This window comes from Tachysurus vachellii, chromosome 24 (assembly GCF_030014155.1).
Source record: "Tachysurus vachellii isolate PV-2020 chromosome 24, HZAU_Pvac_v1, whole genome shotgun sequence".
Classification (NCBI taxonomy): domain Eukaryota; kingdom Metazoa; phylum Chordata; class Actinopteri; order Siluriformes; family Bagridae; genus Tachysurus; species Tachysurus vachellii.
In genome coordinates this window covers 16,191,720-16,263,808 of record NC_083483.1, presented here as the reverse complement: position 1 = coordinate 16,263,808, position 72,089 = coordinate 16,191,720, and the positions used below count along the sequence as shown (strand labels likewise).

Sequence of the window (72,089 nt, the reverse complement as noted above, 5' to 3'; positions counted from 1 at the left end):
AGGAACCTTTTATGGAAGGAGGTACCATGGCTATTACAGATTTCAAAGCTATAATCTCAAGAAGTCACCCCTTTCCTGTGCCAGATATTTTTGAGGAACAGAAAGGACACATGCATGAGGTACTGAACCTTACTGATTTGTCAAAGAATATCAAAATTTTTTCCAGTCATTTTGGCAAGTTACAACTGATAGATGCATCTTCTATTTCAGCTGCTTGAGCTATTTGCATATTGGTCTGAAGTGAAAACACTGTCAGTCAAAAAAAGCCCTTGTCAGGAAAAGCCCGGTTTGTTTAACATTACAGACAACTTGAGTCTTGAGCTTCTTTACTGCCAAAGTCAACGGAAAGTCTCAGAAATTAAATTTACTAAAAGCTCACATTTACTATGAATAAACTTTCTCTCATTTAGTGTTATACAAAGCTGTTAAGCACAACTCTTATTTACACTTACATCAACATCCAAAAGTAAATGAGTATTCTCTATAACATACTATAATGAGCACTGAACATTATATAACTGGCTAGGCCTGACTAGCATTTACTTCATAATTAACTAATTAAATATATAGCATTCAAGTATTAGGATCAAAAATAAAACTTTCAGCAACCAAAATAAAACGTATGACCCTTACAATCACCTCAAACCTTGCATACTGCACATTAATTAATATACACAAATGAAAGGATTTTTTCCAAAACATGAATACGGCCTTAATCTTTATTAATCTACCTAAACTAACTACGCTAAAAAGTGGCAGCTAACAATTTAACAACATTTGCCAAGCTAGCTAGGCTAAACAAATAAATGGGCAGCACATTGGAGCTTTTATTGCCCAAACAAAAGGCAGTGGCAGTAAAATGGAAGGAGGTGGCCAAAATAAATTTGATTGGATGCAGTATCAAAGTGTAGGTAAGGGTTCTTATGAATATTGAAATACTCGATCTGTTCCTGATTAGTTTATTATGAAATACTGAAATGCTGACTGGTTCATTACAAAGTGATAGCCTAGAGATGGAACGTAACCTATTAAAGAAGACCTAGTAAAGTACCAAAGTGCCATTATCAGTCTTATCTAATCATTCTTGTTTAGATCTCTCTTATAAGCTACAATGCGATTGTAGACATAGAATTTGACACTTTGCCAGTCTCTATCTTTAAGAGCTAAAGGCTCAGCTGTAATGCAGTTTTGACAGGCCAACTTCCCTGATGAAAGTCTTCATATGTCTCTCTACTGCGGTGACCTCGTTTACTTCCCAAGCCTTCCTCTTTTTCAGAGTAGAAGTTTTACCTAAATGAAATAATTAACATTAGTTACACAGCAAGCACACAACCTTATATCTGACGTCAATTGTTGTCTAGCAACTGCTCTCTAAATACATGGACATGCGATACAATACTGTGTTGCATTCTGATTTATGGTCCATAACCAATTTATTTGCCTTGCATCCTTACAAAGTTAGGGCTCTGTTACCTTACTGATGGGTGGCCTTGTACTGGGAGTATTTTGTTTTTTTTTCCAGTGAACTAAATGTTGACATGATGAAATTGAGTCTTAAGAATGAAAAATCTTCAGAATCAGAATCAGAAAGGTCTTTATTGCCAAGTATGTTTTTTTTTTCTAGTACAGGAGCTCCACAGTGTAAACATATAGGCAATGATAAGAAATGAACACATAATGAACACATTCAGTTCTCATGTTGGGAATTTCTACCAAAAGACAGGATCAAAAAAAGTGCCAGCAAACTACATAATTCTGAATTTTGTGTTCATTGAAAAGATACTATTTGAATCCAATGCATTCATCAGGTGACAGTCAGGCTACTGGTGTTGAATTTGTGTAGTGAATCACATTTTCTTGCTGATTTCTTATCACTGTTCTGTATATCAATCCATGAAGTTTATCAGCTCAACCACTATAATTTTAACTGAAAATAACATGGTTATTGTTTGGTCAAATAACATGGTCATGGTCAATGTTATGGTCAAAACATAATATTTGCTGATTATAGCCACCAACCCAGCCTCAGCTCTGTAAAATCTAAGAAAAATACATCAGATATATTAAGATAAATCAGATTTATTACCACACTCACCTTTAGAAGACCTTTGAAGAGAATTCATCTCCACAGTGAGCACGATTTCAGTGTCCACTGGTGGCACCCTCACATCTGCTTGAGTGTCTGTGGAAAATTTTAGTGGCAACTCCATGTAAAATTTTAACCATATTTAATGACTTTTTTAAAGCATACTATCTTTTTATATTCTATTACAATTAAAAAAAAATCATTGTGTAACAATAATCATGCTCGTTATTATTTTAAAAATCCTTACCTTCATGTTCTTCGCATTTCTCACCTTCCTCACTCATTATTTCATCACTGTTTAACTCCATTTCCTCTGAAAAAAGTATAGTGATACGTTTGTCAGACTTTACTCCAACATTTTAGGCAGGTGTGGGGAAAATGCTTTCAAAAATAAAACTGTTAATTGTTTATTTTTATCAATTAACAAAATTCAAAGTAAATACACAGGAGAAATCCAAATCAAGTAACTTTAGAGCATTTCTTCACATCTGTCTAAACCTTTTGTACAGTACTATACTTAAAAAATAGAAACCCATGACTGTAGATGAGCAAAATAACAAAATAAAAAATGTATTTTATATACCATTTGGATCAATAGTGATCTCATCCAAATTCTTGCCCTTAAACTGCCCAACTCTTCCTTGTTCTAACGCCATAAGCACTTTGCTGACTTTTGCAAGCTGTAGGGTCTTTTCAGGAAGGCGATAGTATTCCCGGTGAATTCGGATATCATGTCCAAGAAAGTTTGCTAACTGATCCAAGTCCGTGTCCCTCAGATTTAGGACTGTAGAAAGAGTTGCTGCCTGTTTTCGTAATTTTGTGGATGTAAGTGCATATGGACTATCTGCACCACAATGCGACACTGCTGTTGGCCGAGCAAAAAGATAAACATTTTCCTTTAGCACTCCACAAGTCTCCCTGTTCTTTACGAGCAACTCCAATGCACCCAGCATTTTTGGTGTCAGTAGAACAGGAACTGGATGTCCTCTTTTTCCCCTGATGACAATTCTTGATAAATGTCTGCACAGTTTCAGACAATGCCCAGTCTACATCAGCATGTGGATCAGTGGTGTCCCTGGTTAAAAATGCAGATAAAGGCATACTTGATACCTCTCCCTCTCTGCGGTGGTTGAACAGGATGATTTGAGTTAAAATGGTTTTGGCAAGTTCGGACCAGTATTTTGTAGAAGACACTGATGATAACTGCTTGACGCATTCATCTTGTGTATTGTCAAGGAAGGTGTGAAGCTTTTGCACGTCCCTTGTAAATGGCAACACTGTAGGTGCATTCCACTTTAATTCTTCTATATTTCGTGCAGCTGTTGCAGAGATCAAATCACACCACCGTTCCTTATGCACATCTTAAAATCCAGTGACTTTCTGTGCCAAGTCAACATCTTTGTTAATCAAAGCTTTAGCTTTTGCAAGCTTACTAAGCTTCATTAGGCTTATTCCAAGTTTTTTTGCAAGTGAAGGTGTTCTGTATGTGTTGGTTTGATAATCATATCCACATGCATGTCTAACAGCTTTAACTGTCTTCATATAGTTCTGTGGATCTAGGAAATCCTCCATTCTCTTCAAAGATGCAACTTTGCTGCCACTGACCAGTAACCTTCCCAGCTCTCGCAACTTCTTTTGGACATATGCCTCATTCTTAGCAGATATTCCACCTTTGTTCAGCAAGTGTTCTCCCAACTGAATGATGCAGCAGTCATTTTTGACAGCAGCTGTGATTTCATCTAGGTTCATGTGGCTTATTGTCTTCCATAATGCTTTGCTTATGTTTGAAGATACAGGTTGTGCATATGAACAGAGAGCTTGGACACGATTTTTTCCAGGTCTTGAAATTTTATCTTTAGTGCTCAATTTACAGCTTTTCATATGCCTCCAGAGAACCTTCCAGGTAAACAGCCCTTGGCAATATGCACAATGCATAAATTCAGTGCCTTCTGTTTGATTTTGTGGTTGTCTGTACGGAACCAGTTCTCCTTCGCCTGACTTCATTACAGCTGCATTGTGTACATAGTTGCCTCTGTGTCGAAGATCATTAAAAAACATTTTTCTTTGCATAGAACCCTTTGGAAACTGTCATCCTTCAGCTACTTCTTTTTCATTGGAATGCACTTATTCCAAATGTCTTGCCATCTTGTTATAAGGTTTGAAGCAAAACAGACAATAGTGTTTCTTATTGTATACCCTACGACCATCATGTTTTCTTTTGACTGAATTTACAACTACTCTTGCTTTTTTCTGAACATTCGTTGGACTGTTGCAAGCTACATCACTGTCTCTAACTTGAGAATGATCAGTTACTTCCATGGTCTCATGACTGCTTTTGTCCATGACATTTGGGGTGGTGCTATCAGGGACAGAAGTGCTGGGAAGAACAGGGTCTGTGTCTGTATCATGCTACTCTCTGAACTGCTCTCATCACTGTCATCTTTGGAGTCTGGGACATATTCCTCTCCACTGTCTGGTGTAGAATCAAAGAGCTCATCTGAAGCATCAGGAATTAAGTCTTTCATCTAAAAATGAATAACAATTTAGTTAATTATGAAGAATTAGTGCTACACTTTCAATGAGAACAAAAAGTCAATTCAGTTGAACCTGCATAGTGTTCTACTGCAAACATCTGCCCCTCTATTAATTCCTAAATATTTGCACCTTTCTCAGGTACTTACTGTATAATTTTGAAAAGAAGTGTAGCTTTATAATGTCCTAGTCATTACTGACAAATCCTATGCTGTGGAAGATTCTGAAACAAGCTCTGTTATGAACTACAAAACATGACTTAACTATAATATATTTAACTATAATTAATAATATAAATTGATGCAAGTATAATCATTTACATTATATGATGTGTACCAATTCAACATGAAAAACTTAAAGACACTTTTGGTCCTCCTTAACCTTGGTATGCACATATCTTGTTCATCACTGTCTTCTGATGAACTTAGAAATGAGAAAATTTAGTGCAACCCAAAAAAGAACTATGTAATATAAAACATATAAAAGTCTGTTCATTGCAAGAAAAAAATGTTCCATTAACTATAGGAATAAAATTTATTAATTTGGGGTTAGATATAGAACATATTGAAAAACTAATAATTAAGATGTATTTATACACAAATACAAATATGAGTTGTTTTGTAGTTAATTCTTAAATATGACAGTAAACAGCTTTAACACATCATGGCCAAACCATACTTCCAGGGGACCTTTAACACAGTTCAGGTTCAAGTGATTTGTGGGGACACTATTCAGACTACAAATATCCCTTCCCCCATACCAAGACTATCACACACACACTAAACACACTACAACCTGCTTTGTGGGGACTCCGTATAGACATTACAAATTGACAAAATTAAAAATAAGGGGCATGGTTTGGACACTTCAAATGTCACTCAAGTAATAGCTTTCCACAATACATTTGTTGTCATGCACACTGAAGTGTTCCTTGAGACAGTAAGCAGGTGGTAAAGTACAACAAAGAAAGAGAATGCTCTAGCAAACAGTACTACTATGATTGAGATGATGTACCTGTTCAGTCACTGATGCACTAGTAGCGGTATTATGATCCAGAAGAGATGTAGATGTGATGGCTGTTGTTTTTCTTGGACATTGTTCTCAGCAGGGTTGTCCTCCATAACCTGTAAATGTATTGGATATTTGGAAAATTTAGTGCACCCAAAAGAAGACAAGGTTACACAAAACAAAAATGCTGTCCCTTCCCAGAAAAAATATATATATATTTGTTTTTCCATAGAAAAATATATTCTTGATTATAAAGTTAGATATAGAATATTGGGGAAGAGTTACAATTACAATGCATTCATACACAGTTCTCTAGTTAATTCTTAAATATGGCAGTAAACAGCTTTAACACATCATGGCCAAACCATACTTCCAGGGGACCTTTAACACAGCTCAAGATTAAGTGACTTGAGGGGACACTGTTCCAAGTAAACATATCCTTTCAACTATCTCATGACACTCACACATAACTAACTGAAACCTATTTTGTGGGGACTCTGTATAGAAACTATAAACCAACAAAATTAAAAATAAAGGACAATGTTTGAACACTTCAAAATGTTCATTACAAGAAATGTTAATTATTTCACAATAGGAATTACAGTAAGTAATTATGACATCCAGGTTATATATTGAATATTATGGCAAACTTTGAGAAATAGATACCTTGCTACGCCAAGGCCAGTCTGTTCCTCCATAATCATATGTAATTTCTTGTCCTTGTTTAATGTCTTTTAATGCAAACAGACAAAGATGTGGTCTCCTATCCACTTCGATCTTCTTCATTCTGCAATTTGGGTGCTTGTGGTCATCATTAACAAGCCTACCAAAAGATCCATCTTCTTTTGCAGCATCAATACTTAATACACATAGCAGAAGGGTAAAAGAAAAGACAAAATGTTCAGTGCCTGAATTAAGTGGACAGTTGCTGCAGAGGTAATGCACTATCATGTACAACAACAAACATGTAGAGGTAATGTCCAACTATCAACCATGGTACAAATGAATTAAATTATCAGCTTACCACCAAGTTTTTCCCTTCCACTGGAAGTCAAACATAAATACACCACATGCATCGTGGTACATTCTTCTCCTTCTTTGAGACTCTATGAAATCAATCATTTCTCCTCGGTACTCTGCCACAAAATCACCTTTGTCAAATGAAGTTAGAGTGAAGATACCATGCCCTGTTAAAGAAAATACAGTGAACTATTTACTCAGGCAATGTAACAATAGTGATTTTAATACTCATTGGACTGTTTTCATGATTTTGTGAAATCTCTGTGATTCAGATTTTTTAAACAAAAAAAGGATGTTTGTACATTTCTTACCTTTCTCTGAACTTATGTACTTCACCTCTAGCTTAGATGTCTTGTCACTCTTGGTAGTGACATAATAAATGGCATCTGTGAGAGGGCTGATCCTTCGTGGCATTTTAACTCTACAAGAAAATGTTAGTGTGATTTTTATAGGTTTTTCTTTTCCCAGTGATGTTTTTGATATTTTCATCATCAGAAACATGTTTGTACTGTAAGTGTAATAAAGCACGTTGTTCAGACAGATCAGATCACAGTTACAGCACCACACCAAGATTAATAATAAAACAAATTCATATCTACTATTGAGCTGTGCTTGGCCAGGCTAATAATATATAACACTTTTTTTTTAACAGACCCCATAATTATTTAAATATAGGCCTCTACCAAAGGGTTGCCCAATCAGCTTGTGTTAAAGTTTTTTTTAAATTGCTAATGAAATATAATGTCAACATGTGGGCTACCAAACGGTTGCACAGAACATTCAAGAGTTAAGCTACATATAAACACCACTAAACATTCCCATTTTCAACTATCAGAGTTGTTTTATTAAATTATCAGACATTCTAATGTGCTTGATAGAGAAGGCGTGCGCGAGCTCAGCTGGCTATTAAAGTCCGCTAGCATAACAATCCATTTAACCACTTTATCATTGCTATTAATTATAAATAACGTGTTGAAACACGCAAATAAAAAGTTACAAACTTATAAAGTACAAAACCAAACAACTTACCTTCGGTTATATGGTTTTGAAGAAGTTGGAGAATCTCTCATCAGCGCAATTGGAAACAGCAGTGTAATTAGTTAACCAGTGACTGCGGGGGCACATGGGTATTGTAGTTCTTATCCTACTTCCTGTGAGGTGTTTACGAACCATTAGCGCAGTCAAAAAAAAATACACTCCGCCATAACGAGACTGAGGGATTTCATTTCACCGTTTTAATTTGACACACAGTACAAAAATCGAAAGACTGAAATATGGATTAGTATTAATGACTCATAATGATTTGGAAAACATTGTTTTGATTTATAAATATATCTTAACAAGCTAGCTATCTATCAGTTTAATTAGGCTCTCTACATTTTCTGTTTATTTTAACTTATACTCAAATAGCCAAATTAATGACAAATTGAACAAAACTTTAAACGTATAGTCTTACCTCTTTGTTTTATAGCTAATACTATAATAATAATACTATTAGCTATATAGCTAATACTTTTAAGTGGCAGTAAAACTACTGTGCATGTGCAGATTACGCACGTACATCTACAAAGTAGGCGGTACCTTAATTTACATAAATTAGACTTGCAGAGTGTGTGAAGGTCAGCTGAGCTCCACCCCTAAAAAAGCCCGTTTCCAGACTGCAGGGGGCGACATAGAGCAAACCGTTCTCACACACACACACACACACACACCTTGACCAGACCATGACTTATGGGCCAGAACTAAAAAAATACGTGAGGCACCTATTTAAAGCCTCTCTAACACGTTTTAAAGCTTTACCCTTCCAGGGACGTGGATTGTTGTCCCCATAAAGATTTTGGTCCCCATGATGTTGGTGTGTAAACAGAGTGTTGTCCCCAGAAAGCGATAATTACAAACACACACACACACACACACACACACACACACACACACACACACACATTCATTCACATAGACCTGATTTAATAAGAGTGTAAACTCAGAGTGATAAATGGACTGTTTCCTTTCTTCCAGTTGATCCCACCATGAGTTCTGTCTCACACACCACACACTTCACTCCAACCCATGGGGACATGACACATTCAGTAACAGGTATAAACTTTTTTACCTGACTTCTTCTTCACATTTCTCTCACATCATTAAATCTGTCTCTTTTTTATTTCAGATAAGTTACTAACTTATACTCTCCACAAAACCTCCATCACTCCCTCATCTCAGGGTATGTAGAATATCTACCATGTTATTTTAAACATGCTGCTCTGCCCTGTGCTTTAACAACTGACAATGACAATTTATTTATATACTGTAGCACAATTAATTACAATTTCCCTACAAATATCCCATCAGTCATATGCTTTTGAAAATAAAAATATCTTCAGCCTGGACTTAAAAATATTAAGAGAAGAGACTTGTCTAATGGACATTGGCAAGTGTTCCAGAGCCTGGGGCAGCAATACAGATAGCACAATCTCCCCTGCACTTAAGCCTCGACTTTGGGGTAAACAATAGATCCTGGTTGGAAGACCGAAGGGATCTAGTGGGTTGATACTCAGTCAGTAACTCACTGAGATAAGAGGGGGCCAAACCATTCAGAAATTTATAAACGAGGAACAAAATTATAAAATCCATTATAAAACAAACAGGCAACCAATGTAGTGAGCGTAAAATAGGAGTAATATGTTCCCTCTTTTTTACCCCACACGAGTCAAGCCGCAGCATTTTGGACAAACTGCAAGAGAGATAAAGCTGTCTGGCTGATCCCAAAATAAAGCGAGTTACAGTAGTCCAGCCTAGATGAAATAAAAATGTGAATTACTTTTTCAAAATCTTTAAAAGAAATAAAAGACTTAGCTTTAGAAAACAGACGCAGCTGAAAAAAGCAAGCTTTGACGACTGAATTTATTTTTCGGTCAAACTTTAAACCATCATCAAAAATGAAACCAAGATTTTTTACCCATAATTTCAAATACAAAGACATCCCTCCCAAATCTGACAGGAAGTAACTGTAGACCCAGTACCATGTTTTCATTTCCCTTTAACCATCAACATCACAGCACCTTCTAATGATGAACATGTCACAGAATACACACATTAAAGACAGCATACACACATTAAAGACAGCATACACACATTACAGACAGAATACACACATTACAGTCAGAATACACACATTACAGACAGAATACACACATTACAGACAGAATACACACATTACAGACAGAATACACACATTACAGGCAGAATACACACATTACAGACAGAAAACTCAATTTAGGACAAAACATTCATGGCAGTTATATGGGCTAAACAAACAAACAAACAAACAAACAAATAAAAAAATAAATAAATAAATAAATAAATAGTGAAATCCTGAGTTAAAAAATAGTAAGTTGACAATATTAAATGTCCATGTACAGTTTAATATATACAGTCATGTGAACAGAATTAGGACACACCATCAAAGCCTGTTTTTTTTAAATAGTTAAACACATTAGTATTTAAACTTTATTTTAACAGTACTGAAAAAATTCAAGTAATAAAACTAAACAAATAAAACAAAAAAAAGTAATTTTTAAATTATCTATAAAACATAAAATAAAAATCTAATTTGTGAGTAAACAGTAAGGACACCCCCACATGTATTTGTACTTAAAATTAGTAAAATGACCTACAGGTGTATCACATCAGGTGTGAAATATTAGAACATTGTTACAGAGCATTTTGAATAAGTTTTGTCTTATTTAGACCTCAGATATTTAGTTTGATTTGCTCTTAATTGTTGAAGTGAGAGGTTTCACCATGGTAGATCCAAAGAGCTCTCTGAGGCCTTCAGAGCAAAGATTCTTGATGTTTATGAGTCTGGTAAGAGATATAAAAAGATTTCAAAATAATTTATAATCAGACATTCCACTGTCCAGAAATCATTTACAAGTGGAAAACATTTAAAACACCTGCCATCATGGACAAGTCACAACGCCCAAATAAATTCAACCTGAGAGCAGACTGCAAGATGATTAAAGAAGTCTCCAAAAACCCTACAATATCATCACAGGACCTACAGCAATCGTGCTACAGTTGATGAATCTGCATTTGCATGGTACAGTGCATGAATCTACCATCAGTAAGAGACTGAACCATTTTAAATATCATTGGAGAATGAGTCAATTTTGGACTTTTCTTCACAAACATTTAATGGACCATTTTATTACCAGATCATGCCATAAAACACAACGGTAGGCCTGAACTGTTGCAACTTAACAACTCGAAGGAGTAGTGGGAATCACTAATCAGCTGTCCTTACGGCAGGCTGGCAATTACAGAGCCCATCTACCACCACTGTTTGAGACTCAGACAACAGAGGAGGGTAGATGAAGTTACTGGAAATGTGACTTCTGCTCTGTAAACAAGAGTGCATATGATGGTAAAGGTGACTACAGAGATGGGTTTGTGGCGCATATCTGCAGTCAACCAAAAGTGAGTCAACCAAAAGTTAAAATAAGGTTTGGTAAAATAGATCAAAACAGTTCTAGACATTTATTTACAATGAGGTTTTAGGGATACTTACAAACCGAAATTAAAGGGAGCACATTCCTTTGAAATGAGTAAGCTCCGCCCACAATTCACACCTTAAGGGAGATTGAAACCACACCTGGTCAATCAGATGAGAGAACTACAAAGCTACAACCTACACTATAAGGTCAACAATTTGCATATCAACTGTATAATAAGATAACAATACTATTGTCAAGATCAACAATGCACAAAATTGTTACAGTAAATTAAGTATAAATGGGCAGAATATGGTTTAAAATATTGTGACACATTGTGTGGGTTTCTGTTCCAGGATTCACAACTATACCCCAAGTCACAACTGTTGTGTCTGTTGCACTAGTGCTGCTTCTCATTGGCCTTTTATCAGTTGGAGTGATACGGTGGAAAAAAAAGACCAAAGGTACTGCAAACAAACAAGCACCTTTTAATTTCCATTCACACAACAAATTAAAGTGTTAATGTGTTTTATTTTCAAACCGGTGCAGAAACAACCAATGCAGCCAAAGTCACATGAATAAACTTTCTCATGCCTATTTTCATGAGAAAGTGTGATAAAGATGTGAAAGATATCACTGAACCCACAAAACAACTGATCAAAAGTCACACAAATTATAAAAAGCAGTACAGCAATTCTTCAACGATGCATAGTGTAGAAAGGATATTCATTAACACGTGGACATATAGTTCCTCCACACTATGGATGTGAAATGAATGGACTGTAATTTTGTTCACTGTCTTTAGAGAATGTGATTTAAAGCAAACTCTTCTATCTTCAGGCTCTGGAACAGTGACACAATCTACCAGAGAGGTACAGGCCAGTGATTTGCTTCAGATGTTACTTTCACAAACAATTTACTTACAAACATTTTAATGTTTTTTATTTTCGATTTCAGACAAATGAAGATTATGAAAATGATCAAAATGTACTTCCTGTTCAAACAAGAGAAAATGTCAGTGTACCTGAATCTGTCTACATAGGTTTAGACCCAACCACCTGCCAATCAGACTCCGTCTATCAGACTCTGTCAAGTACTAATAACCAATCAGACTCCGTCTACCAGACTCTGTCAAGTACTAATAACCATTCAGATTCAGTCTACCAGACTCTGTCAAGTACTAATAACCATTCAGATTCAGTCTACCAGACTCTGTCAAGTACTGATAACCAATCAGATTCAGTCTACCAGACTCTGTCCCAGATCAATAAACATTAAGATTCTTGATACTTCTGTTCACCATCCAAGTGGACTGGTTTGAGCTGTCAAACTGATTAATGTAACCCCATTGTTTGTTTCTTGCTGCAAGTTTTTGTTTCTTTTTCTGAATTTACTCTTTTGTGCTTTGGATCTTTTCAATTTTTTTTTTATTTTTTTTTTTTATGTATGACAAATCACACACTCTTTGCATTGTATGTTTGCTAGTGGAGCTCTCAAGGTAGCTGGTCACGTGAATTATGAGAGTTTCTCTCTGAAAAAATTCAGCTCATGTCTGGCTTTATTTTCAAGCCTGGCACTTGATTCCCATGTCTCAGACCATGACTCATCATGGGGCTCACAGTTGGTGGAGTATGAGATAGTGAATCCTCTTTCTCTTTCACTCTCCTGCAGCTCCAAAGGTCACATTTTGGACTTGGAATCTTGTTTCACAATTTCTTCCTATCGAAACAACAACCTAATGTTGTCTTTTGCATCCTTTGAACAGTTGGTAAAGTGTTTTAATCCCCAAATCAGATTTAATAGGTATTTGCAACTTTGGAATTTTATCGAATTGAATTTTAATTATTTCTCATATTGCCCTCCAACTTCTTTAATGTAAATCAGTCCAAAAACAGGCTCTAAGCAGGATCTATGATGCACTTAACATGTATGATTCAACATCTTTAGATCTACTCAATAATAATACAGAGACAGGCGTAGACGAGCCATATTCAGAAAACTCGTACAAAATAATTCAGGGAATTTTTTAATCAGCCATTTGCCTTAGACATGCTGTAATACAATTTGGACTAAAGTCAGACTTTTTAAGATTAAAGCTGACAGATCCCACATGATAGATCAGTGTTACTCATTGCACGGCCCGCGAGCCTCCTGCGGCTCACCAAGCTTTAATATGCAGTAAATGGCAGTAAATAATACGATGATAGGATCATGTGGTTAAAATTTATTTCATTTAAATAACAATTTTTCATTTTCATTTAAATAAAAACTATATATATATATATATATATATATATATATATATATATATATATATATACACACATATATATATATATATATGTGTATATATATGAAATACATGGGGACAGGATGATAATTAGTAATAAACTATAATACCACACACACACAATACAGGTTATATATGTACGTTGTGTTATGGCTCAACACCCGTAACATACATACATATATATATATATATATATATATATATATATATATATATATATATATATATATATGTATATATATATATATATGTGTATATATATATATATATATATATATATATATATATATATATATATATATATATATATATATATATATATGTATGTATGTTACGGGTGTTGAGCCATAACACAACGTACATATATAACCTGTATTGTGTGTGTGTGGTATTATAGTTTATTACTAATTATCATCCTGTCCCCATGTATTTCATTCCCCCTACACCGCTTTATGAAAGTGTATTTTTTAACAACCAAAAAGTCTGAAGTCATATGATAAACTCTGGGATGAAGAGACCCTCCTGACTCTCTGAGTAGGAATTCTGAGTTGAGGTCCCAGTTTTCTTTGTTTTTCCTCTGAGTTCTGAGCTTTAGTCAAACACAGCATGACGTCCTGATTGGCACACAGTGATCCTGGAATAGACTCCTGACTCACTGTGACTCTGACCAGGATGAAGCACATGTATATAATCACAGTACAGCTACTTTAACCAGCCAAAAGTTGCTCAAATACATATTTTATTTTGTCTCACTGCAAATTAACATATAAAACATATGATGTCACTTTGGATGTCAGTATTTAAATATATTTACTCTGTGTGTGAATTCTGTAACCACATGACTGTTATTGTGAATAAAGGACAAACTTCTGCTGCAACATCACAGTATTGAAATTTGATTATTCACACTTTCTGTCATTACTTCTGCTTGGACATTCTCTGCTGGAACATTAGGGGGCATTCTGGCAGTGTGTCTTGTAATACTCACCTGTTGTAATTGGTTTTATTATTATGTGTATTTATTTCCTCTGCATTGCAGTCAGATTTGTGGGGTCCTCATTTTTTTGTTGGCTTCTGTGTTTCGGTTCCTGTTTCCTGTATTAATTTTCTGTGTTTTGTTAATAAAATCTCAGTTTTTATTTTGTTATCCCTGCATTTGGGTCTTTTTATCTGTGAAGACACCCCCGTTCTCTGACAGAAATAAATAAACATAATAAATATACCATTTACAACCACGTGACAGAAAACACACTGCCAGAACCCCCCCTAATGTTCCGGCAGAGAATGTCCAAGTCCTGACACTTTCATACACTCATCGTTTCTCTCACACAAGTAAGAGACAGTAAGTAATCTAATAATACATTTAACATAGGTTTGATTATTTTTATTTCATATTTAAAGTATGATCTACATTAACATGGGGAAAACATATATAAAATAATGTAATGTAACACTGAACATTTCTGTTCCAGATAATGTTAAGGAGCACAGGAAAACATATTATATTATATATATATATATATATATTATAATAAGAGTGTGTTTTAGCTCTTGTTTTACAGTTAAACAGTTTGACACATTGTCCTACTGGGTGTTGATAAAGTAGAGAGTTCATGTGTTCACACATATAGACTGAGGTGTTAAGACGACTCTGTACAAAGTGCATCTCATGCTAACACACCCTGCTCTCTTTAATAACATCTGAGAATTGTTCTAGTTTTCATAGGATTTTAGAGAACCATTGTGTTGTGATCCATTTTTTTTTCAGCAGTAATTCAGCTGTGGTATTAAATACACAAGTACACAATACAAAAACATCACCAGTTAATGAAGTAAATGTCAGCAAAGATGCATGACTTGAACCAGCTAGCATGATTACACACAGGATGTGCTGAGAATGTTAGTGTCACAAGCTAAGCGCTTTCCTTTCTTGGTTTTTAAATAAAAGCAGCTTTTTAATAGACGTGCTCTGAATGTAACTGACAATGTAAACCCACAGTTGTAGCATAAACAAGAAGGAAATGGTGACAAATCTGTTACAAAGAGCACTTTATAGTAGAGGATATCATTCAGTCATGAAGCTGAATATTTATATTAATAAAATATTTAATAATATTTCCAGCATGTTTTTAGATTTTATTTAATGTGATTAGAGAAAAATCTGAGCATTCACACTATTTCAGAAGAAGTGACTACAATCAAAACAACAGCAACAGTTGTTAACCACATCCACTTCTGCTGATTCTTTACTTTTTGCTCAGCGGTTGGACACGAGAGACTTATCTTTTGAGTACATACTGTATTGAGCAGTAGGGAGGTTTTCTGTGTGTTGCAGCTGTCAGGGAATTGTTTTACACATCACCCATGTAGTGTATGAGTATGTTGAGTGGTGGTTAGTACATCTACTAATATGCTAATTAATGAGGTAAAGTGTTTGACATACAGCTCACAAGAACAACTTCACTCTTAAGTAGCCTGATAGAAGTGATAGAAGGCCTCGACTGCCCTACAAAGAACAAGATTTGTGATGCTCTTGTACTTGAGCAGAGTTTGATCCACATGGTGATGTCATTGTATTGCAGAAGATCTCAGAAAACAAACAAAAACATTACTGTCTGTTCATTCGGTTCACATAATGTCAAGGTCTTCACTTTATGACCATCACAAGCCATTATGCATTGATTTTTGAAGGTCAAGGCTTTGCTTTAATCACTGGAGCACATCTAGTTTCAGACTGGAACATTTTACAAACTCTTATATAGTCAAACTCTCTACAGACTGAGAGGAAAAACAAAGAAGTGACATCACAGTTACGTTGCGGTACACAACTCCACTGGTCATTAGTTTAGTATCAGAAACATGTTTTCTGTTCTTTTGTTTCTGTTACATTGACAGCAGCTGTTGTAACAACGACACTCAACACTTGACACACACTTCCTGAGTGGTTTTCTGTTAGCAGCTCAAAAGTGGAAGTGGACATGATGTTGCTTTCTTCTAACGCCACACAAAATGACACCCAGTCACAGAGACAAGGACAGTGCTGGAGTGTTGTATAACTAATATTTTATCATTTTTATTTTCTGAAGTTTCTGAGTCTGGATTTAGAATGAAGATCCTCCTCATCTTCATCTTCTTCCTGACACCAGGTAAGTAAAAGCACTTCACATTAATCTTCATTGTAAGTGTAACATTAAAGAATTGGACATTTAGCACAGACCTTGTATTCATGGGCTCCTGTGTTTAATGTAGTGAAGTTCAGGGCTGCTGAGACTTTGTGTTTAGCTTCAAAAGCACACAGAGGAGCTTCACTTCACTTAGTGCATGAAGACAAGTACATGTTTAAGTGACCACGTGACCATGACACAAGTGAACATGATCTCTGTTTATTTACAGTGTAAAATTGAAGAGTTGTTCTAACACTAGTCCTTAACTACATGTGACATGTTTAAAGATCAGGGCTGATGTTTTATCAGAGCGGTCGACCTGCAACCTCATCTCTCTTCTTCCTGTTAATCAACACAAAATGTGGCTTTAATATCTTTATCAACTAAAGTAGATATCAGATGTCTGACATGTTTGATTTAGATTATTAAGATGAGAGTTTGGTGTTTATAACACGTGTATTATACGTGTAATAATACGTGTATATGATATTCTAACACATACGTATCACTTGTGTACCTTCCTCTTCTCTTACACTGATGCACCATCTTCCTGGATCATATTTCATTCCACTGTATATTATTCTCCAGCTGGTACTGATGCTGTAACTATAGTAACTGGATACAGAGGAGGATCAGTTCAGATTAAATGCCCCTATGAATCTGGATATGAAGATAACAACAAATATCTCTGCAGAGGTAAATGTTCCTATGTGGTGAATAGAGACATTCCTGTTAAATCTGGATCTCCTGCTGAAGACCCCAGATTTTCTCTGTATGATGACAAAACAGCCCGAGTCTTCACCGTCAACATCACTGATCTGAGACCTGAGGATGGAGGCACTTACTGGTGTGTGATAGAGCGGATATTATCACCTGATATTTACACAGAGATTCTACTGCAGGTTAAAACAGGTGAGTGTTACACAGAGAATAAATAAATCTCACACATTATTTCACTGATTATTAAATATTGTTATTGAGGCAGATTATGTGCAGTGTGTCCCAAAAATCTCCATACAGAGAGGAAACTAACACTTTAGTATTATTTATTCAAAAGTCTTTTACTCACACACACAGACACACACACACACACACACACACACACATTCACTCACACTCCCTCACACACACACACATGCACACATGCACACTCACACACACTCACACACACACACACTCTCTTTCTCTCACACACACACACTCACGTGCACACACTCACACACACACTTACTTTTGCACTCATGCACACACACTCACGCACACGCACACACACTCACATACACACTCACACTCCCACACACACACACACACACTGACATACTCACACACACACATACACACACACACACACACGTTCATTATGGTAGAGAGTTGAATCTGTGTGAAATGTTTTGTAAATGAAGTTAAATGTATTAAAAGTCTTCATTTCCTCTTGTGGAGACTTTTGTGATGTTCTGTACAATAGACCTGATTTAATAAGAGTGTAAACTCAGAGTGATAAATGGACTGTTTCCTTTCTTCCAGTTGATCCCACCATGAGTTCTGTCTCACACACCACACACTTCACTCCAACCCATGGGGACACGACACATTCAGTAACAGGTATAAACTTTTTTACCTGACTTCTTCTTCACATTTTTCTCACATCATTAAATCTGTCTCTTTTTTATTTCAGATAAGTTATTAACTTATACTCTCCACAAAACCCCAATCACTCCCTCATCTCAGGGTATGTAGAATATCTACCATGTTATTTTAAACCTGCTGCTCTGCCTTGTGCTTTAACAACTGACAGGAAGTAACTGTAGACCCATTACCATGTTTTCATTTCCTTTTAACCATCAACATCACAGCACCTTCTAATGATGAACATGTCACAGAATACACACATTACAGACAGAATACACACATTACAGACAGAATACACACATTACAGACAGAATACACGCATTACAGACAAAATACACACATTACAGACAAAATACACACATTATAGACAGAATACACACATTACAGACAGAATACACACATTACAGACAGAATATACATATTACAGACAGAATACACACATTACAGGCAGAAAACTCAATTTAGGCCAAAACATTTATGGCAGTATATTTTTCACAAGTATTTATTATTATTTGTTTCATATTTTGCAGGTTTTTCCCAAATAATAATAATAATAATAATAATAATAATAATAATAATAATAATAATAATAATAATAATAATAATAATAGAATTGTATTGTATTCTCAGGATTTCTGTTGAAATGAATACAGAACTGTTTGTGAAACTTAAAGCTGCAGCCACAGTAACATTCCCACCCAAAGGTCTACTTCCCCTCTACACCTGGTGCACTCACACTTATCTCACAGTGGGTTGGTTGTCTGGACAGATGTGAAGTCTAATTTTCCGGTTTCAGTCTCCAGGGTGTTTTTACTCATGCAGTGTTTAGTTCGTTTGAACAGAACTCTGTTATTCTTTGCCTCACTGTGGTCTTGTGCTCAGTTTGGGTAGGTTACAGGTCTTAATACTGAGTTATTCTGGCAACAACCCAACATGTTGGTTTAGAACATCTGCTCTTTTGACAGCATTTTTATTTTAATGGTTTTATTTGAAAGTTAAAGATATACTGTATGTAGATCCCGTGTGGTTGAATGTTTTCAGGTAATTATTGTCCACGTCTTTAAGGTGAATGAACTCAGACTGTCATCTGACTCGAGGTCATCTGACTCGAGGTGACTTCTAAACAAACTCTACAAGGGGTTTTGATGCAGTGAGGAAACTCTGTATGAACTCCAGAAGGAAGTGTATCAAACATGCCATGTTTTAGGTTGTAGCTCATATCTACACAAAATGCAGTTAAACTGAGCCATGAGGCAAGAACCAATCAGATCACAGAGCTGTAGCGCTGCAGACATGCTCTCTGTTTGGGAAATGTTAAACGAATAACAAAAAGGAAGACGTGCTGGATGTAATACACAATAAAGCTTTACACCCTTTACACACTTAACCCCACCTCTATCTCCGGCTACAGGAAGGTTTCACAAGTCTAATGTAGAAGCGGTGTAAGTATGGGTGTTTACCCCCGGGGTAATAAAACCTACTCTAAATCTAAACAAAGCACAACTTTACAGTGTTAATTCTACATCACAGTAAAACATGTACAGTGTTAGAATGTTACAGCAACAGACAACTCTAACTACATGAACTCAGGATTGTGTTCGGTTTATAATCACCAAAAAGTGTGTAAACTCATGTTTTTTACAAGGAGATTTTCAGCCAAAGCTTTTATCAGCATGAAAGAATACAGACTACAGAATAGAGACAGTTCCTATATGACCAAATATTCCAGTTTCAGCCACATCAAGTTAAACATCCAGTCTGAAGGCCACAAAACAACCACATCAGCACACACACACACACACACACACACACACACACACACACACACACACACACACACACCACCTGTACATGCACGTGCACACACACACACACTCTCACACACACACACACACCTGTGCATACACAAACACATACAAGCAGACACACGCATATACACACTCACGCACACGCACACAGGGCTGTCAAGTGTCACGCATTGAGAGTGACAGTCCCTCATTTGGGTCTTTTGTCTCGATCCCGCCACACATTGTATTTCTCACGCAGAAAAACTTTTTGACTATTTATCATATATTTAATAAGCCGTAGTGCCCAAAATGTATCTGTCCGCACCACTGTCTCTATGGAACCGGGCAGGAGGCTACACAATAGCCAATCAGAAAATATCACGATTAATATTAATAACGCAACAACCAATGAAAAAAAAAAAACATATTAATTAGAGAGGGTATTTTCGATGGTGGGTTTGAACAAAACCTCAAGAAACAGCTTTTCTCTGGACGGGACATTGTCCTCAATCATGACCCTAAAAATGTCTGGGCTTGAGCCGAACTGTTTTATATGGGAGCAACATTACAGATAAATGAGTCCAAAAAGGCAACAAACACTTACAATAAACACCAGTCATAATCTCTCTCTCTCGCCCTCTCTCCCACTCTCTCTCTCTCTCTCTCTCTCTCTCTCTCTCTCTCTCTCACACACACACACACACACACACACACACACATGCACATATATGCACATACACACACGCTTGCACGCACACACGCTCACACATACACTCACGCACACACATACGTGCACACATACACACACATGCACTCACACACATACACAGACTCACATATACACAAACCTAAAGTTTAATTGTTCTGTTTTCTTCCAGGGTTCCAAACTTTACCTGTCATCACTGCCGTGTCTGTTGTTCTCGTGCTGCTTCTCATTGCCCTTTTATTTACTGGACTGATTCAGTGGAAAAAGAAGACCCAAGGTACTGTATTCCATTCACACAACTACTTAATGTGTTAATAAAGTCAGAATTAACTCATGAAAGGTGAACACAGTGAATGACGCACAACACTGAGGTGTCACTTATGTGTGTAATATAAATACACACACACACACACACACACACACACAAAATACATTTCCTGTAGAAACTACACATCACATGACTTTTAAAGGTGACTAAATGCTTTTAAGCCTGATTGTCATAATACTGACAAATTTGTGAATAGCCAATAGGAGTTCAATATTATTAATAGTACTAATAGTAATAATAATATTTAATGTTTTACATTTTCATTTTATTACTCACAATTGCAATTATTTTTCTCTAAATAACATTTTAATTTTTATAATGCATATTTGGTGATGAGTGTTTAACTTCTATTGTGTTTGTAAACACTTTAACACTATTAATCAGGGCATTTATTCACATTCACATAATTAGTAAAGTAGAGTAAATTAAACGAGTCTCCAGAGACATTAATCCTCCAAGTAGAGAGAAATGTACATGCATGAGGTCCATAGAGACAAGCACCCTTTGCAAACTGTATACATTTATTTATTTATATTATTTGCTGTTATAATTTTTATTTCACATGTCGTAATGTCATCTTTAAAACAGTTGCTTGTATTTTTTCCCAACTTTCAGCATCATCTTCAGCCCAATCGTTAAAAAGCTCCTCAAACCCCCATGTGGTAAGTTGTGTTCTTCTAAAAGCTGATTTCAAAAAGGGGGGCACGGTGGCTTAGTGGTTAACACGTTCACCTTACACCTCCAGGGTTGGGGGTTCGATTCCCAACTCCGCCTTATGTGTGTGGAGTTTGCATGTTCTCCCCGTGCTTCGGGGGTTTCCTCCGGGTACTCCGGTTTCCTCCCCCAGTCCATTGGTTGATTGGCATCTCTGGAAAATTGTCCGTAGTGTGTGATTGCGTGAGTGAATGAGAGTGTGTGTGTGCCCTGCGATGGGTTGGCACTCCGTCCAGGGTGTATCCTGCCTTGATGCCCGATGACGCCTGATAGGCACAGGCTCCCCGTGACCCAAGGTAGTTCGGATAAGCGGTAGAAGATGAATGAATGAATGATTTCAACAAAACCACAGAAATAACGATGAGGTCACATGATGGATTGCACAAAACCAAACATTACATGCTGATGAAATTTGTACAGAACCTTTAAGGTTAAAAGGACTTAAAGTTAATCCCTGATTATGTTCTAGTTGAGGACTTGGCTGTGAGATTTATAATAATTATTTCACTCACACCACATTTGAACCCAGGCATCAGTGTACAGGAGACTTGAACAAACTGAGTGAACCACAACTTAGGTTAGAACATGTGTGTGTTACTAGTGTGTTAGCAGAAGGACTGAAGTCAAGTGGAGCTTGTGAGAACAAGAACAAGAAGTTAGACTGCAGAGGAGAAACCTTTGACTGTTTACTACAGAAAGTTAACTAAGAAATTAAAGTTTTGGTGCCCAAGAGTGTGGCTATACTGAGAAGACGAGACAAACGAGCACAGATGAAAGTCTAGAGCTCTCACACAGCTCTCTGCCTCCCCTTTCTGGCAGACTAAGGTTGTGACTGCCTGCCCTTTACATACAGTATATACACACACATGCTCGATGTCCACTTTATTAAGAACGCCTGCACATTCACACAGCTATCCAATCAGCCAGTCGTTTGGCATCAGCACAATACATAAAGTCACGTAGATAGAGGTTTAAGAGCTTCAGTTAATGTTCATATCAAACATCAGAATGGTATAGTGGTAGCTCAGTGGCTAAGGTGTTAGTCTACTGATTGGAAGGTGACCCACAAGCTGCTACTGCTGGGCCCTTGAGCAAAACCCTTTACCTTTGGTTGTATGAATTAAACCTGCGTTGCTCTGGATAAGGGCATCTGCTAAATGCTGTAAATGTAAATCAGAAGGAAGGAAAATGTCTGATGTCTGTTACCTTAACTGTTGTTGACATCACACAGGCTGTTTTAAGTATTTCACAACCTGCTGGGTGTAATGCATAAAACATTGAACCTTGTATAGGCTACAACTGCAGAAGACCTCAGTGGGTTTCACTCCTTACAACCCAGAACATGACTCACTGACAGGAGGGAATTTCTGTGAGTTTGATATGAACTTTAACTGAAGCTCTTCACCTGTATCTGTGTGACCTTTGGCAGTGTGCTGCAGCCATATGATTGGGTGATTAGATAACTACATGAATGTGCTAATACTACTCAGTGATGGTCTGGCATTGCTATAAAGTGCCCAGTGCGTGAACACATATTTAAACAGTCATGATCTGGGTTTATTTTAATCTTGTGTGCAGTATACAGTAATACAGCACAAGGATAAGGTTTCTGATGTAAAGGTTATTGAATTCAGTATTTCACAATGTCCACAAATATTTTGATAATAAATAATTATGAAAGCATAGATATAATTAGAAATAAAACCCATAATATTATCCATTAAATCAGCCAAATGTTGTACATATGAATCAGTTTCATTTTGCCAAAATATATTAATAAGTACCATATTATATGTACCTCTGTCACGTGTCTGTGTTTCTCCCTGGCCGAATTCATTACTTCAGAATGTTGATAAATTATTAAACATTATAAAGATGTGGATTTAAAGCATCTGGCATTTACAGTTTTTTTCAGTCGCTAACAAGCGTTTGTCCAAACAGTTGTCACATTTTCAAAACTCTAAACACAATTAGCACAGCATCAGTCTTTTGTGGCCATACCATTCACACATTTCATGTCATTTTCACACAATATGCAATCAGTGAACACATTTCCACAATGCTTACATTTTCTTAACAGACAAGTTATACCTCCCAACAAAATTATGGATTGTTTTTGTAGTATTCACGAATGTTAACACACAACATCCCACAATAGCAAAAACAATATTCCAAACCTTAGATGCAGTATAAAAACCTCTTCTTTTGCAATGATATCAGTTCAAAAACAATATATCTCAGCTGATAATAAACAAACAATTGAATAATTGACACACAGCTGATTTATGTTGGGTGAATTGGGCCAACCACAGCTGATTCCAGTCTGGCTTAGACTCAGTGGCAGGGGTTATTTTTTTCTATTACTATAAAATGAGGACTTTGAGGAGTGATGTTTTTGGAAACAGAAACAGAAAAAGACAAATACTGTAATGTCTGGACGCGGAAGAAGAAGAGCGGAGGGAGTGTCAGGGAGAAGACCAGCTCCAGTGAGAGATACAGGGCCAGGGAGAGATGCAGTGAGAGGTGCAGTGAGAGGTGCAGGTGCAGTGAGAGGTGCAGTGAGAGGTGCAGTAGGAGGTGCAGTAGGAGGTGCAGGTGCAGTGAGAGGTGCAGTGAGAGGTGCAGTAGGAGGTGCAGGTGCAGTGAGAGGTGCAGGTGCAGGAAGAGGAGCAGACCCAAGGAGAGGGCAAGGTAGAGGTGTAAGAATGCGTGGTGGTGGCATTCCAAGGGCTGCAAGAACAGTAGTCAGTGATGAAATTCGTGCCACTATCATTGACCATGTAATCAACCACGGTCTCTCACTAAGAGAGGCTGGTGAAAGAGTGCAACCCAATTTGAGGCGGTCAACAGTTGCCTACATTATTCGCATCTTTCAACAAACCAACAGGTAAGTATTGCATTTTACCTGGATTATTTCTATTCTTACTTGACATGTCAATAAGGTCATACAGTAATGCATATGTTGATTTTTTTCCCCTCTAAAGAATGCAACGTCTTCCACCCTCTGGGGGAAGAGGAAAGCTCCTCAATAATGATCAAGAGCTTGCCATTATAGAAATGGTTGTTGCAAATAATGCAATATTTCAACTGCATGAAATTAAAACTAGAATTGTGGAGTACCATGAGATATTTGGCAATATAGAAAGCATCAGCCTCACAACCATTACACGGACATTGTCCAAACACAGAGTGCGTGAGAGAGTCAAGGAGCTACGACGACAATATGTCCAGGTATAGTGTATATTCAATTCAATGTCCAGCTTTGCTCTTTGCAAGTAGGTAACCTACACAGTAATAGGTTACAGTACAGTATGGTATACAGTAATGACATGATATACATAAACTTTGTTTCAGAGAGTTATGGAATTAAAGGCCAAATAGGCCCCTCATGAATTCATTTACATAGATGAGGCAGGATTCAATCTATCCAAAAGGCGTCGACGTGAACGAAATATAATTGGAAAAAGGGCCACAGTTGATGTGCCAGGACAGAGAGGGGCAAACATTACCATGTGTGCAGCAATGGCAAATGCAGGATTACTCCTTCACAGATGTCAGGTTGGACCCTATAATATAGCGCCTCCTTGCCTTTCTCAATGATTTCCACCAGCGCCTGGTACCAGAGCAGGATCGGGAGGGTGAAAACATGAGGACCTTTGTAATTACCTGGGACAATGTTGCTTTCCATCATTCGCAAGCAATAACAGCATGGTTTTAAGTCCACCCAAGACTGGTAAGTCTCTTCTTTCCTCAACCCCATAGAGGAGTTATTTTCTGCATGGAGGTGGAAGGTTTCTGACCACCTGACCAGATGTCCCTCCTTGAAGCCATGGATGCTGGCTGCAGGCACATCACAGTTCAAGATTGCCAAGGGTGGATCCGACATACCAAGCGGTTTTATCCCAGGTGCATCGCCTTGGATGATATCAGATGTGATGTTGACGAAAACATGTGGCCTAACCATGAAGATCGCAGGGATTAGATACATTAATACATTAATGATATTTTTAGTTCCCCCCTTCTTATCTGGGTTTTTTGCTGTTTTGTTTTTTGTTTTGTTTTTTGTTTTTCAGAATGCTCTTATATATAATATTTTGTTCACTGTAAGCAATACTGTAAAACTTTTTCTGTTCTATTATATTGTGTTTCTGATTTACTGAAAAATAACTGATTTTCTTTTTACTGGAATGCGTTTGAATGTGAACATTACTGTACATGTGGACATACAGTTCCCAACTAAGACATTTTGTGTAAAAGGTGGATTGCATGTTACCTGAAACATAAAAGTCTATGCAGTTTTTCTAATGTCAACAATAACCAGTATTTTGAAACCTGGTGTACTTTGATTGACTGCATATACCTTGTGAAGTGAAAACAAGTGTTATTCTTTGACAGAATAATTTCATTTTGAGTCAGATTTCCAGTGTTTCGGTAAAGTTAGTGTGTGCAGAGAAAGATGTGTTCTGTTTTGAAATGGAGAGTTAGTATATATTTAACAAAATGTGTTTTTGAGAGGAAAATTATCAATTTGGCCAATTGTGTTTTGTAGGTGTAAGTCTGTGTTAAGAGTTTAGAAAAATTATCTTAAGTATAGGTAAGCGCTTGTTAGCGATTGAAAAAAACTGTAAATGAATTAAAATGAAATATATACAGATTTTAGACCATATTTAAGACTTTAATCTGTTTGAGCTGTTTTTAAGAGCTTTTTTTTTTTTTTTGTAACTAAATTGAATATAATTGTTTCTTTTCCTTCTTGTGCTCAGCTTCCAGCACCAGTCTATGACTACGAGGAGATTAAAGACAGCAGATCTCTTTCTAACACAATATACTGCACTGCTCAGTTATCCACAAACCTCCCTGATGGTTCTGAAACCATTTACTGCAACACTGAATTACCGACAACTACAACTGTTTATTCTACAGCACAAAACCCATCAGATTCTCCTGATCAGGACTTCTACTCCACAGCTCAGTTACCCTCAGCAGTCAGTGCTACTTCACCATCAGTGGTGAAATCAGGTGAAAGTCCAGTGTATGCAGCAGTGAGTTTTGAGACCAGCTCTTATGGTGCAGCTCCAACAGACATCTACAAGAACAAGAGCAACTCCTGTGTTTATGCTACTGTAAATAGCTAGTTAGCATTCATCAGAATGCTAATCATTCTGAGTTATTTGTTCTTTTTAGCAGCCATTTATATATTATATTATGATATAACATTATTGTGATAATGTGCATTTGGTCTGATGTCATAGTGCACACTATTATGGGATGTATTATGTGTACGCCTGACTAAAGAGGTAAGTTTTTAATCTACATTAAAACTGGGAAAGTGTGTCTGAGCCCCGAACACTATCAGGAAGACTATTATAAAGTTTGGGAGCTAAATAAGAAAATAGCAGCAGTTTGTAATCAATTCTAAACTTAACAGGTAGCCAGTGTAGAGATGATAAAATTGGGGTTATATGGTCATACTTTCTTGTCCTAGTGAGAACTCTGGCAGCTGCATTTTGGACTAACTGTAGCCTATTTATTAAAGATGCAGGACAACCACCTAGTAATGCATTACAATAGTCCAGTCTAGAGGTCATGAAAGCATGAACTAGCTTCTCAGCATCAGATACAGACAGGATGTCTCTCAGCTTGGCAATATTTCTAAGGTGGAAGAAGGCTGTGTTTGTAATAAGAGTGATATGATGAAGACAAGTTACTGTCTAATAAACACCAGGTCTTTCACTGTCGAGCTACTTGTAACAGTACATCAACCGTCTACTGGTTTTTGTACCGATAGGTAATATTTCTGTCTTATCAGAGTTTAACAACAGAAAATTTCGTGTCATCCAATATTTTATCTATTTAACGCACAGTTATTTTGGTGTTAATGAGATATATAACTGTGTATATAAAATTTGATAGTTCATTAGGATCTAAATTAGGTTTCTTACTGATGGGCCTAATAACTGCCAACTTGAAGGATAAAGTCCATTCTTTATGTCGCTGTACTATTTATTTCTCAAATCTGATTGTTCAGAATGTGTTGATTCATGTTTATCACAACAGTCCTGACAACAGCACAACAGGGAAAAAGTAAGCCATCTTATTTTAATATAGTTTTTAAAAATTAATTTTTTGTCAAAAATATATGACACCTGGAACATTCAGAATATGTATATGTCTATTTATATATAAGTCCCTTTTGATTATGGACTGTATTTTACACACAGCTTACATTTATTACTCATGAAGGTTGATGTAGCTGTTAACCTCCTGAAACCCGTATACTACTGTTGTGTACATTACAATTTACATTGCAAATAAATTTAATCAGTGTTTACAAGGAAGCAGTTTCGCAAAATAATTATACATAACAGTCCTCATATAAGGTTGGTACAATAAATATATATAGACAATGAAGTTGTGAGAAAATGTTATGTCCTCATATGAGGACATTCGGCTCACAAGAGGTTAATAGTAAAATATGTGTCATATTTCTGCTTCCTCTTGTTTAACTGTGTGTATATCTGACTTCTTTCACATATGTTTGTTATTTCTGTATTTGGTTTTGATTGTTTTAGATTGATTTTCATTCAATTAAATCAATTGCACACTTTTACAACAGCATCTGTGTAACCTGGGAATATTAAATATTTTAATTACACAGAACATTAAACAATGAAGGCTGAGGTTCCTGTCATTATGTGAATCCTGAAGACAAAAAAAAAAGTCTTCATCTTGCTTTCTTCTCATTCTGTACCAGTCCAACTGGGTGCTTCGACTGATGGATCTCAGATGGTTCACTGATCTACTGGACTAGCAGGAGCATGTGTTATTAATAAAGACTGTAAAGCACTTCAGTCAGTTGAACTGATTAAAAGCATCTGATAAATGATGTAAATATAAATGTAAATAGAAGACACTATATAAGAGCCACACTGTAAACATGAGCTGTTGCAGTTCATTCATCCGTGAATCTTTGCAACAAAACCAGCTAATAGTTTTCCTATTTAAGTGTAGCACATTAATATAAGGACACATTAGTATTGTACAGGTTTATTTATTGATATTGGTATCATAATATCATATAATGAAACCTACAGTAAGACATCTCTGCTATAATACAGTCAGATGATATGGAGTTACAGTAAAACATACGTATCTAACACACATGATTATTTTACTAACAACAACTTGTACTTCACATCTTCTATAATAAAAGTAATCAGGAGTCAGGATTCAGGACAGGTGATTGACAGAGAAATCACTCTGTATCATTTGTCTCCTGTGTTGCAGAGCGAGAAGCAGTTTCAAATTCAGAACAGTGTGAAATCAAGGTGTACTCGAGGTTCTGAGTCGGATCTGCTGCAGGATCTGAGGGATCTGCTGTAGGATCTGAGGGATCTGCTGGAGGATCCGAGGGATCAGCTGGTGTCTCAGTAATGGTGTTAACACTGCATGGGTCTAGATGATAACTGATGTCACCAATCTCTTCGTAATCTTCTGAAGTGTGTTCGAGCTGAAGAAATATCCACCAAGGGAGAAAATAATACAGATATAATTGAGATGAATGTGAATGTGCATTTTAATAACATTATATCTGAAAATGTTGCTAACCCCAGTAGGTGACTCCGAGGGATCAGTGGGTGCCTCAGTGTTGTTGAAAACCGCATGTAGGTCCGTACAAAATCTGTAGTCTTTAATATTATCACAGTCCTCTGCAATATGTCCAAGCTAAAGAAAGTAAAATCACAGAAATAAGGAGACAAATAATATGAAAATAATCATATAATTCTATATAACATGTTCTCAAACAATGATCAACACACTGATTGATTCTGATTGGTCAAAATGTGTTGATTAAATGGTTGAATAATTTACCATTTTACATAACATCAGAAAAGCAATTAAGACACTGAACCGGAACTGGGAATCGAAAATAGGTCCTATGTTCTTTGATAAAGAATATAATATAAGGGAATATTATTTTGGATCTGTGTTTGGGGAACAATTCTATAGCTGGAAATTTGAACTGTAATATCAAGCATGCTTAATGGTTAGTGGTTAAGGTGCTGGACTACCAATCGGAAGGTTGTGTGTTCAAATCCCACATCCACCAGGCTGCCACTGCTGGGCCCCTGAGCAAGGCTCTTAACCGTCAATTGCTTAGTTGTATAAACATGAGATAAAATGTAAGTCTCTCTGGTTAAGGGCGTCTGCTAAATGCTGGTAAATGTAAAATCTGTCACCGCTAACCCAGACATCTCCCCAGCTGACCACCAGAGGGCAGACCTTCTTGTCTTTACCTTTTCCCTTCATGCTCACGCTCACCTGGTGTGTGTTTGCTCAATATTCTGCTTTTGGTTCCACTGTGTGTCTGTGGCTCACTTTCAGTAATCCTGATCCTAATGTCTGTAGTTTTTAAGCCTAGTGTTTGTTTTGTCACTTCATGGTTCACTTTTCTGCACTTACATCTGCCTTCACCTTCTAATACTGTGACAGCTCATAAAATATCAATGATTTAAATCCAGTGACTCTGTAGTCAAGTCAATAACGACTGATGTAAAAAGAGGAAACAAATAGCAACACAATGTTGAACAGTTTGTGTCACATTGTGCTGAAAAATTGTGCTAGAGATTAATGATGTTTACTAAATACAGGGAAGAGAGAAGTCTTCTTAGCTCTACGGTCAGTAAGAATAGCTCACCTGTCTGTTATTTAACTGATCAGTGTTAGAAGAGGAACTGAGATCTGTGGAGAAAAGCAGAGAAAATTTGAAAATGTCGTTTAAAATAATAAATAAATAAACACATTAAATGTTCTGCGATCAGAAATGTGGTGTTGTGTGATGTGGTGTGTTGTGTTGTGGTGTGTTGTGTGATGTGTTGTGGTGTGTGTGTGATGTGTTGTGGTGTAGTGTGGTGTGGTGTGTTGTGTGATGTGTTGTGGTCTAGTGTGGTGTGGTGTGTTGTGGTGTAGTGTGATTTGTGATGTGTTGTGGTGCGGTGTGGTGTGTTGTGGTGTGACTGCAGACATGATTGTTACCGTGTGTATTGCGTTTCCATTTAATGAACAAGTAGAGAACAATAGCAAAGAGCAGGAGAACCACAAAGACTGAAAGAATGATAATCACTGAGGTTCCTGAAACAAACCAAACCACAAAAATCACTTAACAAAAGCAAATCTGGATGCACTGCCAAAAAAATGGGATTTTATTAGTTTTTATATCATTTTAACTATATGTATTTTACCTGATGTATAGGATAAAGATGGCGGTGATGTCGTCATGGTGGTCTGCATCACTGTTGTTTTTTTTGTTGTTACCATCTGTAGAATCATGTGATATTGTGTGTGTGTGTGTGTGTGTGTGTGTGTGTGTGTGTGTGTGTGTTACTTAATGATTGGTGATTTATTTAAAGCTTACATCCAAAAAATATTATGTATGTACCAAATACAGTATATATTCTTATTTACCCAATTAATGCCAGAGTTTTTTGGACAGATTAAACCCTCATACACACGTCAGCAGTTTACTCTGTTGTGTGTCTCAGATTTTGCATAGCATTACAAACATTACATAGTCTGATGCACAATAACACAAAGCAGGACCAACAAGTAAACTTAAACCTCACCTTGAATGAGAGAACTGATACAAACGAGCCAAGTGTTAAATTCAAGCGATCCTTCGGCTGCAATCCACATCACTGTGTTATGCTTTTATCTTGTCAAAATCTGTCAATTAAATAGTATATTACTTCCTCCTCCCTCCCTCCATCCCTTCCTCTCTGTAAAGGTGACAGCCTAGACTTCTACTTTTCCACACTTCTACATAATAATAATAATAATAATAATAATAATAATAATAATAATAATAATAATAATTATAATAATAATAATAAAAGGGGGGCACGGTGTCTTAGTGGTTAGAACGTTCGCCTCACACCTCCAGGGTTGGGGGTTCGATTCCTGCCTCCACCTTGTGTGTGTGGAGTTTGCATGTTCTCCCCGTGCCTCGGGGGTTTCCTCCGGGTACTCCGGTTTCCTCCCCCAGTCCAAAGACATGCATGGTAGGTTGATTGGCATCTCTGGAAAATTGTCCGTAGTGTGTGATTGCGTGAGTGAATGAGAGTGTGTGTGTGTGCCATGTGATGGGTTGGCACTCCGTCCAGGGTGTATCCTGCCTTGATGCCCGATGACGCCTGAGATAGGCACAGGCTCCCCATGACCCGAGAGGTTTGGATAAGCGGTAGAAAATGAATGAATAAATAATAATAATAATAATAATAATAATAATAGTCTTTATTTATATAGCACATTCTGACATATTTGTATTTAAATACAGTTGATTATAATATGAAATAAAACAAAGAAGAAAATAATCAAACAGTAGACATAGTAATAAAGGCAAATAGCAAAATGAAATAGGACTCTGAACATTTTCACTCAGTCCCTTTCAGTTAGTTCTTTATCCTGATCAGGGTCACAGTGGGTCTGATGGCTGTCCCACAAACACTAATGTCAGGTGAGAAAACACTGAATGTGTCTGCAGTCCCTCACAGTTCACCACATACACACACCCAAACCAAGAGGCAATTAATCTTCCTAACCCACCTACAGAGAACCTGCAGGAAACTCTCAGGAAACTGAACATGGGTCATGTTAGATTAACAATGTAAAACTTGCAGAAAAATAAAAATAATAAATATGTACCAGCAAAGTTAATGAAAATAATGCTAAACAAAAGCTAAAATGATTTTAGGGGTTATTTTTGTTCCCTACTGATAGATGGAACCTAAAAAGGTAAAAGGCTAAAGAATTAGATAATAAACACATATAACAGAAACCTCTGTGTCTGAAGGTGTTTTGCTATCAAGAGATTTATAAAATTCTGTTAAAATATAAAAAAGCAGCTGAAAAGCAGATAACAAGGGAAATAATGCTAAAACATTACTAATAAGATCCTGTTTTTAATAGCATTCTTATACTCTTGCTTCTGCATTTTACACAAGCTGCAGGAAGTCATGTGGGTGATAGACTGTAACAGTCAGAGTGAAACAGCACATAACCTGCATTTAATCAGACTTCACTAGCTGCAAGGAAACTGTCTGAAAATGAATCATCTTTTTACAGACTATAAAGCTGTCTGATGTGTTAATTCATTTAAAGAACAGAATTATATGTTGTAGCGTTCATTATTTATCTCACTGTACTGATAGTTTAAAAGAGTGAACATAAAAGTTACAGAAAGTAGAACAGACTTGTACCTTTTCACCCACTTCCTCTAATTCAGAAATTTATTAGGAAATGTCATAACATTGTTTAATCACACAGTTATCATGATAATTCATGTGATGTTATTGGTTTGTGGATAAAGTGCATGTTAGGAACCATCAGACAAATCAGAGGATTAGTGGGTAAATTAAAGGGGTAGGGGTCAATCAGAGGGGTTAGTGGGTAAATTAAAGGGGTAGGGATAAATCAGAGGGGTTGATGGGTATATTAATGGGGTAGGGGTAAATCAGAGAGGTTAGTGGGTAAATTAAAGGGGAAGGGGTAAATCAGAGGGGTTGATGAGTAAATTAAAGGGGTAGGGGTATATCAGAGGGGTTAGTGGGTAAATTAAAGGGGTAGGGGTAAATCAGAGGGGTAAGTGGGTAAATTAAAGGGATGCGGTAAATTAAAGGAGTAGGGGTAAATCAGAGGGGTTAGTGGTTAAATTAAATGGGTAGTGGTAAATCAGAAGGGTTGATGGGTAAATTAAAGGGCTTGGGGTAAATCAGAGGGGTTAGTTGGTAAATTAAAGGGGTGGGGGTAAATCAGAGGGGTTGATGGGTAAATTAAAGGGGTGGGGTAAATCAGAGGGGTTAGTGGGTAAATTAAAGGGGTGGGGTAAATCAGAGGGGTAAGTGGGTAAATTAAAGGGGTAGGGGTAAATCAGAGGGGTTGATGGGTAAATTAATGGGGTGGGGGTCAATCAGAGGGGTTAGTGGGTAAATTAAAGGGGTAGGGGTAAATCAGAGGGGTTAGTGGGTAAATTAAAGGGGTAGGGATAAATCAGAGGGGTTGATGGGTATATTGATGGGGTAGGGGTAAATCAGAGAGGTTAGTGAGTAAATTAAAGGGGAAGGGGTAAATCAGAGGGGTTGATGAGTAAATTAAAGGGGTAGGGGTATATCAGAGGGGTTAGTGGGTAAATTAAAGGGATAGGGGTAAATCAGAGGGGTTAGTGGGTAAATTAAAGGGGTAGGGGTAAATCAGAGGGATTAGTGGTTAAATTAAATGGGTAGTGGTAAATCAGAAGGGTTGATTGGTAAATTAAAGGGCTTGGGGTAAATCAGAGGGGTTAGTTGGTAAATTAAAGGGGTGGGGGTAAATCAGAGGGGTTAGTGGGTAAATCCTGGGCATGTGCACACAATGATGATTATTACTAAATTTAATGATTACAACATTTAAAGTGTGAGCATGGAGTAGTAATCTTGATCATCAGTGTCTGGAGATGAAGTGTCACTTTTACCAGCTGCACTGAGAGCCATCAGAGTCTGGGGTTTCTGATCGGTGGCATAAACAGTAGAAACAGAGTGAGAGATTAGTAGCTTATAAATTCATACTTTTATAGAGTATGCAGTGTGGAGTTTACTGTGTGGACACACAATCAATTAGTCAATCAGTCAATAAGCAAACAAGCAAATCCATCAGTCCATCCATCCATCCATCCATCCATCCATCCATTAATCCATCCTGTCTCTTAACAAGCCCTCAAAAAACATTTGTACTGACCTCTGTGTTCTTTGGGTTTCCTCTGTCAGCTGGTGAGGAGTCACCTATCAGCACACAGTTACATGTTAAAATCACCACACCGCCCCTAAATGCCGGTTTATAAAATGTCTCTGTATCCTGCTCGTTGTTACAGAAGACATAATAATGGTTTGTGTCTGTATTTTTAATCAGGTTAAAATTGTCTTGTTCTATGAGTAAGAAATAAGTGCTTAATTAAAAGAAATGTCAAAATGGCAAGGAAAAAAAATTATTTGTTTTTGTGTACAAAATATTACCTTTTGTCTTTATGTCCCACATTTTGCAGAAGATCAGCACAGATCCTATGATCAGCAGCAGAGCCACACCGACGTACAAAATGATGGTTACGACTGAAGAACTTAAAGCTACAGGACGCAGAAAGACAAAAACAGACCTGAATCTGACTGTGAGCACAGCATGAAAATACGTACAGTAAGTTTGTAGAAATCTGGGTCTTACATTGTATGTTTGCATTTGTTGGATGTCCTTAGTGTCCATTCAGGTGTCATTAAATAAAAGACAGAGATTAATGAGGAATTGCTACAGTAACTGTATATGTCTATTTACTTTTGGGACCAAAAGCCTGAGTGTCAGGGATCAGCGCGGACTTTTGAACACGTGCGGTTGTTGTTGTTATTGTCACGTGTCTGCCCCGCCTTCGTCTGCTCCTCCCTGTCTCCACACCTGTTCCCCATCGAGTGATTGACTTGTGTGTATATATGTGAGCCATGTTGCGGATGGCGGCGTGGATTCATTAGTGTATGTTAAGTGTCTAGTTACGTTTAGTCCTTTGTGTGGTGTCTTCCTTATATATTAAACCCCTATCATTTGAAGCTATCCTGCGTACTTGTCTGTTTCCTTCCGTATCCGTATCCCGGTGAGGGACGCCGCATGACACCGAGTCTAAGCGTTTATAAGGGATTATTTATTCCTCCGCAAACTGATGGAATTATGACTAGTCCCATCACTTCAGCCATCATTATTTTTTATCTAACGATCTTATTTAACTACAATTCCCCATAAACCACATGAATGCTAACTAGGGTGAAGCAGTTACATAATGAATAAACATAAATGTAAAAGCATCATACAGCGAGAACGCCCAGTTCACACTCCTATTAATGGACGTGACCTTGTTTTGTGCCTTGGGCTTCGTATCTGACTATTTGTTGGTTCCCATGTGACTTCTATAGCACTCTTTACCTGAGACCATAAAACATTTATAGAAAGAAAACACAACCATTAACAACTCAATAATCAATAAATCCATGTGATTCAAATCCATTTGTAGATGCATGAGAAATATTATAAATTTATTCTTTTCACATGCCAATTTACACAGCTACTCTCCTGTCACACTGTGTCTCTAGATAATTAACTGCAGTTTTTGGTCCCAAACAATACATTCAATAAAATTACATTTTATTTCATAAATATTTTCATAATACTGGATTCTCACCTGTAACATATAGTTGCATTTCACTGTATATAGACACATATGAATGCTCAACATTTGAAACTCCACACAGATAAAGTCCCCCATCATCCACTGTCACATTGCTGATGCTCATATTGAGGACTTCATCCTTTGAGGAGACGTAAAGCTTGTGCCTGTATTTCTCTTCATGTCCTGTATAAGTGTATATAATGGCTTCTATGCTCTGATTGGTCACTCTGTACATATATTTTAGGTCCTTTTCATGCCTTTGGGGATACATACAGCTGAAGCTTATGTTGTCTCCAGGATGAGTCGTGAGTGAAAGAGACTTTCCATAATTCAGTCCTGTCACTGAAAAAAAAAAAAAAACAGTTGCAAATTAATAAGTTTTCCTTATTTGGTAAATATCAGCAGTTTGGTTAAGGTATTAAAAAACTCTATCAGTAAATATGAAGTTTCTCATCAGTAAATATTTAAGGTGCAAGCTGGTACAGGAACAGAATGGATTATAATGGACTGGACTATTCCCTGCCTGTACACTAGGGGGACAGCATCTGGGTCTGGATTGTATCCCTGTAAAGACACCCCATTCTCTGCCCGAAGCAAAGCAATACATCTCCTTTCATAGTTACATTTAATGCTGTAAACTGTAATAAAAATATAAACTAGCACTTGACAGGAAACTAAGCAATTGCAAAAACTTCACAAACATGTGAACGTCACTGCCAATGCAGATGCCTTCAACATATCAACAATTAATTTGTTTAAATCACTTTGTTTCAAGCATTAATTAGTTGTTACTACATGAATGATAAAGTATTAGAACATGCATATTTATATAAACCTGTGATGTGCAGCTGCACTTCTGTCAGAGCTGCTGTTATAGAAAGTTAATCAAAAACTAATAACCAATCACAATCCAGAAGCTAACAGCACCGTGCAATAATAATTTAGAATCTCACCATTTTCCACATCCAGCTCCAGTTTTAACGTCTTTTCTTCTTGATTTTTCACTCCACATATGTAACTTCCTCCATCCTCCTGGCTTAAATTTCTAATGAGAACGCTATAAACTCCAGCTCGATTGTCATCTACACCCAAATATTTTTCTTTAAGATTCCATTTTTCCTCTGTTTGAGAAAGGATGTTTTCACAAGTCCCGTTGTTGACCTTACAAATGTATTTTGTGTGATTGCTGTGCTCTAGAGAATGGTATTTATAAATGATAATGACACTTCCTCCTTCATATCCTTTGACTTTACCACCTTCGTCACAGCCAACTTGACCTGCAAAACAAAATACATTTCCTCTTGTAGACTCTCTTGATCTAAAACATGGTGCATTATACAAAATTTAACGCTCATAAAATCTAACCTACTGAATGACTGAATCTAAAATTGAACAGAAACAGAACTATGAACTACAGACTTTCTAATAAAAGTAAAATATCTTACCTGAAATCAGATACATGATAAAAATGAGAAACATGTTTTGCTTTGCCCTGTTTCAAACCCACCAATCTAAAAAGTTGTGCTAAAGTGGTTAAAAATTCCCAAAAGTCCTGCCGTCTATCAGAAAAAGTGAAACACGTCTCACACTGAAGAAGTGTCCGTCTCAGTTTAACATCAGCACTGCCCAGTTCCTGAGCCCCTAGTTTCAGTTACTCACATCTCCTCTAGATATGTCGTTATCAGTCAGAATCAAATCACTAAACAACAGCTCTAATATTTTGGAAACACAGTGTTTTACTTTGTTGGCTATAAAAAAACAATTAATAAAAGAATAAAACAATTGCTTTGTGTGTTACAGGATAAGCTAAGAATGGTTTAATCCTGTTGTGCAGTATGACTCTCTGGTGCTCTGGTCACCTCAGACTCATTGGGGATAAATACAAACACATTTGAATTTGGTATTCTATTACTCTTTATATTATTCTTTATAATAACATTTTGTTCTATGATTATGTTCTGTAAAGCTGCTTTGAGACAATGTCAATTGTAAAAAGCGCTATACAAATAAACCTGTATTGAATTGAACTGAATTACTGAATGTTTTTGCCATAGAAGGAAGTGTGAGGAGGAAGCATGTGTCGAGCTGGTCACCATACATCAGTAGCATACAGTCTTTCACCATTATAAGACATTATTATATTTATAATGACTAAATTGCAAAAGATGTATGTAAATAAAACACATCAAATTAATTATATTTGGGCCAAGGTCCATAAATATCTTAAAATGTCTAGAAAAACGTAGTTAAAGTACTACTGGTCATTCAAAAAAGTGGCTGTCAGACTTTATAACACTGCATTACAGTGATATTTTATAGATATTTTATACTTATATATGTCCCCACTGGAGTATCAATAAAGTCGATCTTATCTTAACTTATCTTGTCTCATCATGTCTTCATGGGGGGGGGGGGGGGGGGAGAAATCCATTATATTCTTGTTTGTAAGTCTATTCAGACTTAAGTCAGTGAGTCCTTTTTACAGTTTTTACCTTATATTATCTAAAAAAAAAAACATATTTCCACTAGGTTCTCTAGAATAATCCAAGTTAGCCTAATTGCTAAGTTCGGTGCTGTTGATCTGTACAGAAGAGTGCATGCGACTGAGCATGTAGCTTAGAGCTAATAGTTAAAGGCAAAAAAATTACAACAAAGAAAACCGGAAAAGAATAAATAATTATATAATAAGTTAGATTGACAGATGAAGATCGTAATTGCAGCATGTAACAGAGAATAAACAAAATGGTAGAAAAAGCTTGTTGTTTTCTGAAGGTAAGTGTAGCCCAGTGAGGACAGAGAGTAGAGATGAATTGTACTTTACACAGAGAGAACAGGTCTGGAACTCTTTATTTACTTTCACCAGACCATGAGGTAAGTGAACAAGGTTTGTGTTGTGTATTTAAATTCCATAGTATTTTCAGATTAATAATTTTGTAGATTAAGCAAAAACACAGCAAGTGTCAGTTTGTGCATCTAAACTGACTGCAGATGAGAAATAATGTTAATTAATCTCTCTGTAAAACAGCATGTAAAAAGACAGTTAAAGTACTTCCCTATTTTAATAAGGATTTAAAACCTTCTGTCTCTATTAAATGAACTTGTGTTATGTTGAATAAGTGGATTAATAAAATCATATTTTGGGCCAACGATCCTCACCACATTCTGTCAGAAATAGACAACAAATATCCAGGAATTTGTCACCAGTCATTAAATGTAAAAGTGATTATATTTTAATAAATATACAAAAAAACTTTTGCAGTAAGGAAGAATAAAATAATATAAGAATAAAAAATAAGGAAAAACAAAAGCAGGAGTGGGAATAACAGCTCCATCATCTCATATGCCACGTGAACTGAGCTACTTTATATAGTGTAGGTTTTACACTTATCATAAATAATATATACAGTCAAAAAAAAAAGAAAGTGAAAGCAACTCAAAATGAACTTATTTTAAAGCAGAGTTGTGTTTTTTAAACAGCAGAATGTACAAATGATAGAAATAAACCATGATTCAACTCGCATACATTGAGAGTAAGTTCAGTGTAGAAAAGTAAGAACAATTTAATTTAGTGTCACTGTTGTCAATACCAGTATCAGGCCTTTGCCTCATGTGCATGCAAGTAGATTTACAAAATATGGAATATTTGTAATAGCATTTTATTATTAATTTGCTCCTGGCAGGAATAAGAAGTCACCTTGTTTCAAGATAAAAAAAATCACATAAATTACATGTAATAAATTACTACATTTAGCTTTAGTGAAGGGTTTGTGTATTTATTTGTATTTAAAAAAAAAAAAGACTGCTAAGTTAATGTTATCACCTCAAAGTAGAACCTCAAACATCAAACAAAATAAAACTTACATTTAACATAAAACCTAAACATGACTATGACATAGAAACCTTATGTAATAAACAAAACATAACATCTGGGCATAGCAACATCTTATAGCTCGCACATGACAACAACATTAACACATATGAACAACAATGACTCACAAACACAAAGATAAGACGGTCAATGTTCACAGCAATAGCTTGAATCAGCAATAGCTACAGTCGTATCATAAATGCATAAATTTGGGCACCCTTGCTATTTTGTTGATTTGAATACCTGTAACTACTTAGCACTGATTAATTGGAACATACAATTGGTTTGGTGAGCTTCTAAACATTTGCACACGACTGTAGGTGATGACAAGGCTACATGGTAAGGCTATTTTGTGCCTATAACAGCCTCTCTTCTGGGAAGGCTTTCTAAAAGTCCTAACATTCAGCGTTCCAATTCATCCCAGAGATGTTCAGTAGGGTTAAGGTCAGGTCTCTCACACCTTTTTTGGAGAAACTTCCCTCCTTCTTTGCAACATTGCTTTAGATATGTGATGTTTGACGGCAATCATTTATGTACCGCTCTTTTCAAATTCTGCCCCAGAAGCTCAATAAGTTCTCATCAGTAATAACATAGAATTGAAGCAGGGTGTAAATATTTTCCCCAATTTCTTTAATGATTAAAAAATGTTGGCAAACTGTGGCGGTTAAAGAGACCTGAAGTCTACAGGCTACACTTCTGTTTGCTTTGTTATTTCAAAATGTTTTAGTGAAGATATGTGCGATTTTTATTCACTTCTAAAATTCTGGTATTGTAGCTTCACTGATGTGTCTCTTCAACTTCTGTGGTCGTGTCAAGCTTTTTAAAGCAGAAACAAACACACACAAACTTCCTGTACTGCTGCCTGACCTGGAAGTAGAAGAGTGTAACATAGTCAAATAGGTCAAAAAAATTAGTTTGATAGATTCCACCAGAACCACAGTTGGGAACCCTGATCTATAAAGTATGGAATTCTTCTATTATAAATGTAGATAGATATTAATAGTCAGAAATCCAAAAGTCTTTTTTGTTTAGTTTTAGTGCATATATATATATATATATATATATATATATATATATATATATATATATATATATATATATATATATATATATATATTATTAAATATGAACCATATTAAATACTGACCTCATGGTTAAGGAGACAGTGAACAAGGAAGATGAAGGTGCCCTGCTGGTAGTTGAGAAACAGGAAGATGTTGTTTAAAATCCCATCATTTCTGGGGATATACACGAATATCCAGTAACAGCCAAGGACAACAAACTGTGCCAGGCTTTTAATCATAACGCGTATTATGAGAGCTTTATCATCAGTGTTATTCCTCTGCAAGTTTTCATTTTTGAGGCGTTTCAGGGTGAAAATCATCATGATGATAATGAAGATGTAGAGAATCATGTTTGACTGCACAGGACAAAAATAAAAAATAAAAATAAAACAATTCTGGGGTGCTTAACAAGTAGTAAATGCAAAAGCTGATCAAATAAGTGGTACACTATACTGTGCAGCCAAAATTTTAAGAAAATCTGCAGCCTAAGAAAAACCCTTTAAATGGTGAAACTGGACATTATATATAACTACACTATATCAACAAAAGTGGACACATGATCATCACACCTAAATGTTGGTGTTCCTTAAACTATTGCCACAGAGTTGTAAGCACACAATTGTCAAAAATGTATGTACATCCATTGTGTTGTGTTGAAAATTCAGTAGTGGTTCCTTGTCAAGTGCATACCAAAAAACAGGCCTGTTTACTGTTTGCATTTGTTTAGTTGTTGTGCAGTGAATGGTCCACTTCAGTACTCTCAGAATCAGTTAATGATTCTTTGGTCTTGTTGACATTAAGAGATAAATTGTTGTCTGTATATTATATTGCAACTTGCTCCACATCATCTGTGTATGCTGACTAATCATTATAGCTGATGAAGTCCACAACTATAGTGCGGACTGCCCTTAACATGTTTCATAATTGCAGCACTTCCTGATGTTGGTTGTGAGTATGATGGATCTTTAAGGCAATGCATCCTTTTATGTTATAGGCAGGGAAAAAATGGACAAAACCCTATTTTTGTCTTTTTTTTTATATGTTTTCCATAATATAGCCAATAAAGTGACATATAAAGAGTTTTTACAGGCTGCCTCACATGTGCATTAAATTCTTAATAAGATGTTTTATTGTTTAAAAGTCTTGCAAAGATGGCTGTAGTACTTACTGTGACAATAAAAAGGATAGGTATGTCAAAGCTCAGTGATTTTAAAGAATTGTAATTTTCCCAGCATCTACAGATAGGAAAACAAAACAAGAGTACAAAGAACAAACAAGAACAAAACATAAGTGTTGATAGCATTATGATGAAAATAAGCTAAACATTTGTTTGACAAAAGAAATGTTGGAGCACTGTCCACACTTACTTTTCATTAACAGATTTCTGCGGGCTAACTAGTTCACACACAATCACCACAGCCACGGGAACGAGGTAACCAATCATATTTATCCATTTCATGCTAAGCACCTCCCTCTGGTTTGATCGGATCTTTGAGAGGTTCTTCACAAGTAGGAAGATCAGCACAGTCTCAATGAACATCCACACAAATGCAGAAATAAAGAAGAACCATCGTATGCCTGCCATTACTGCACAGGCTTGCTGAATGTGGAGAGAAAATGGTGAGGAAATATCCATGCATTAATTTAGTCTTGATAAAGGTGTATAAATGTGGGATAACACACACCGGTGGTTGTAGATGGATCTGATAAAGCGGTTTTAGCAAGTCTGTGAGGTGAAACAGCAAGAGGTTTAAACACAGGTTTATTAGAGCCGTGTTGGTGTCTTTTGGGTTTTGGCAAAAAAAAGCAAATGTCAGTAGACACAAGGTCAGGAAGAACACTTCTATTCCCCTAAACACTGTCTTGTTCAAAACATCCCAACATTGCAGTGACACAATGGATCCAAATAGTGTCTATGTCAGGAAAAGGGAAGAAGAACAAACAAACAAAAAATCATACATGGCCAGATATGCTATTTGTATGTCTGATGTTTTTAAATGCTATAAAAGATTTATAATAATAATAATAATAATAATAATAATAATAATAATAATAATAATAATAATAACAGTAAAAATAGGCATTTAATATTATTATAAAATATTTATAATAATAATAATAACAGTAATAATAGGCATTTAATATGGTTACATTTTCTGTAAAGAGACGTTTGATTAACATTTTTGATAAATATATGATCTGGTTATTTTTCTATTACTTAAACACAACCACATATACTGAAGTTATGACTGTAAAATGACATCAATGATTGTCATGTCAATGTTTATATATATATATATATATATATATATATATATATATATATATATATATATATATATATATATATAAACATATATATATATATATATATATTTCCTTCATAGAGGTTGGGGGTGTTTTGGACTATTTGCAGAACAGCTTGTGACTAGTCAAAGCTAGAGGTGAACCATTTACAAGTTGTGACTATAAGCTATGCAGCACTTACCTTTTGTGTTATAAAGATATTATGTTGTTTGAGAACTCCGCATGTGTGGTGGTGTGGATAGCATTCATAATTATATAGTCATCACAGTGTCATACATGGTGGAATTGTTTGGCCTTATACAGTAAGAGTGTTATGAGTGCACCTGTGGTCTCTCAACAAGCCAAAACCCCGAAACCCCGAGGCACGGGGAGAACATGCAAACTCCACACACATAAGGTGGAGGCGGGAATCGAACCCCCAACCCTGGAGGTGTGAGGCGAACGTGCTAACCACTAAGCCACCGTGACCCCCACACACATTAATTCAAGATATGAAATTACTTATTAATATTGCGTTATAACATTTTTGGAATCGACTTCAATGGTGGTAGCAGCATCTTCTTCACTTTATCTACCACCCTTCAGTCATTACAGAAGCACACACGGTATTTACTATTTAATTATGATACATATTCTAACAAATCTTTTAGAATCCTGGTAACTTTGTTAGACAAATATGTTATTACTCATTCAGTGATCTAGAGTGGTTCTTGTATGAATTAGTTATATCCTGGTTTCTTACCTTACATGGAATGAGCTCCATGATGAGAGCAAACACTGACAGATTATCACAAGAGCACACAGTGTGAGTGCTGTTAGTCTTTGTAACAACACAGAAATCTTTAACCCATTTGTCTTTCTCCCACTGCACACATAAGAGATTACCTTCAGACGCTACCACCTAACAGATGGAGATGTGAAACAGGATTACTTAAAGTCATTATAACTATTAAGCAAAAAAGAAAAACAGGATTATTTAACATACACCGATGTGTTTGAAGGTAAATGTGACTGGTTTGGAGAGATATGTGTTAGCGGTTTTAAGAAGTGTTGCTGACACCACAGTAGACATCATGGTTTTCACAGTGTTAGCATCCGTGTTGAAGAATTTAGGCTTCAGGATGTCTTTCACATTGGTGTAGCTCATGAAGGCCACACCAGCTGAGCCTGAAGTTACAATAAATGTAAAATTACAAGGGAAATTTATGAACGTTGCAAATTTATAGACTTTTTTGTTAAATCTGGCTTAAGTTTTAAGAACTATTAATACTATCTATAATTATGTGCTGTCCTAATGGATTAATGATAATGAAGGGTTTCTGCATTTCAAGTTAATGAGCACAGTTTAGTTTAAGAGGGATTCATGTATAAGATTACGGGATGAGTAAAATTCTCCAATAGTACTGAATAACCAATGACTGCATAAAAAGGGCTTTTCAAAGTGCATTTCAGTTCTTCACCCAAAGACCTTGAAGTATTTTAATACTGATTAGATAGTTATTTACATTATTTACACTTACTCAACCTTTAGAAGGGGGGAAATCTAGACAGATACAATATTAATATTCATTAATGGTACTATACCTTTATTATTCTTTGAAAGCCCAATGAGATCGATTTCCAAGGTAGCATCATTTGTGCTGAGTTGGGAAATGAAGAAAGCATCAGAGTCGACCACTATTAAAACTCCAACCTCTGTAAAGAAATAAAGGGTCAACTATAAACTCTATTCTATAGGATACATGGTTTGTTCTAAAGTGAAGTAAAATGATGCTTCCAGCTTCAAGAAAAATTAATAATTATTCTAAACCTTTAGTTCAGAATCAATTAAAGCATTTAAAATAATAAAGTGATCATATTGTGACTTGACAGTACATGTTTATTTCTATTAGGTAAAAATAAGTATAAAGCTCTAGTGTTTTATGATTTATTAACCAGAAATCATACCTAAATTTTGAACAGAGATGCTAGCGTTGTAGGTTTCTGTTTTTTTCACCAGTTTAGACACCAGTTTCTTATTCAGATCCATTGCAGCATTTCCATAATACATCAGATTGTTTTCAGTAGTGTTGCTTTTCGCACGATTCATAAGTTTTATTATGATGTTCAAATAACGTTCCACAACCTAACTGACAGCCAGAAAGATGTTATGCTTACATTAAAAAAAACAGTGCCAGTTAGGATCTAACAGCAAAGTCAGACTCACCTCCTTTGTTAATTCTTGAGTTGTGTTGTCCTGAACCTCATTCAGGAAATTCATTATGCAAAGTTCTGTCAAATTAACCTGGGTAAAAAAAGGTTCTTTTACAAATACAAGTACAAGTACAAATATTACATTTAGTGTTACCATGTAATATTTGTACTTGGATGCATGAAAAATGTATATTATCCGAGTGGTCTAGACCAGGGTTCGGCAACCTTAAACACCATTAAAGACACCATAAAGAGCCATTCGGAGCCGTTTACCACAGAAAAAAAAACACAGGTAGCCACAAAACCCTTTTGACATCTAAAATGAAGATAACACTGCATATATCGGTTTTTACCTTTATGGAAAGTATAGAAAAAACTGTAGTGTGTTGCATTTATGACATCAATGAACTGCTACAGAGTAAACTAAATTTTATTTTTGCAAGCAAACAAAAATATTTTGAACAGTTTGAACTAACCTTAACAAAAAAGACGCTGGGTTGAAGTTTACTTTCAAATAAAATGTTCAATGTCTAATTGAGTCATCTTCGTATTCATGACATAAAAATTTTAACTTCCCGGCTGCAGTAAACCAAAAATGCGTCTGCTTCTGTGTGTCGGATTTCGCAAGTCGGCAATTATGACGCATATTTTGAGCGACAAACAAATTAAACACGGTTTATTTTAATGTTACAAGAGCGTCATAATCTTAGAATTTAGAATTACATTTTTTAAAAAACTAACTAACTAAATTAAAATAAATTTAAATTAAATATTTATTTTCCAAATCTACTGGGAGCCGCAGCAGAGGGATGAAAGAGCCAGGAGATGTCCAAGCAATGGGACAGAGTTTACATGCTTTTAGAGAGAAGAATGGCAAAATACTGATAAGTGAAGATGTTCCAAACTGATTGAGTGGGTGTGCACACTTATGCAACCAGTTTATTGCACATTTTGTCCCCTAAAATATTCTTTTTTGTTTTTTTTGCAAATAGCTTGCAATTTTACAAAAAGTGAAAAATTCTAAGAGAATTTATCTTGGTTTCATTTTTTTACCTCACACAAACATGCCATTTTAACAGGGGTATGTAGACTTTTTATCTCCACTGTATGTAGGCTTCCCTGTCTGGCAGCTTATGAGGCAGCGCATAAAAGAATGAAACCTTCGGATCATCTGTCATCTGCAGCCATGTCATGCTACACACTTACATGGACTACGTACTATATTATATTTGTACTATATACTATATTCATCATACATATGTCTTACTCTGCATGGGTCAGTCTCCATGATGAGAGCAAACGTAGCCAGGTGATTACATGAGCACACAGTGTGACTGCTGTTAGTCTGTATGATGTCACAGCCATGTTCAACCCATTCTGTGTCCTTCCAGTACACACACGAGAGACTGGATTCAGGTTCTAATGCCTAACCAAACGAGAAGGGAGATACATCTTAAAAGCTGAATATCAAAAGGTAATTTAAAAGCTTCTTGATTAATACTTACACTGGTGTGTTTCAGGGTGATGTTGATTGGTCTGTTGAGGTGTTTACTGGTGATTTCTGAAAGCGAGACTGATACCACAGCTGACATCATAGTTTTATTTGTTTGGATAAAAGTGTTAAAGATAGGTTGTAAGATGTCTGACATATTGGTGTAGATTATGATGGTCACTGCTGCTGATTCTATAAATAAAAATATTAATAATTATATATTGAAAAAAGATTCATCCCAACCCATCCAAACTTCTCTTAAATCTTCAATCCTTCCGTTTTATGATATTATATGTATATATACATATAATGTATATATGATATTGTCAGGTAGAGGTGGTGGAGGTGGTCAGTTTTATAAAGAAAGCACTGAAAAAACTACTAGAAAAGGAATTATGTTGTTCATGTATGTGGAGATAAGTAGTTCAAACAAGTGAATCCCAGATTAAATTAACCACACATGCAAATTTTTGTTAAATTCTTAACTCCCGCACCTTTATTTTCAATTGAAATCCCGATAAGATCAATATCCAGAGCTGCGTGGCTTGTGATGAATGTGGGAATTTTGTTCATGGTGACATTCAGAACAAATGCAAATATTTGAATCTCTGAAAAGATAAAAGTTTATATTCAGTTGTCTTCTAAATCTATCCTTCAGTTTGTCATAGTTTTTAAATTCTATATGCAAAGTTAAAAAATTATAAATTCTACACGTGTACAAACTTAATTTACAAAAAATTACAAACAAGACAAAGATGAAAGATGTAACCTAAAAAGTATTATATATTAACTGGTCATCTACTGTTTTACTTGAAATGTTTTTGGAGTGTTCAATTATTTATAAGCAGGTACCTAAAGTTTGGAGAGAGATGTTGGTGAACGTGTAGGTGTCTGTTTTGTCCACCAGAGTAGATGCCAGTTTCTCACTGACATTTAGTACATAATTCCCAAAGGATATTAAATCATTTTTTTCATAACCAACTTCTTTAACATGAGTTGTAAGATTTCTTATTATGTTCAAATAGCGTTTTGCAAGCTGCCCAAAAGCAAAAGAGACTCCAGTGAGTGCATATAAAAAAGCATTAAACTTCCTGTCCAACAAAAGCACTTACAGTATAATCACAAACAGGAACAAGCACCATAGATGTCTCACCTCCAGAGGTAAGCCAAGAGCTGTGTTTTTGTAAATTTCTTGCATGACTTTGAATGTGTTTTTTAACGTCAAATTATCCTAGATAAAAAAAAATATATTTCTGTCAACAGCTGTAAATTATTAGCATATAGTTAAAAAGCTTAAATATTTTGTGTTGGTATGCATCAAAACCATGTGCAATCAATGTAAAATCTTTAGCTATGACATTTTATGATGTTGATCTTTTGGCTGCTCCCACAGTGGATCATTGACATTTACAGCATTTAGCAGACATTCTTATCCAGAGTGACTTACATTTTTATTTGTTTATACAACTGAGCAATTGAGGGTTAAGGGCCTTGCTCAGGGGCCCTGCATTGGCAACTTGGTGGACCTGGGATTTGAACCAATGACCTTCCAATCAGTAGTCAAACACCTTAAGCACTGAGCCACCACATCCCTCAGGATCACCTGCTCCATGTATTTGATTTGGCACAGGTTTTATGTTGGGTTGTTTGCCAAACTCTACAAATTTCACTGTGACTTTTCCCAAAAGATGTAAAGCCCAACCCACTTTGGATGATATGGTGGCTCATGATCCAGCCTGAAAGGTTTGTAAATAAAGCTGTTTGCCAGGTCACACTAGCTGTACAACCTGAGCATAGTGACAGACGGTGACATAATGATGTGTACGGCAGGAAAGTAACATATTCTGAATTCCAACATCACTTCTACAGCTGTCTACATCCACCCAAAATGTACAAGTTGTGCACTTTTATGTTGCTCATTCTACATTGAAATTAATCCCTGGTTACATCATTGATGGAGAACACACATGACAGACATCTTACATACACATATTTGGAGTGCAGTCCTGGCCGTAACCATGAGCATTAAATAAAAGTAAAAGTGTTTTGTCCTTTTAATTATTAGTTTGGTTCATTCTTATCTTTGTATAGTTTCTAACCATAATATTTTCACATATTCTGCTATATTTTGATACTGATAGTGTGTACTTAGGATCTCTTACTGTGTTTGGGATGGTCAGCATGTAAAGTAAAAGGTCTCCTGACTGGTTACAAGAGCACACAGTGTGAGTTCTGTTGGTCTGTGTCACATTACAGAGGTTTTCTTGCTGCATCACATAATTTTGTACACAGGAGAGAATGCCTTCATTGTCTGTATCAGAACCCTGGTCAATGACAAAATTAGACAAATTTATTAAATTAAATCTAAAACAAACAAACAAACAAAAAAAAGTGTGTAAAATTACCTACATTTATGTGTTTGAGGGTGAAGTTAACTGGCTTGGTGATGAAAGCTTCTTCAAATGTTGACATCACCAAAGTAGACATGATGGTTTGATTTAGGCGATTAGTTTTGGGGAAAAGTTCCAGTTTGTGTGCCATGGTGGTGTAGCTCATGAACATCACAGCAGCTGATCCTGAATGAAATTGAACTTTTCACCTATAACCTGAAATAATCTTTATACTATTCAGTAAGAGCTTTAAAAACTATTGGCAAATTTTTGTATTACAAATAAAATGTTTGGACAAACTTTATAATCTAATTGAAACCCCAAGTGGGGTCACGGTGGCTTAGTGGTTAGCATGTGCGCCTCCCGCCTCCGCCTTGTGTGTGTGGAGTTTGCATGTTCTCCCCGTGCCTCGGGGGTTTCCTCCGGGCTTTACTCAGTAAATTTTAATGTGATTATAGAATACTGATTATGTCTGTCTTCTTGAATTTCAGCAGTTCTTGGTAAAATGGGCATGTGTATGTTGCCCAGCCTAACAATTAGCCAGAAAAATATTACTGTAGCACTAAAACCACTTTACCCTCGATTTTTTTTGAAATCCCAATGAGATCTATATCCATAGAAGCGTAGCTTGTGTTGAAACGAGGGGTTTTACTCAAGATGACATTAGGTCCAACCTTGAAAAGCTGAACTTCTGGAAAGATGCATATGAAATGTCAGGTGAGTTTTTTGACATAGTTTAAACTCTATACTTTAAAGCACATATAAATAGAAATGGTGTATAGCAAAAGTAGATCATATTTATGTAAAGAGACATTGATGTGAACATATAAGATGTATACAGGTATACAGGTGTACTATTATATCATTTGCTAGTGGTTTCCATACCTAGCGTTTGGAGAGAAAGGCTGATGGAATAGTAGTTATTTGTTTCCTTCAACAGTGTTTTTGCCATCAAACAATTTGCATATAATATCACTAATGCATTCAAATTGAATTCAAATTGTATAGCGATATGTTCCGCAAGGTCCATTGTTGCAGTCATATACGTTTCCACAGTCTTAACAATAAACATATTTCCATGAGTACATATTAAATATAAAAAAAACATTCTGTCTATAAAAGTGATTGTACTAATAATCAGCAAGAGAATCAAATATTTCTCACCTCTTTTGGTAATTCTGCTGGTAGGTTCTTTTTAAGTAAATACACAAAGTATACTGGACAATATGCATTTAAATTAAGCTAGAAAAAAGAGATCAGTATTAATGAAATGCATTTGACATTTAAAAACATGAGTGTTGACTTCATAGATATAAAAATCAAGGTGCTTTAACCTAGATACACCATCCACAACGCAATTGAGCTGAATGGTGGACGTCTCAGAAAAAGAAACATCAAGTTTTACAATTTAATGTCACTTTGCAGTCTGACTGTTTAACCTTCTGAGATTTGTTTGTATGTTTCTCCTTCAAAACCGAAGTGTTGGTGTTGTCCAATTTTCAAAGTTTGTTACATTGAAGGTTCTTCAGTTTTGATTGCTAACTATGTTACTAAAGTTAACCAGCTAATTTGCAGCATGTGTTCTGATCCATCAATTCCATACTCACAAGTAATTGGTCTTGGATCACAGACTAGCTATTGTAACAGCTTTACTCTCCACCTCCCCTCCAACCCACTGAAGGGAGCCCTCTCCAGAATTCCGACTTCCGGGTTCCGGGTCCATTGTGACCATGCAAAGTACTGATCAGTATTCTTATTATCATATCAAGCCGTTTATTGTTTGCCTGCCAATTCACTTGTTTTCTCTTTAATGGACTGAATGGATGCCCCTCTGACAACTATTTCTGTTTTTTGGATTACATGCTATGCTCTGTTTATTGTCTCTTGACTTGCATTGTTTGTTCGGTGTTTTGGTGGTTAATAAAACTCTGCAAATGGATTCAGTTGTGTACTATCCTGACTTAATGCTACAGCGCTAATCACTATGTACAGAGCAACAAAAATGGTGATAATGAACTTTATGTAATGTTAGCTAGCTTCCTAAAAATCAGTCAAATATTAATCTAATATTTTGGCATGTGAAATTTTTTCTTTTTTTTTGTACAACCAAGTAATTGCCGAGGCAAAAAAGGAACTATTATTTATAATTAGAAGTTATTATTAAAATGTAAAGTTCATAAGTTAAAAGTTTTTAATTTCTTATTTTGATGTATAATGCCATTCATTCAGAAGATGTCTGTATATATCCACATTATATATTATACATATATTACACAGGTATCTTACCCTGCATTGTTCAGTCTCACTGACGAGAGCAAAGTTAATAATGTCTTTACAAGTGCACACGGTGTGAGTCCTGTTGCTCTTTGTGATGTAACAACTAGGCATTTTCTGCACTGTCCAGTCCATACAGGACAGAACGGACCCAGGGCCCAACTCCTTGCCAATAGAAAAAGGATCAAAATAAACATTTCAAAATTATTAAAATGATCATGAAAGTTATTTGAAATAGAAAAATACATACTCTGATGTGTTTTATGGTGAAATTGACTGGTTTGATTGTCTTTTTGTTCCTGACATTGACAAGTGAGCAAGAGACCATGGCAGACATCAGGGTTTTTTTTGATTCAGTCAGTGTGACGGTGAAATTCGGATTAAAGATGCTTTCCATATTGATGTAAGTCATAAAGGCCACAGCAGCTGATCCTGAATAAAATAAAATGAGCCTAAGTACAGATTTAAAGATTAAAACCAAGTGCTTAAATATGTTTATAATCTATAGACAGTTGGAAATACTGTATAGACGGTATATAGTGAAGGCAATGTAGCTAGACATATGACTAAATTAAGATAGATTAAGATTAAATTAAGATAATATGAAAAGACCAACTGAATTCTGACATTTATCATTTTATTTTAAGTCAAATATTTATGCTAACTTTTAGACTTTTTTTACTTTATATTTCCTGGAGACATTGTTTCTTTAGCAGTCTGTTAATTAACCTGGAACATTTTGAATATCTGATGAAATTAACTTTCCAAACACATTGTAAAGAAAAGTACTGTACCGTTATTTTCTATTGAAAGTCCAACAAGATCAATATCCATAGAAACGTGGCTTGTGACGAGTGTCGGAGTTGTGTTCAAGTTGGCATGAGGTCCGACCATGAAAACTTGAACCTCTGGAAAAATATAAAACATGATTCAGTGACTTTTTATTTTTTTGGTTTAGTTCGGTTTTATTTTTCTGCTTTAGTATAAATATTAGTTTTATTTTCTATTACTCTAGTTTTGATTTAGCATCAGGCTAATGAATGTATCACATGTATGTATGTATTTATGTGATCGGAGCTGTTGTGGATTTGTTTATTAATATCCTGTAGTCTTACAGAAAAATAATATCAGACATGCACTGATCATACACACGTGTTTCAAAAGCCTAGCAAATAAAATAAAAAGCTAAATGATGTCATTTGTCCCTAATTGGAAAATGTCCCCAATATTAATTTAAGCCCCTAGTAGATTTTTTCTCTGTTAAATTCCTTACCCAGATTTTGGACAGAGAAGCTGATGTTGCTGTAGGTGTCTGTTTCCCAAACCAGTTTAGACAAGAGTTTCTCAGTTACATTCAATAAATCATGTCCATAGGAGACTAAGTTAGTTCTGTCAGTAGCTTGGTTTAGCACAAGAGTGGAAATATTCATTATTTGAGTTTAAAGAATTTTCCACTTCCTACGAGATGAGACGAGACGAGACGAGACGAGAGACACCGATTATTATATATTCAAATATTCAGGCAGTGCAAATTCTGTCAATTAAAATATTACAGCACCAAAAACATCTCACCTCTTGAGATAAGTTTTGGGGCATACTGTCATGGATCTGTTTCAGGAAGTCTTGTGCACAATTTACAGTTAAATTAACCTACAACAAAAAGATCAGCATTTATATAAACATTAAAGTTGCTGGAAATAACAACATATTAATGACTTAATGCTAAATCTCAAGCGGTGGTGTAGTTTCTGTCTTTATTCAGAGACCAACCAAAAAGATAAAATACAAACAATTTTCACTTAATATTTTACCTGACATTCTTCAGGCAGTTCTACATCAGGACCTGAAAGACAGAATTACACTCTGAAATCTTCATGAGATCAAACTTCAGATTTTTATTACACATTCTTTTTTATTATGTAGCTTAAAAATGCCAAAAACATAATAATAATAATAATAATAATAATAATAATAATAATAATAATAATAATAATAATAGCTACTTTGGAAGCTGTTGTTTGTAGTGAAGTGATTTGCATATTAATGATTTGCATAATTCAGGTAATAAATTTCAGTCTAATCAGGGAAACTTTTCTCTACATGAAGAAATTCATGGGATTATAAAAGGGGGTCAGATTCATACAATTCAACAAGTCAAGACAAAACTGTTACGAACCAGTTTCAGTCGATTTTATTGAATATTAATCTCACTTTGAATTTTTCATAACCGAATATGCAATTTTAATAAATGAAACTCATCTGTTTCTTTGGGGGAGATGTGAGATCTGATTCCACAATTCTGTCACTTCCTTTATTTCTTACTTACTGCTGAATGAAGCAAACGCTGTCAGAATGAGAACAGTGACTCCTGGTGGAGAGACATGGGAATTAACCTTTATATAATGTTCCTGATATGTTACCTCACATCTGTTAGAATTATAGTGTATAAGTATAATTAAAGTGTTAATGTTTTACATCTGTGTGGTAGAGATATTAGTCAGAAAGATAAGTATTAAATGTCACAGAGTCATTCAGATTTAATATTAAATATTACATCGAAAAACATTCTATGAGACGGTAATTCTTACTAAAGTACAGTTTATATTATAATATAAAAATGATAAAGTCAAATAATGTTCAGTGTACATATATATTACTGTACATATTTAACCATGTTAAACGGATAAATAGCTTTAATATTTTTATAATATCTTTTAATTTTAATATCAACATATATGAGTGAACAGTGAAATCTTTTTCTGTACAAGTCAAACTTAACACACAGTGTATGAATAAATTACTCACCTTTCAGTAGATAAATCATGTTCAATTTACTTTTGGCTAGATTTTCTCTTGTAGTTCATGTAAATGTCCTTGTTTACAGAAAGAAAGACTGAATGCAAGTGTTTTTTTGACAGCACTAGATATCACTGTGTGCCTATCACTAAATCTAAATGCTTTGCATTTGGCATCTAAAATGTGATGTGTCTTTGTTATGAAGCAGCAAAGCGACGTTTGCATAGACAAAGTTACACAATGAGTGAGAACAAAAAACAATCGTACAGTATATTCCACACCTTTAACAACGTCAGGGGTTCTTGAATGTTTTGTATCCAAGGACTCCTTTAACTGTCTAATAAATTATATACAGATTCAACAAAGATTTCAACAATACTTTATATTTATAGTGGCAATAGTTTTAAAGAAAGAATTAGATCTGAGATGACATTATTTTTAGGCCTACATGTTTTCGATATGTTAAAGTGTAAACCCAGTAACATGCAATGTTTTAATTATATCTACACTACTGTTCAAAAGTTTTGGATGTCTTTGAAATGTCCTTGTCCTTGATTTCCAGTAGTGCAGCGGAGCTTCATTCCGTCTCCTTTTTCTGGTTCGAACCTGTTTTTGCTGTTCTACGAAGGTTCACAGCATGAGGAGATAAGTTCTCATCGCTCCTCGCACTGCACCCCACACCCTCCGATCTACAGCACTGCTCGACTGGTCCCACCGTCTCTCAGGGTAAGAGGCAAGTTTACTACAAGACTCTTCTCTGTACTGGCACCAAGGTGGTGGAATGAACTTCCCCTAGAGGTCCGGACAGCTGAGTCACTGGATATTTTCAAGCGGCGGTTGAAGACCTACTTATTCAGGAAACACTTCAACTAGCACTTCTTTCCTTATCTTTTGCATTTAAAAAAAACAAAAAAAAAAACACGTTTGACACTTTTTCATTGTAACTTTGAACAAATGTTTTAAACTCATGGTATCTTAAGTATGTAACCTAGTGAGCCAGCATTAATGTGTTCAATGCTAGAGATTTAAGCACTTACTGTTTGTACGTCGCTCTGGATAAGGGCGTCTGCCAAATGCTGTAAATGTAAATGTTCTTACCATGAAAAATAAGAACTTGGCCGTTTTGAGCAAACCCACAACTCCTGATGCTCCAGATACTAAACTAACCTACAGAAGGCCACTTTTATTCCTTCCTTAATCAGTACAACAGTTTTCAGCGATGCTAGCACAATTGCAAATGGGTTTTAAACCCATAAAATGAGATTGAAACAGAACACTGATGGTTGCTCATTAAATGGAAGTAAGCCTTTTTATTCACACATAATTTTGAGATACACAATCTCACTTCTATCGTTTATTTGTGCAGAAAAAAATAAGCAAATATGCTGACAAAGTGACAAAAGCTTTCATTATTAGTTTGATAAAAGTCAATCACATTTGATTTGGTTAAACACTGTTTTAATGCAATTTACAATAAAAGAACAATTTAGTTTAGAAGTGAAGGCAATAGCTGCGATGGGTTGGCACTCCGTCCAGGGTGTATCCTGCCTTGATGCCCGATGACGCCTGAGATAGGCACAGGCTCCCCGTGACCCGAGGTAGTTCGGATAAGCGGTAGAAGATGAATGAAGTGAAGGCAATAGCATGTAATGATAGTAATGATAATGATAGTAAGTGTTATCACTGTCGCTTGATTGTAGCGTAGACATCACATGACTCCTGTGAAATAGCAGGCGTGTGATTGAGCACATGGGATCTCTGCTCAAGGTAGGAAACGGGTCGTGTTGATGTGAAAATTGGCGCACAACTCTGAGGTCGTGGACAGTTTCCAGACCGTAGAATAGCAGAATACACGACTGCCTCTGGATGTTGAACTTGGTTTTCTCCAGAGAAGCTCTGACTTGCTGCGGGTTTTAAGTGGGATGGAAGAGTATGAGTCCGGTTTTGGCTCGGTTTTGGAGCTGCATAAATGCAATCTGGGCTCTGGGCAGGGGCTAAATAGGTGCTTTCATCCTAAAAAAAAAAGAAAGGAAAAATAATAAATGCTTAATAGCCTTACAGCATGTAAACACAATGACTGTGATATTTTCTAATGAATTCACCTTAAATTTAAAGAAACTTGTAGCCTAATTTAAAGCCCACAGACTCAGACAAGCAGTTAGTAAAGACGGAATAATTAGTTGAAAGTAAACACACACACACACACACACACAAACAGACATACACACAGACAGACAGACACACGCACACAAACACACACAGACAGACACACACAGACAGACAAACACACAGACACACACACGCACACAGACAGACACGCACACAGACACGCACACACACACACACAAACACACAGACACACACACGCACACACACGCACACAGACAGACAGACACACACACACAGACACACACAGACACACACAGACAGACACACACAGACAGACAAACACAGACACACACAGACACACACACACACACGCACACAGAGACACGCATACAGACACGCACACACAGACACACAAACACACACACAAACAGACACACACAAACACACATACACACACTCACACACATACACACAGACAGACACATGCGCACACACAGACACACAGACACACATACACACACACACACACACACACACACACAGACACACACACGCACACACACACAGACACACATACACACACACACACACTTAGACACACACACACACACACAAACACACAAACACATACACACACACATACAGACACACTCACACACATACACACAGACAGACACACGCGCACACACAGACACACATACACACACACACACACAGACACACTTACAGAGTGACCTTGTCCACATTCCACATCAGGTTCTGTGTCATTTCCGTGCTGTGTTGATGCTACAGGAAACAAAACAGTTTGTTAATGTTTTAGAAATGTTGTAATATTGAGTGTTTTATAAATTATTTCTTTTATCACCTTCTTTGGCCTTGTTGAACTTTATAATGACAAATACGGCACTCATAATCCCACACAGCAGCAGAACTGCACCCAGATATAGCCCGAGATCCACAGATTCATCTGATTTAAAAAATACAAACATTAATAATATATCCTTGTCCTCCAGCTTGCTAGGTTCGGGTTTGGTAGGTTTTGGATTGAAGCTTTTTCGAACATTATGCATGCATTTATCTGTATAGAATGGATGAGACTATGAACATACTGGTATATTTGTATTGGTTACCTCTACTGTAGGTTTCCTGGTCCTGTGGTTCTGTGCTTCTCAGTCTGGTTATTGTGGCTGCAGTTTGGGAAACGAAAGTTAGTAAGAAAAGCAGAGCAACTTTCCTGACTGTAAACATTATGTACAGGCTAATTATGTGATAACTGTGCAAATATTATAGACTTAATAAATAATAAATATATAATAGGCCAAGATTCTTTAAACATACAGAGCTTATGTAGATCAGTAAATCATGTAGGAGCCGCTTCATGCTAACCCAATCTGAATGCCTACAGTATGATGTGTTAGGTTTTAGGGTTCAAACTAAAATAAAAGTACATTTGTGATTTCACATTAAATGTGTTATAATGTTGAAAATCTATTGTAACTTCTGAAACCTTTCTACTTCTGATGATAATATTCAGGGGTTAATAATAAAATGTGAGATCTCACTTCTCACCATTTTCAGTGGTTACATCTTGCACAACATCTTGCACAACATCAAGGTTAACCTCTAGCCGATAATTCTCCTTCGCCTGTTTCACCCCGCACCAGTAAAGCCCAGCGTCCTCCACACTCAGGTTCCTGATAGTTACGGTGAATTCTCTGTTCTCTTTATTGTCCTCCACAGAATATCTGCTGTCCCGGTGCCACATTCCACTGCTGCTCAGCGTCACAAGCTGTGTTTCAGGTTTGCCTTTATTGAAGTACTTTTGAAAGTTCTCATTTCCTTCGAGGTACGAACAGGGAACGGTAACATTTCCTCCTAGTGGTCCTTTCACTCTGACTCCTCCAGACACCACATTGGGTTCAGCTGACAAAAAGCCTCCATGTGACATAATGCCTAGTTAATATGCAGGTTATACAAAGAAATGAAATTAGTGTACAGAAAAATATTTTCAAGATGCGGTTAAGACCTCGAAGAAGAGTTTTATATTTCTCATTCTGCCACTTCACCAGCTCTACACAAGCAGATCATTATAAACCGGTGTGAAACAGATTGTTGGGTTAAATTGTTTTAACAATGGTACAGATTTACCAGGTGAAATATATGACTTTTGTAAAAAAAAAAAAAATAATAAAATAAAATATATAAATATATAAATATATATATATATATATATATATATATATATATATATATATATATATATAACAAACTTAACACAATCCTGCTTTACACTTTATTAGCAAGTTTCAAATAAATCATTTTTAATTGTGGATAAAATGTACCAAATCTGCAGCACTTCAAAAATAGATTAGCATTTTTGCTTATTTGAGCTCACTACACTTATATATATCACTTTTTCTATATCGTTATTAAAAGATAATTTTTTAATAAAAAATATTGTACTTACATTCAAAAAGAATCAGACTCACAGCTATAATGTTCATGATGAGGAGAAGATGAAGAACAAAATGAATAATATATTATAATGATATTCAAAACATATAGAGAATAAAGACTGGGTTTATGTGTGGCTCATTAAAACACAGCGGTTTCAGAATAAAACACAACCAGACTGCTGGCTAGAGCTGAGGGGAAGTGGTGGGAAGTGTGTGTGTGTGTGTGTGTGTGCACATGTGTGTGTGTGTGTGTGTGTGTGTGTGTGTGTGTGTGTTATTTGGGGCAGTGTGTGTGTGTTATTTGGGGCAGTCCCACCCATGTTGTTTATGTCCAGATCAGAATAGGAAAATTTGAGCTGCAGAAATTAATTTATAAAAACAACAACAACAACAACAAAAAAAGAGATTAGATTTAGGTGCTGTGTGTGTGTGTGTGTTTGTGTGTGTGTGTGTGTGTGAGAGAGAGAGAGAGAGAGAGAGAGAGAGAGAGAGAGAGAGAGAGATTTAGAGAGAGAGGTTTACTCCTAAATTCTAAGTTAAACAGAATCGTCAACACACACACACACACACACACACACACACACACACACACACACACACACACACACACACACAAACACACACACAAACACACACACACAAACACACACACACACACAAACACACACACACACAAACAGACACACACACATTCCATGATGCATTATTTGGCATATATTTATATTTATATTTATAAAATGAATAAAAGTTCATTCATTTTCTCAGGCATCATCGGGCATTAAGGCAGGATACACCCTGGACGGAGTGCCAACCCATCACAGGGCACACACATACACTCTTGAAGGAGAACATTTATAATTAAAATCATTTTTAATAATGATAACCTTTTTAATTTAATGAGCTTTTTTTTTAAGGTAATGAGACTTTTTTCACTGTCTCCTTGTCTCTTCATAAATTGTGACCTAATAAATTGTCTACTGCAAAACACTGTATTAAGTTTTGAATAATGTTTGTTAATGTTATAGGTGACAAATACAATAAAATATTTTTATATTACATGCAGTTTGATGATTTTTCCTTGACATTATGGGCATAACCTGAAGAATATACCTGAAATATTATACTGTGGAACAGAGATGCAACAGACATGCTTCTTTTTATAAGTTGTGGACACTTAAAGTGTAAGTGTAGTGTTGTGTTTTTTCAGGTTTTCGAAGACAGATACAGTTGAAGTGCAGGTTTAATTGGTGCAACACAGAAATCAACAAGAGCATAACATGAAAGCAATAAACATCTCAAGACAACACAAGAGAACATTCAAAGAACTTGAACATTACATAAGCCTGTGATCTTGTGATGTTCAGGTGCTGATGGGTAACAAAGTCTTGAACTGTTCTTCACCTTAACATTTTTTTCAGCATTACATTTTTTTCACTCTCACTCACTCACTCACTCACTCATCTTCTCCCACTTATCCGAACTACCTCGGGTCACGGGGAGCCTGTGCCTATCTCAGGTGTCATTGGGCATCAAGGCAGGATACACCCTGGACGGAGTGCCAACCCATCGCAGGGCACACACACACTCTCATTCACTCACACAATCACACACTACGGACAATTTTCTAGAGATGCCAATCAACCTACCATGCATGTCTTTGGACCGGGGGAGGAAACCGGAGTACCCGGAGGAAACCCCCGAGGCACGGGGAGAACATGCAAACTCCACACACACAAGGTGGAGGCGGGAATCGAACCCCCAACCCTGGAGGTGTGAGGCGAACGTGCTAACCACTTATCTCTGTGGAAACCTCGGATTCATTCAGACGGTACTTACATTTACATTTATAGCATTTAGCAGACTCTCTGATCCAGAGTGACTTACATTTTTATTTCAGTTTATACAACTTAGCATTTGAGGGTTAAGGGCCTTGCTCAGGGGCCCAACAGTGGCAGCTTGGTGGACCTGGGACCCTACTTCAGATTACAAGAGTGTAGCTGAGGACTGAGGAGACACAGCTAGCAGTCTGGTGCTTCTTGTGTTAATGAGTTGTGGTGTGAATTGTTATTTAGTTGAATAAGTACATCCTGTTTTTAATTAACTTGGCTCTGTTCCCACACTAACAACAAATCAGTCATGTAGCGCTTTTATCATTATACTTTATCATATTAACATTTGCACATTATTGTGTTCCCTGGAATGACTAAAATCTGGAAATTACACACAGTCTTTTGGTTCTTTGAGGTTCTCAGTGTGTTCTCAGGGCCACTGTGCAGCCTTGTGCTACAGAACACACACTTGTTCTTGTTTCGGCTTGGTTAATTTGGCGTATATTGAATTGCACACTGGATAAGAGATGGGACTGGACATTACATCTGGGGTTTCAGAGGCATTCTCTTCTGCAGGACTGCTGTGGTGTATCTCATCATACAAGCAGACGTTCTGAAATTATAGAAAGGTGAACAAATAAATATGTAACTGCATTATATACAAAAATAGATCTATACAAACCTCCATGTTCTCTGCTGAATTAGGCCGACTTGTGCCTGGGTGGGGGGTGGGGGTGGGGGTGGGTGGGGGGGGGAGACAGAGAGAGAGTGAGAGAGAGAGAGAGAGAGAGAGAGAGAGAGAGAGAGAGGTGAGGGAGGGAGAGAGGAGGGGGAGAGAGAGAGACAGACAGAGAGAGGAGGGAGAGAGAGAGAGAGAGAGAGAGAGAGACAGAGAGAGGAGGGGGAGAGAGAGACAGAGAGAGAGAGAGAGAGAGAGAGAGAGAGAGAGAGAGAGAGAGAGAGAGAGAGAGAGAGAGAAATCTTGGTTTAATTGATTATAACTTTATAATGGTTTATAATGGTATAAAGAGGATTATATTTTACCTGCACTGGCTTGAATTACTCTGAATTTGAAGACACATAAAATAACTGACAACACCAGCAGGACGCCACCAAAAGTCCCTCCAATGCAGAAATAGATGCCTGTAAAACAAACAAAGACATAATAATAAATAAAAATTATATTCTAAACTGTAATTAAACAGTGAGGGAAGAGAATAAAGACCGGGTTTATATAACTATGTAAACTACAGTGGTCTCTAAATTTAAACACAACCCAGACAGTGGGGTAGAGTTGGGAGGAAGTGAGGTGTGTGTCTGTGTGTGTGTGTGTGTGTGTGTGTGTGTGTGTGTGTGTGTGTGGGTGTGTATGTGTGTGTGTGTAGAATTAACACTCCCAACCACACAAACACACTTTCAGTCTAAAAAATGAAAATCTCCTAACTACTAATCACTATATACTGATATTATATTACAAAACACAAATACCTAACAAAAATATTTTGATAAATTTGAGCATTTCTTCTTTTTGATTGAGGACATGTCGTATGGAGAAGTTTGGATAAACATCAAAATCAGACATAGGAGCAATGTGTCATAACAAGCCGTCACGCTGTGCCTTCATTTCTGCTTTCAGTAGACTTTTCTGGGCTTAGAATTAACATCTTTTGTTTTGGTCCATACCTGAAAGTGACTGAGGCTCTCCGGGCCGAGTGGAACTTCCTGTAGTCTCTGTCACACTTTCCGATCTATATGTCGCTGCTGAAATGTGTCTTTCTGTTTATCACACACAAACAAGTCCACATCAGTCTCCATTAACACACATCACACTTCAGAATATTTATAGTGTTTGTTTGAACTTTATTTTTACAGGCAAGTCATTAAGAACAGGTTCTTATTTACAGTGGCGGCCTGACAACACAGAATGACACTATGACAACATAGTGTTGGTGAGATGCACCGTTGTTTTTTAATTTCTTACACGATAGGGTGTGTTTATAAACTTGTAAAATATGTTCGACTGAAAATTTACACCTACACTTTTACACATTTCTCATCACTGCATCTCAAACCACAGGCAGCACCCTGTAGGTGTCATTTACCACTCAGTGTGTGCCAGCGGGTGCGACTTCACTTTGTGCTTTATTCTGACCGTCGTACAGAAAGGTAGCTTGTAATAACGTTTCTTTCTCCCAGAGACACGGAAATTCCAACTCTTATTTTATTTAATTTAAATTATACCATGATTTTGTCCATTTATAGTTAGATTTAATGATGCGGACCGTCAAACAACTTTGTTCCTGTTCTCACTAATCATCTAACATTAATTAATATTTATCACCTCAGCAGGATCTTTAATAAAATGGTAAATGATGTTCTCGTGTCCTCAACGCTAATTCATTCATGTGAGAAAGCATCTTGTAACAAGGACCTGATATATAAAACCTGACATTATATAAAATAAAACCTGCTTTTGTTGATGGTTTTGTCTAATGATAAAAACATTTATACATATTTAAGTGTATAAAGAAAATCTATAAAATAATCACTTAGTGAAAGTGGAGCAATAATGTAGGCAAAAGATTCTTTGAGCTGAAACAATTAGACCAATTAGATTAGTTTACAAAATGTATGAATGTAACTCATACCCGTCATCACAGTCAGATGAACTACAGTAATCAGGTCCTGTCCTGTTATTTCCACTCCACAGCCGTATTGTCCTGAATCCTCAGAACTCAGGTTATTGATGGTCACCACAAAAATATTTTTCTCTTTGTTGTCATGCAGAGTCAGTCTTCCTTCCAGCTTCCACTCATTCTGACCGTCGCTTTTTATAAGAGTCTTACAGCCTTCATGAATTACTTTACAGAAATATTTGTAAGAGGTTTTATACTGTGCAGCGTAAGAACAGCTGATGACCGCTGAATTGCCTTCACTTCCTTTGTAATTGACAACATCATTCGGCATGACACCCAGGACTGACGCTACAAATAAGAAAACGGTCCAGTGTTCATTCTTTTACATAATGATAATGATGCCTTTGCTTATTTAATTAACACGAAAATCAATAAATAAATATCATTTTAAGTAAACTGTACCAGTCTTTCTTTATGTTATCGGATAACTTTCACCTGAATGTCTAGTGAAGATGTTGTTTTCTTTTTTCTCTGTCATTTACGATACAGGAAATCAAGTTAGGTTTGTTGTTCAATCTTTGAAAAGAAATCTTTTATAAACTTATCATCTTACCGGCCAGCAGGATGAAACAGGTGCTGAAACTTTTCTTCATCTCAAAGAGAACTGAGTGATAAAATCTCAAGATTCCTCAAATGTGTTTAAGAATGAGTGATAATGTCCTCTCACTGCTGTGTGTGTGTGTCTTTGTGAGTGAGTGTACTGTGTGCGCATATGTGTGTTTGTGCGTGTGTGTGTGCTGTGTGTGTGTCTTTGTGAGTGTTTGTGAGTTTGCTGTACTGTATGTGTATGTGTGTTTGTGTGTGCTGTGTGTGTGTGTGTGTGTGTTTGTGAGTGAGTTTGCTGTGTGTGTATGTGTGTTTGTGCATGTGTGTATTTATGTGTGTTTGTGTGTGTGTGAGTGTGTGTGCGTGTGAGTTTGCTGTGTGTGTGTGCATGTGTGTTTGTGTGTGTGAGTGAGTGTGTGTGAGTTTGCTGTGTGTGTGTGCATGTGTGTTTGTGTGTGTGAGTGAGTTTGTGTGTGGGTGTGTATGTGTGTGAGTGTGTGTGTGTGTGTGTTTCTGCGTGTGTGGTGTGTGTGTGTGTGTGTGTGTGTGTGTGTGCAGGTTTGTGAGTGAGTGTGTGTGTGGGTGTGTATGTGTGTGAGTGTGTGTGTGTGTTTCTGCGTGTGTGGGGTGTGTGTGTGTGCAGGTTTGTGAGTGAGTGGTGAGTGAGAGGGGAGGATGTGGTTTTGAGCCACTATAGCTCTCATTCTCACACCCTAACACACTGAATGGTTTACACTCCCTGACAAAAGTCTTGTCGCCTACCAAGTTGTAGGAACAACAGATAATAACTTGACTTTTAGTTGAGAATTTGGAATCAGAAGTGTATGTATATGAAAGACAAAGGCCTCTAGATTACACTTATTTTATGCTCTTTTTGGGCATTATTATGCCCTCTTGTGGCGAGGATTGGGATGGTACGTTCCATATTACACGTGTTGAGTTCATTGTTAAGTGTCATGGCTGAAGGGCGGCTTGTACAGTGAAGTTATGACCCGCATAAGGCTGTACGTCGCTATTATTTGTCATATAAATATAAGGTTTAGCAGGTTAAAGATGTTTGACAGTAAATTCATTGATCTAGAGATGCAAATGTTGATACAAACAAAACGAAAAGTGCAAAGAGTTAGCATTAGGTAGTGCCGTATGCTAGCAGTCCTTTGTTATGATAATTATGGTAATTTGGATTTTGTGATTACAAGCCATTACCTAAAACTAAGGACATAAGTACCAGATGCACAAGACAATGTAACTTTTAATGCTTAATGTGTTGATTTAATGTTTCTTTTGAATGTTTTTAGGCAGTAAATACTGTAGTTAGCTATCCATGTTGAATATGTAATTTGAATAAAATTCTAATTGCTGTATATTCTATGTCTGTTTACAGTTTTACAAAATGTTAATGTTAAAGTTTAATGAGAAAAGATTAATGAAAGCTACTGGAAGATTAAAAGCCATGAACCAACATCTCACTTGTTCACTGTCTGTCTAACTGGATAATGAGGACAGAACACTTACTGTAAATAGACTCCAATATTTAATAAAATATACAAAAGCAAAACTAAATATTCATGTCATAAGATACAAAAATACATTTGTAATAATGAAACCTTTTGTATTTTTGTCCTAAATTGTACATTCTAAAAACTGCTGGGTTAAAAACAACCCAATTTGGGTTATTTTGGCAACCCAGCAATGGGTCAAAAAGGGATGAACCCAACGCCGGGTTATTTTTGGGTTATCATGTTTAACCCAGCATGCTGGGTTGTGATTTTAACCCAACTATTAGTTAAAAATGACTACACTGCTGGGTTGAATTTAACCCAAAATGGGTCAGAAATTTAAGTGATTAAAATAATGAATCTACAGCAATACTTACTTCGGTAATCAAATCCCGCCCACGGGAAACACCGGAAGTATGTGGAAGCAATTTAGGTGATCTAAATAAAATGTCGTCCTTCGTTTTATTAATACACGTTTTCTTATTTTTGGAAAGGATGTCTAGGCTAAAATAGCAAACCTTAAATCTAATATATAATATGTCTAATAGAGGAGCTGATTTCGTCATAACAGCATGTAAAAAGCTTGCATTCTATGAAAATGTATCAAATATCACAGTAAATGCATCATTGACTTCAGTCAGAAAAATTTACTTCAATACAAATTTAAAATATGAAAACATTTCATAACATTTACATAAACCTCAATATCTGAAGATATAAGAATCATCAGCAAGAATCATCAATTGCAATGTAATTGCAGTGTTGTAAAAAAAAAAAAAAAATAGAAGAATTTAGAATAATGAACATGCATCAATTTACTACCAATTAAATATGTGTGAAATATGAAAACATTTCATGTAACAGTGTACAATTTAAAGAACACAGAATCCAATGAAGCAGTCAGGTCACAGTAATAATAAAAGTTTATTAACTATACACAGTTTTATTAATAAAAAAAAATAATAATAATAAAAAAAGAGTTACAGTTTGTCTGCAAACATGAATGCTGGCAGAACTCTTACTGCTGGTGTGTCCTCCCCAGGCATTTCACAACAATTAAACAACAGACATTTCATTCCCAGTCCTGCTGCTGACGCACCTACTGTACATGTGAATACTGCAGTGAGTTCGAGCTCACACAAATCTTAGATGAACGATGAAAGCAATTGAAATATAAAGATTTTGTTTTACGTATTTATAAATATTTCAACTGCAATAATCCTTAATCTAAATGTTTTATTGATTTTTACCAATATTAATATCAATAAATGTGGTGAATAATGATGAAAAAAATTAACTAAAATGAAACTAATAATATAATAAAGGAAAAATAATAATAAAAAAATAAAATAAAAAATCTGTTTTTTTCTTTTAGACTTTAAGCAACTTACTTTTAAATCAGCTTTAATCATTTTATAGCTCTGTGCTTTATAATTTCAGTTTTATCAGATCCAGTTGGTTTCCTTTCGTGTCTGTGTGTGTGCTGTGTTGTGTTGTGTTGTATTTCCTGTGGTTTTTATATATTTTGTAAATAGTTGACCATATGGAGGAACAGAAACTCTGTTACTGTCTGTTTGTTCCTGATTTTTTTTTTTTTTTTTTACTTTTACAAACTATAGACTCTGGAATATTTTGCAAAACTGATCCTTCCTTTATTTCTATTAACTGGCTCCTATAAAGTCACAGGGACAGTTATAATGTAGAGAAGCAAGCATTTACATCTACAAAGTGATAATGATCAGTCATTTATGATCTGAGACAAGAGAATGATTTGCCCTTAATTCCAACATGTTCTAGCCTATTAAAGATAACTACATGATCGATGGCCTCAGTAGCCGCATTAAGATCAAGCAACACCAGCATGGAGACACAACCCTGATCAGAGGCCAGTTGTAGGTCATTTACAACTTTAACCAGTGACATCTCTGTGCTATGATGAGGCCTAAATTGTAACCTAGGATTATTATTTGAAATCTTCTATTGGGGTCATCTAGCAGGACTAACAGATTTTCTGTAGCTTAAGAGGTTCTCTATCCATGTAACTTATTTAATATAATTTGAAACCATTTATGTCCTCTCAAGTGGACTGGTGTGTGTGTGTGTTTGTGTGTGTGTGTGTATGTGTGTGTGTGTGTGTGTGATCTTTATACCAGGGTGCCAGTTTGCACCCAGGCATCTGGGGCATTTACAAGGTTTCCTAGACCATCCTACAGTAGGCAGTACACACCTCGATGATGTAGTCATCCACTCCTCTACTTCACCGAGCACTTCAGCCTCACCTCCAGATTTATAATAAAAAACACTTTTTTACCCATCTCTGGTTCTGGTGTGTCTGTGTTCAGCCAATTCCAGTTACGAGTTTGTTACAAATATTGTTCGGGTTTTACATTTTTTATGTTTTGAGTGAAATAACAATAAATGACAAACTGTATTTCAGTAATTGCTTTCAGCAGAAATAATACGGTGGTTTCAGAGTAATGGGGTGAATACTCATTTCACATCAAACTGTGTTGATTTGTACTCTTTACTTCAATTTCATTTCAAGTCTGTAGTGTAACACCAAACATTGTCTAAAAATGTTGTTCTGTTCTTCTTTTTTCTTCTTTATTTTCTGCTGTGTGAATGATGAAATCGGTAGAATCAGCGAAATAATGTGAATATTCCGCTGTTATGTAATTGTGAAGATCCTAAATTAAAAAAAGCTAAAACTGCATTAACCAACAAAAAAAAACAACAACTGCTATTTATATCTATTAAGAAGTCTATTAATAATTAAATGCAGTTTATATCACAAATTTATTTTTATTAGAACATATTTTCCCATTTCCCATCTTTCAGCAGTTATATTTATTTACTAATGTTGCCTTTGAATGGCACTTTGTGTATTAAAGTTTCCTCTGAAGTAACTTGTAGTTGCTGAAACTGGTTGTACAAATCGTCAGTCACTTGCAAAGAGAACAGAGAAGAGGAAATTGCATGCCAGAAGCTCTCAGCAGCGACGTACACTGACGAAACACATCATTTATTAATCATGCTCGTTATTAATCTGTAGCCAGTTTTAATGCGATACAGTTAATATGTTAATGTGAGCAGCAAGTTCTATAATCTCTAAAACTCTCTAAAAATAGTTTAGTTCATCAGCCGTAAAGAGGAAAAGAAACGTTTATGTGGCAATCTTTCCAGTCTTATGTAAGAGAAGAGTTTTCAGTATAAATTTACAGTTTTCTTGGAGGATTTTGTTCATCATGATGTTTCATCTGCTGCTCTTCTCTCAGCTGATGATTCTCAGTAAGTCAGTGATGGCAATTTCATTTTATATCCTTATTTCTTATATATTTACTTATTATACTGTTTTTCCTTGACTTTAACATGCCTTACACCACAGTTCTGTTAAATTCAAGATTCTGATTGGTCATAAATAGTTTGTCACTCACTCTGATATGTAATTGTTTCTATAGTTACAGCTCAGTTACAGGGACATAAGATGCTCCACATAAACAGATGAAATAACAGTCAGATGTAAAAGATAAACTCTGACCGATTTTTCAAGAGATCTATCTATCTATCTATCTATCTATCTATCTATCTATCTATCTATCTATCTATCTATCTATCTATCTATCATAATGCCATTTGTTTAGGTATAGTCTCTATACTATGGAACAAGTGATAGATAGATTGATGTGATAGTCATTTTTTACTCAATCTTCAGACCTCCTCATTTTCATGGAGAAAAGATGGAAAAATGCGATTATACTGCAGTTGTGTCTTTGGGATTGTAGTCCATGTGTGTAGGCTGCAGTGTTTGCTGGGTTTGGGGTTGGTGTTGACAAGTCAATACGTTCCACAACATTAAATACAGCTTTAAACAAATATGATGTCATTCTTTCACAAATAAGAAAGTGTGGTGTCTGTGGTGTAAGAGACCTTTGGAGGTCATTCTGTTGTAGGATATTAATCAACATTAGCATGTAAATCTGTTTCTTCACACAACCTGATTTTGTGTTTTACTGTAACAGCAGCACATACAGCAGTTTATTTCTGTGTCAAACTGAGTGTTTGATGGGGTTCAGGATAATAATCTCTAATCAGCTCTTTTATGTATCATGTTTCAGCAGCTCTTGAGAATGAATGGAGTGTGAAATACAGCCAACGAAAGGTCTGTGCTTTAAAAAGATCTACAGTGATTATGAACGTCACTTACACACACCCACCAGGTCTTACAGTGACAAAGTGGTTTTGGTTAATAAACCCAATTTGGGGTAAAGTGTTGACTGATCTGTATAATGAACCAGGTTACTCAGGAAGAGTGAAGTATTTAACAGATAAACAGAATCACTTCTTCCTCAGACTGAGTAATGTGAAGAAAACAGATGAACAGACGTACTATGTTAGAGTCTCAGGAAAGAAAAGCACAGATAACTACATCTTTTATCCAGGAGTGACACTCACAGTCACAGGTAATGATACTGGTATTGATTAACATGTTAATTAGTTATTTATTCTGTTAATTAGTAACAGAATTCCTATTCATGTGAACTGAATATTTATTTATTTATAATAAATCATTCTGAATTTCTCGTCCTCTCAGAGTTAAGAGTGGAGACCCCTGAAAATGTGGTGGAGGGAAATCACACAGTGTTAGTGTGTAACACCACCTGCAGTCTTTCAGACACACCAACATTCATCTGGCACAAAAACAACCACATTATTGACACAAAGAACAACAATAACACTCTGATTCTGCAGACGACTAAAGCAGACGACGCAGGCAGGTATGACTGTGCTGTGAGAGGTTATGAACATCTACGTTCTCCTGCTCGAACCCTCAGTGTGAGATGTGAGTACATGCGATTAGATTACAGGTTACTGCACAGGGAAGATTGAGCGTGTTTGGAGTTTGTGTATCATAACTGAACATTGTCATGAACACTGAACAAATCCTTTCTCTAAAACATGCTCTAATGTTATCGTACACCTCAGAAATCATACCCTTCAGCACTTGAAGGTGATGTTGAACTAGTTATTTTATTATGTATCTTGAACTTATTCTATGCTGCTAAATTCTGAAGTAATTGATGACCTCTGCCCTTTAATGGTTACATCTTTTTAAATCACATTATGTTCCTCTTTGGTCCTAATTGTGTTTCTTTACCTTATTTTTTATATTTTCTTTAGGATTTTGGACTTGTTTGGCCACTAGAGGCTCTCATTGTGCTCTTTTTTTGTTTGTTTGTTTCTTCACACAGTTATTATTCTGATCTGTGCACCTTTTCTGTTTCTTTCTGGTGTATTTAACTAGCTGTTTTTAACGTGTTTCTTTGCTTGAGGTTTTGATTCTAGTTTTGTTCTTCTGCCTTGTGTGTGCTCCTGATGTTAGGCTGTTGTTTTCTTCATTTTTGTCCTGTTTCCGTGATTTTTAATTCTGACTGCTTGTTTAACTTAGGGTTAGGGTTAACTTTTTTTTTGTTTGTTTGTTTTTATCATTTCTGTCACAGATTCATGACAGTAATGGTTTTGTGATGTCCGGATTGTTCTCTTTTCTGTAAAAGAGTGTTGGGAATGATTGATTTATGAATAGACAGCAGATTAGCTGTGTAACGTGTGTACAGCAGATGCAGATTAAACACAGCTGAAACGTTCTAGTTCAATCATGTCGCTGCTCAGAGAAACGTGATTAAGAAATATCTTTAATAAAGTGTAAAAACATTTGTTTTGTGATGCACATTAAGATGTTTTCATTTTAAAGCTCTAGTTCAGATAACATCAGATGGTTAGAGTTGTTTAGAAGAATAGAATCTTCATTAATGGTTGTGATCACTGGCCAGTCTGAATATCACAAGTTTTATATATTTTACATATAATATGCTCATATTATTATGTTGCTTTCTTTGTTGCTATCGTTTTTAATAGAGCCCAGTACCAGTTGTCAAATTTAGTTATTTTTCTGTACTCTTGTTTATTATACCCACCCACATTTTAAAGGCAAATCAGAGCTCCATAAGGTTATTTACTTTAAGTTAATTTAATTTAATTTATTATTCACTACTAATTGGCTATTTTTATATCAAGGACAGTCGTATAAATTGTATGATTGTATATGTGACAAATAAAATTTGAATTTCAATCAAATTCACAAATCTTGCCTAAATGCTGAATTTTCCTTCATTCGTGTGAATGAACAAAGTTGCATTAAAACATGTTGTTTTGTTCAGCAAACATGGTTTACTGTGTACTTCTAAAAGCCCTCAGTCACCCAAACCCAGGATCCTGACCTGTGAGGCAGCATTGTACCGACTGCACATGATTTAATGACCTTCATTTAATACTACTGTCATTTCTTTCTTTTTTTTAGCTTAAGTGTTAACACTTTGAAATTCAAACTAGTGGTAGCTACTATAAGTTGATACTTGTTTAAAAATCAGTTATATGTTGCCTTGACTTGACTTTACTAAATTACATTTAGCTTAAACAATGAAATCACATTTCCATTATTTTTTATGCACATTATGCATGTTATTTTCTCTTAAAATCTGACTTCTGAAATTGTCCTTTTTTCACTTTCATTATTTTGACCTGTGGA

The 72,089-nt window shown here is 36.0% G+C and overlaps 4 protein-coding genes, 1 long non-coding RNA gene and 1 pseudogene across 5 annotated transcripts; 1 reads left to right on the top strand and 5 right to left on the bottom strand.

The window, feature by feature from the left end:
* LOC132839518 (CMRF35-like molecule 1) overlaps nt 1-28,381 on the top strand; it is an 89,001-nt pseudogene extending 60,620 nt beyond the window's left edge.
* LOC132839874 (uncharacterized) lies at nt 1,172-3,835 on the bottom strand. The gene is made up of 5 exons (XM_060861088.1): nt 3,598-3,835; nt 2,670-2,951; nt 2,334-2,399; nt 2,096-2,182; nt 1,172-1,290 (listed from the first exon to the last, which is right to left on the bottom strand). The coding sequence occupies exons 1-5, from the start codon at nt 3,833-3,835 to the stop codon at nt 1,172-1,174; spliced, it is 792 nt and encodes a 263-aa protein (XP_060717071.1).
* On the bottom strand, nt 16,800-21,052 carry LOC132839560 (uncharacterized). Its single transcript, XR_009647739.1, has 3 exons — nt 20,900-21,052; nt 17,108-17,205; nt 16,800-16,932 (listed from the first exon to the last, which is right to left on the bottom strand). It is a non-coding gene; the product is annotated as an uncharacterized LOC132839560 (long non-coding RNA).
* Nucleotides 28,382-34,162: 5,781 nt separating the features above from the next.
* LOC132839529 (polymeric immunoglobulin receptor-like) lies at nt 34,163-37,523 on the bottom strand. Its single transcript, XM_060860559.1, has 7 exons — nt 37,433-37,523; nt 36,941-37,264; nt 36,000-36,329; nt 35,000-35,026; nt 34,798-34,905; nt 34,523-34,566; nt 34,163-34,293 (listed from the first exon to the last, which is right to left on the bottom strand). Exons 1-7 carry the CDS (start codon nt 37,464-37,466, stop codon nt 34,195-34,197), a joined length of 966 nt encoding a protein of 321 aa, XP_060716542.1. The 5' UTR covers nt 37,467-37,523; the 3' UTR covers nt 34,163-34,194.
* A 3,109-nt stretch (nt 37,524-40,632) lies between these two features.
* LOC132839101 (adhesion G protein-coupled receptor E3-like) lies at nt 40,633-54,399 on the bottom strand. The gene is made up of 18 exons (XM_060859882.1): nt 54,381-54,399; nt 52,849-52,974; nt 52,370-52,483; nt 51,826-52,007; nt 51,608-51,740; nt 47,406-47,519; nt 46,925-47,103; nt 46,687-46,845; nt 45,433-45,510; nt 45,174-45,351; nt 44,811-44,921; nt 44,212-44,393; nt 43,969-44,091; nt 42,605-42,832; nt 42,287-42,519; nt 42,088-42,154; nt 41,003-41,275; nt 40,633-40,722 (listed from the first exon to the last, which is right to left on the bottom strand). Exons 1-18 carry the CDS (start codon nt 54,397-54,399, stop codon nt 40,633-40,635), a joined length of 2,589 nt encoding a protein of 862 aa, XP_060715865.1.
* A 1,652-nt stretch (nt 54,400-56,051) lies between these two features.
* Nucleotides 56,052-58,245, bottom strand: LOC132839100 (CMRF35-like molecule 1). The gene is made up of 5 exons (XM_060859880.1): nt 58,050-58,245; nt 57,611-57,667; nt 57,346-57,447; nt 57,208-57,266; nt 56,052-56,384 (listed from the first exon to the last, which is right to left on the bottom strand). The coding sequence occupies exons 1-5, from the start codon at nt 58,243-58,245 to the stop codon at nt 56,052-56,054; spliced, it is 747 nt and encodes a 248-aa protein (XP_060715863.1).
* Between the last annotated feature and the right edge of the window lie 13,844 nt (nt 58,246-72,089).

Bases quoted from the DNA above. Each gene is read 5' to 3' on its own strand.
- LOC132839874 (XM_060861088.1), bottom strand. From the start codon at position 3,835: ATGAACCTAGATGAAATCACAGCTGCTGTCAAAAATGACTGCTGCATC. The intron at 2,400-2,669 runs GTATATAAAATA...TACTTTTTTCAG, and splicing joins GATCACTATTGATCCAAATG to AGGAAATGGAGTTAAACAGT. The intron at 1,291-2,095 runs GTGAGTGTGGTA...TATTTCATTTAG, and splicing joins TCTTCAAAGGTCTTCTAAAG to GTAAAACTTCTACTCTGAAA.
- LOC132839529 (XM_060860559.1), bottom strand. From the start codon at position 37,466: ATGTTTCTCATTTTTATCATGTATCTGATTTCAG. The intron at 35,027-35,999 runs GTGAGAATCCAG...ATGGACACTAAG, and splicing joins AATGCAACTATATGTTACAG to GACATCCAACAAATGCAAAC. The intron at 34,906-34,999 runs GTAAGACCCAGA...TGCGTCCTGTAG, and splicing joins AACAAATGCAAACATACAAT to CTTTAAGTTCTTCAGTCGTA.
- LOC132839101 (XM_060859882.1), bottom strand. The intron at 52,008-52,369 runs GTACAGTACTTT...TATTTTATTCAG, and splicing joins ACTTTCAATAGAAAATAACG to GATCAGCTGCTGTGGCCTTT. The intron at 51,741-51,825 runs GTATGTATTTTT...TCTATTGGCAAG, and splicing joins TCACCATAAAACACATCAGA to GAGTTGGGCCCTGGGTCCGT.
- LOC132839100 (XM_060859880.1), bottom strand. From the start codon at position 58,245: ATGTGGCACCGGGACAGCAGATATTCTGTGGAGGACAATAAAGAGAAC. The intron at 57,267-57,345 runs GTGATAAAAGAA...TGTTTCCTGTAG, and splicing joins GTTCAACAAGGCCAAAGAAG to CATCAACACAGCACGGAAAT. The intron at 56,385-57,207 runs GTAAGTGTGTCT...TTTTTTTTTTAG, and splicing joins AATGTGGACAAGGTCACTCT to GATGAAAGCACCTATTTAGC.